The sequence below is a fragment of the Manis pentadactyla genome, chromosome 14 (genome assembly GCF_030020395.1).
Source record: "Manis pentadactyla isolate mManPen7 chromosome 14, mManPen7.hap1, whole genome shotgun sequence".
Lineage (NCBI taxonomy): Eukaryota > Metazoa > Chordata > Mammalia > Pholidota > Manidae > Manis > Manis pentadactyla.
Window position 1 is genome coordinate 55,652,859 of NC_080032.1, and position 68,645 is coordinate 55,721,503.

Here is a 68,645-nt window from a genome sequence, read left to right on the forward strand (position 1 = left end):
GGGCCTTGTTTCCTGAGGGCGACGGAAGGGGACGCAAAGAGCCACCTCATCCCTTCTTTTCGGCAATGCCCCGCCGACGCCTTTGTAGTAAAGTGTCAGAAACTGCTGCAGGAGAGCCTTATGCCAGGCTTTGCCGGGGAAACGACCCACCGTGCCCTGAGGAGACCCTCCCTGCGAGAATACTAGGCTGCTTTCGCCTTGCATGCAATTTGCTCCTATGTGATACGGAAAACGGTAAGCGTCGCAGTAGAAGGCGGTCTTCTCTGTACGCCCTCTGTCTCAGAGGCCACCTGTGGGTGGGCTTCGAATAGGCCTTAGCACTAGCCACACGGGAAGTTGCAGAACCAGACGCTTTGAACTAGCCGCAGTGGAGGCAAGTCAGCTTTGGATTCAGCTTATGTGCGTGAAAGAATCCAGTGCAGGATTTCCCATTCAAGGAGACACCGAAGTCGTTGCAGTGGATGCTGAAACCGAGCTTGCAATGTGCTCTCCGTGTCTGCCCTGTGTGCCTGCTCTCTAAAGCGCCTGAGTGAAGTCTGCTGGGTAGAGCTCTCTTCTGCTGAGTGGCGGACGCTCGCTTGTGTGGCCACTAACGTGAGGCCTTGCTGAGGAAGCCTGGCTGTTCAGGAAAACTAGTCTAAGGGAAGATGCTGTGGGGACTCCTTCAGCTGATCATCCTTTCATCAGAACAGAGCTCTTCTCTGGGCCAGAAATCTTATCAGCCTGAACGAACCATGTGCAGCCCGGCTCTCTCTTTGTGATCTGCAGGGAGAAACCATCCTTTGCCATGGTCCTAAAGCTAAATGCTCAAGGGCAGTCCTGAGGCTTCCGCATTCAAGCACGCCGAAGAAAGCCTTTCGTGCTTGGCTCTTTTCTCCGCAGGCTTGGAATCATCCGGGAGGTCCTTGTTTCCTGGGGCTGCTGGAAGAGGACGCACAGAACCGGAGTGTCCTGGTGAGTAAACGCAATGCCCTGAAGATGCCTCTGCAGTGACGTGTCAGAAACTGCTGCAGAAGAGCCTTACGCCAAACTCTGCTGGGGAGACCATCCACCGTGCGCCGAGGAGACCCTCCCTGAGAGAATACTACGCTGATTTCCCCTGGCATGCAACTTGCTCCTGTGTGACACAGAAAACTTAGTAAACATTGCAGTAGAAGGCTACACACACCCGACCGATCTCTTTTGTGTCTTTTGGGTTGGTTGTGTGTGTAGTGTGCTGTATGTGTTGTTGGTATGTGGCAGTGAGCGATTTGTGGTGTTTTTCTGTGATTCGGTGTGTATTCTCTGTTGTGGTACGCTGTGTGTGCTGTGTCCCTGTGTGCTTTGCGTTGTGTTGTCATGTCTATGATCTGTGGGTCTCGCTTGTTTTCTGTGGGTTGTGTTGTTGTCCGTGTTGTGTGTATTTTGTGTGTAACATGTGTGGTGTATGATCCTTACGGCTCGCTGAGCACACTGCTCTGCGTATTTTTCACTGTGTGGTGTGTTACGTGTGATGTCGGCACTTGTGAGTTGTGCTGTGTGTGTTGTGTGGTTCTTTGCGCAGTGTGTATTCTGCCTTTTTTTGGCGAGTTATCTGTTGGCGGTTGTGTATGTTGTGTGTTTGGTGTGTTGCCTCCGGTCGAAATGTGTCTGGCCTTCCTGTTGTCTGTTGTGTTGTTGTGTACTGTGTTCTGGGTTGTGTGCGTGCTGTCCATCTGCTTTCTGTGCGTTACGTACTGGGTAGATGTTGGGTGGGCTGTGTGATTTGAGCGTTGGGTTGTGCTGTGGATTTGGCCTGGGTCGGACGTGCCGTGTGCATGTGTTTGTTGTGTGTGTGTTTGTGGGTTGCGGTTCGTGCTGTCTGCGTGTGGGTCTGTGTGCGCGCTGTATTGTATGCTTGCGCTTGTGTGTGCTGTGTGTGGTGCGTTATATGTGTGTTGCATGTGTTTTCGTCAGTGGGGTGTGGACTTGTATGTGCTGTGTCAGTTTTGTGAGTGTGATTGTGATCGGTGTGTTGTTGTGTTAGAGAGGCTGTGTGTGTGTTTGGCTGTTCGAGTTGTGCACATGGTGTGAGACGTGTTGACTGTGTGTGGTTGTGCTTGTTTAGTACGTCTCCTGGTGTGCGCAGTGCGTGGTCTGTGCAATGTTTTCCGTGTGCATTGTGAGCAGTTATGTGCCCTCAAGGGTGTGGTGTGTATATAGTGACTGTTGTGTGGCGCGTTTCTGTGTTGTGTGTGTGTTCTGCGTTGTGCTCCTGTGTGAGGACGTATGTGCGGTGTGCCTGTGCGTGGTTGTGTGTGTAGCGTGCAGTGTGTGAAATGTGCGCTATTTGTCTTCTTTGTTGGTTATGTGTGTTTTGCCTATGGGTTTGTGAGTGCTGTGTGTGTGTTCTGCGTGTGTGATGGTGATTTGTGTGTGCGGTCGTGTTTGAGTGGTTGAGGTTATGTTTGGCTGCCTGTGTTATGCGCATGATGTGAGATGTGTTGACTGTGTGGGGTTGTGCTTGTTTAGTATGTCTCATGGTGGGAGCAGTATGTCGTCTGGGCAATGAATTCCATGCGTATCGTGAGCAGTTGTGTGCCTTGATGGGTTTGGTGCGTGTCTTGTGACTGTTGCGTCGCATGTTTCTGTGTTGTGTGTGTGTGTTCCGTTTGGCGCTCTTGGGTGAGGATATCTGGGTGGTGTGTCTCTCTATGTGGTTGTGTGTGTAGGATTCAGTGTGTGACATGTGCGCTGTCTCCTTTGCTGGTTATGTGTTTGGCCTTTGCATGTGTGAGGGCTGTGTGTGTTTTGTGTTTGTGATTGTGGTTTAGGTGTGGTTGTGTTTGAGTGGTTGTGTGTGTGTGTTACGTGTGTGACGTGAGATTGGTTGTCTGTGTGGCTGTGCTTGTTTTGTGTGCCTCATTGTGTGTGCTCTGTGAGATGTGGTTCAACGTGTGTTGTGAGCAATTACGTGCTTTGATGTGTCCGGTGTGTGTCTTGTGACTTGCGTTGATACATTCTGGGTTCTGTGTGTGTGCGCTGTGCGTAGTGCAGCCCGTGCATGGATATGAGTTTGGGGTGTCTGTGTGTGGTAGCGTGTGTGGTGTGTAGCATGTGACATGTGCGCTATGGGGGTTTCTGTTGGTGGTGTGTTTTGCGTGTGGTTTTGTGTGTGGTGTGCCTGTTTTGCATGTGTGATTGGGTTTTGTGTTTGGCCGTGTTTGAGAGGTTGTGTGTGGGTTTGGTTGAGACGTGCTGTCCGTGCGTGCTTGTGCTTGTTAGTGTGCCTCATTGTGTGTGTGGTGTGTACTCACTGACCTGTGATTTGTGTGAATTGTGTGCTTTTTATGTCCTGTGACGCTTGTGGTGTATGTTGTTTCCTATGTTGTGCTGTGTGCGTGTGGAGAGGTTCCGTGTGTTCTCTATGTATGTTGTTTGTGGGCGTTTTCTTGTGTGTGTTGTGGTTGTTCCTTGAGTGCGTGCTGTGTGCGGCTTCGTGTGCGGCGTGCGGTGGTTGCGTTGCTCTGTGTGTGTCGCATTGTTAATGCAGGGGTGTTGCGTGTGTTATGAGTTGTGATATTAATTTCTGTGTGTGTTGTGTGATGTGTTGTTCTGTGATTTGCGTTTGTGTCGTGTGGTCTGTGTGTTTTGCAAGTTGAGTGAGATAGCGTGTGTTATGACTGATCCCTCTGTGCACAAGTTGTGTGTTTGGCATTGTGCATCCTGCGAGGCTCTGTGTGCTGTATGTTTTATGTGTGTTTGGGGCGATGTGTGTAGCGTGTGAAATGTGTGTTGCATGAGCTCGGTGTTCTTTTTGTCGTGGTTTGTGGGTGTTTTGCATGTGGGTTTGTATGTGTTGTGTGTGTGGTGTGTGTTACATGTGTGACGGTGATTTGTGTGTGGTCGTGTTTGACAGGTTGTGTGTGTGGTTGGCTCTTTGAGTAATGAGTGTATTTTTGCGATGTGCGTACCGCGTGCGGTCAAGCTGGGTCAGGTGTGCCTCGCTTGGTGTGTTGTGTTCCCTCTGAGAACTGTGGTTCATGTGTATTGTGTGCAGTTATGTTCTCGGTGTGTGTGTGGGGGGGGGGTGTTGATGTTTTGTGTGATGGGCTGTTTCGTGTGTGGAGAGACTTCTGCATGCAAGTGCACAGAAGACAGCCTCTCGTGCCTGTCCGTTTTCTCCACAGGTTTGTAACCCTCCAGGAGGGCCTTGTTTCCTGAGGGCGACGGAAGGGGACGCAAAGAGCCACCTCATCCCTTCTTTTCGGCAATGCCCCGCCGACGCCTTTGTAGTAAAGTGTCAGAAACTGCTGCAGGAGAGCCTTATGCCAGGCTTTGCCGGGGAAACGACCCACCGTGCCCTGAGGAGACCCTCCCTGCGAGAATACTAGGCTGCTTTCGCCTTGCATGCAATTTGCTCCTATGTGATACGGAAAACGGTAAGCGTCGCAGTAGAAGGCGGTCTTCTCTGTACGCCCTCTGTCTCAGAGGCCACCTGTGGGTGGGCTTCGAATAGGCCTTAGCACTAGCCACACGGGAAGTTGCAGAACCAGACGCTTTGAACTAGCCGCAGTGGAGGCAAGTCAGCTTTGGATTCAGCTTATGTGCGTGAAAGAATCCAGTGCAGGATTTCCCATTCAAGGAGTCACCGAAGTCGTTGCAGTGGATGCTGAAACCGAGCTTGCAATGTGCTCTCCGTGTCTGCCCTGTGTGCCTGCTCTCTAAAGCGCCTGAGTGAAGTCTGCTGGGTAGAGCTCTCTTCTGCTGAGTGGCGGACGCTCGCTTGTGTGGCCACTAACGTGAGGCCTTGCTGAGGAAGCCTGGCTGTTCAGGAAAACTAGTCTAAGGGAAGATGCTGTGGGGACTCCTTCAGCTGATCATCCTTTCATCAGAACAGAGCTCTTCTCTGGGCCAGAAATCTTATCAGCCTGAACGAACCATGTGAAGCCCGGCTCTCTCTTTGTGATCTGCAGGGAGAAACCATCCTTTGCCATGGTCCTAAAGCTAAATGCTCAAGGGCAGTCCTGAGGCTTCCGCATTCAAGCACGCCGAAGAAAGCCTTTCGTGCTTGGCTCTTTTCTCCGCAGGCTTGGAATCATCCGGGAGGTCCTTGTTTCCTGGGGCTGCTGGAAGAGGACGCACAGAACCGGAGTGTCCTGGTGAGTAAACGCAATGCCCTGAAGATGCCTCTGCAGTGACGTGTCAGAAACTGCTGCAGAAGAGCCTTACGCCAAACTCTGCTGGGGAGACCATCCACCGTGCGCCGAGGAGACCCTCCCTGAGAGAATACTACGCTGATTTCCCCTGGCATGCAACTTGCTCCTGTGTGACACAGAAAACTTAGTAAACATTGCAGTAGAAGGCTACACACACCCGACCGATCTCTTTTGTGTCTTTTGGGTTGGTTGTGTGTGTAGTGTGCTGTATGTGTTGTTGGTATGTGGCAGTGAGCGATTTGTGGTGTTTTTCTGTGATTCGGTGTGTATTCTCTGTTGTGGTACGCTGTGTGTGCTGTGTCCCTGTGTGCTTTGCGTTGTGTTGTCATGTCTATGATCTGTGGGTCTCGCTTGTTTTCTGTGGGTTGTGTTGTTGTCCGTGTTGTGTGTATTTTGTGTGTAACATGTGTGGTGTATGATCCTTACGGCTCGCTGAGCACACTGCTCTGCGTATTTTTCACTGTGTGGTGTGTTACGTGTGATGTCGGCACTTGTGAGTTGTGCTGTGTGTGTTGTGTGGTTCTTTGCGCAGTGTGTATTCTGCCTTTTTTTGGCGAGTTATCTGTTGGCGGTTGTGTATGTTGTGTGTTTGGTGTGTTGCCTCCGGTCGACATGTGTCTGGCCTTCCTGTTGTCTGTTGTGTTGTTGTGTACTGTGTTCTGGGTTGTGTGCGTGCTGTCCATCTGCTTTCTGTGCGTTACGTACTGGGTAGATGTTGGGTGGGCTGTGTGATTTGAGCGTTGGGTTGTGCTGTGGATTTGGCCTGGGTCGGACGTGCCGTGTGCATGTGTTTGTTGTGTGTGTGTTTGTGGGTTGCGGTTCGTGCTGTCTGCGTGTGGGTCTGTGTGCGCGCTGTATTGTATGCTTGCGCTTGTGTGTGCTGTGTGTGGTGCGTTATATGTGTGTTGCATGTGTTTTCGTCAGTGGGGTGTGGACTTGTATGTGCTGTGTCAGTTTTGTGAGTGTGATTGTGATCGGTGTGTTGTTGTGTTAGAGAGGCTGTGTGTGTGTTTGGCTGTTCGAGTTGTGCACATGGTGTGAGACGTGTTGACTGTGTGTGGTTGTGCTTGTTTAGTACGTCTCCTGGTGTGCGCAGTGCGTGGTCTGTGCAATGTTTTCCGTGTGCATTGTGAGCAGTTATGTGCCCTCAAGGGTGTGGTGTGTATATAGTGACTGTTGTGTGGCGCGTTTCTGTGTTGTGTGTGTGTTCTGCGTTGTGCTCCTGTGTGAGGACGTATGTGCGGTGTGCCTGTGCGTGGTTGTGTGTGTAGCGTGCAGTGTGTGAAATGTGCGCTATTTGTCTTCTTTGTTGGTTATGTGTGTTTTGCCTATGGGTTTGTGAGTGCTGTGTGTGTGTTCTGCGTGTGTGATGGTGATTTGTGTGTGCGGTCGTGTTTGAGTGGTTGAGGTTATGTTTGGCTGCCTGTGTTATGCGCATGATGTGAGATGTGTTGACTGTGTGGGGTTGTGCTTGTTTAGTATGTCTCATGGTGGGTGCAGTATGTCGTCTGGGCAATGAATTCCATGCGTATCGTGAGCAGTTGTGTGCCTTGATGGGTTTGGTGCGTGTCTTGTGACTGTTGCGTCGCATGTTTCTGTGTTGTGTGTGTGTTCCGTTTGGCGCTCTTGGGTGAGGATATCTGGGTGGTGTGTCTCTATGTGGTTGTGTGTGTAGGGTGCAGTGTGTGACATGTGCGCTGTCTCCTTTGCTGGTTATGTGTTTGGCCTTTGCATGTGTGAGGGCTGTGTGTGTTTTGTGTTTGTGATTGTGGTTTAGGTGTGGTTGTGTTTGAGTGGTTGTGTGTGTGTGTTACGTGTGTGACGTGAGATTGGTTGTCTGTGTGGCTGTGCTTGTTTTGTGTGCCTCATTGTGTGTGCTCTGCGAGATGTGGTTCAACGTGTGTTGTGAGCAATTACGTGCTTTGATGTGTCCGGTGTGTGTCTTGTGACTTGCGTTGATACATTCTGGGTTCTGTGTGTGTGCGCTGTGCGTAGTGCAGCCCGTGCATGGATATGAGTGTGGGGTGTCTGTGTGTGGTTGCGTGTGTGGTGTGTAGCGTGTGACATGTGCGCTATGGGGGTTTCTGTTGGTGGTGTGTTTTGCGTGTGGTTTTGTGTGTGGTGTGCCTGTTTTGCATGTGTGATTGGGTTTTGTGTTTGGCCGTGTTTGAGAGGTTGTGTGCGGGTTTGGTTGAGACGTGCTGTCCGTGCGTGCTTGTGCTTGTTAGTGTGCCTCATTGTGTGTGTGGTGTGTACTCACTGACCTGTGATTTGTGTGAATTGTGTGCTTTTTATGTCCTGTGATGCTTGTGGTGTATGTTGTTTCCTATGTTGTGCTGTGTGCGTGTGGAGAGGTTCCGTGTGTTCTCTATGTATGTTGTTTGTGGGCGTTTTCTTGTGTGTGTTGTGGTTGTTCCTTGAGTGCGTGCTGTGTGCGGCTTCGTGTGCGGCGTGCGGTGGTTGCGTTGCTCTGTGTGTGTCGCATTGTTAATGCAGGGGTGTTGCGTGTGTTATGAGTTGTGATATTAATTTCTGTGTGTGTTGTGTGATGTGTTGTTCTGTGATTTGCGTTTGTGTCGTGTGGTCTGTGTGTTTTGCAAGTTGAGTGAGATAGCGTGTGTTATGACTGATCCCTCTGTGCACAAGTTGTGTGTTTGGCATTGTGCATCCTGCGAGGCTCTGTGTGCTGTATGTTTTATGTGTGTTTGGGGCGATGTGTGTAGCGTGTGAAATGTGTGTTGCATGAGCTCGGTGTTCTTTTTGTCGTGGTTTGTGGGTGTTTTGCATGTGGGTTTGTATGTGTTGTGTGTGTGGTGTGTGTTACATGTGTGACGGTGATTTGTGTGTGGTCGTGTTTGACAGGTTGTGTGTGTGGTTGGCTCTTTGAGTAATGAGTGTATTTTTGCGATGTGCGTACCGCATGCGGTCAAGCTGGGTCAGGTGTGCCTCGCTTGGTGTGTTGTGTTCCCTCTGAGAACTGTGGTTCATGTGTATTGTGTGCAGTTATGTTCTCGGTGTGTGTGTGTGGGGGGGTGTTGATGTTTTGTGTGATGGGCTGTTTCGTGTGTGGAGAGACTTCTGCATGCAAGTGCACAGAAGACAGCCTCTCGTGCCTGTCCGTTTTCTCCACAGGTTTGTAACCCTCCAGGAGGGCCTTGTTTCCTGAGGGCGACGGAAGGGGACGCAAAGAGCCACCTCATCCCTTCTTTTCGGCAATGCCCCGCCGACGCCTTTGTAGTAAAGTGTCAGAAACTGCTGCAGGAGAGCCTTATGCCAGGCTTTGCCGGGGAAACGACCCACCGTGCCCTGAGGAGACCCTCCCTGCAAGAATACTAGGCTGCTTTCGCCTTGCATGCAATTTGCTCCTATGTGATACGGAAAACGGTAAGCGTCGCAGTAGAAGGCGGTCTTCTCTGTACGCCCTCTGTCTCAGAGGCCACCTGTGGGTGGGCTTCGAATAGGCCTTAGCACTAGCCACACGGGAAGTTGCAGAACCAGACGCTTTGAACTAGCCGCAGTGGAGGCAAGTCAGCTTTGGATTCAGCTTATGTGCGTGAAAGAATCCAGTGCAGGATTTCCCATTCAAGGAGTCACCGAAGTCGTTGCAGTGGATGCTGAAACCGAGCTTGCAATGTGCTCTCCGTGTCTGCCCTGTGTGCCTGCTCTCTAAAGCGCCTGAGTGAAGTCTGCTGGGTAGAGCTCTCTTCTGCTGAGTGGCGGACGCTCGCTTGTGTGGCCACTAACGTGAGGCCTTGCTGAGGAAGCCTGGCTGTTCAGGAAAACTAGTCTAAGGGAAGATGCTGTGGGGACTCCTTCAGCTGATCATCCTTTCATCAGAACAGAGCTCTTCTCTGGGCCAGAAATCTTATCAGCCTGAACGAACCATGTGCAGCCCGGCTCTCTCTTTGTGATCTGCAGGGAGAAACCATCCTTTGCCATGGTCCTAAAGCTAAATGCTCAAGGGCAGTCCTGAGGCTTCCGCATTCAAGCACGCCGAAGAAAGCCTTTCGTGCTTGGCTCTTTTCTCCGCAGGCTTGGAATCATCCGGGAGGTCCTTGTTTCCTGGGGCTGCTGGAAGAGGACGCACAGAACCGGAGTGTCCTGGTGAGTAAACGCAATGCCCTGAAGATGCCTCTGCAGTGACGTGTCAGAAACTGCTGCAGAAGAGCCTTACGCCAAACTCTGCTGGGGAGACCATCCACCGTGCGCCAAGGAGACCCTCCCTGAGAGAATACTACGCTGATTTCCCCTGGCATGCAACTTGCTCCTGTGTGACACAGAAAACTTAGTAAACATTGCAGTAGAAGGCTACACACACCCGACCGATCTCTTTTGTGTCTTTTGGGTTGGTTGTGTGTGTAGTGTGCTGTATGTGTTGTTGGTATGTGGCAGTGAGCGATTTGTGGTGTTTTTCTGTGATTCGGTGTGTATTCTCTGTTGTGGTACGCTGTGTGTGCTGTGTCCCTGTGTGCTTTGCATTGTGTTGTCATGTCTATGATCTGTGGGTCTCGCTTGTTTTCTGTGGGTTGTGTTGTTGTCCGTGTTGTGTGTATTTTGTGTGTAACATGTGTGGTGTATGATCCTTACGGCTCGCTGAGCACACTGCTCTGCGTATTTTTCACTGTGTGGTGTGTTACGTGTGATGTCGGCACTTGTGAGTTGTGCTGTGTGTGTTGTGTGGTTCTTTGCGCAGTGTGTATTCTGCCTTTTTTTGGCGAGTTATCTGTTGGCGGTTGTGTATGTTGTGTGTTTGGTGTGTTGCCTCCGGTCGAAATGTGTCTGGCCTTCCTGTTGTCTGTTGTGTTGTTGTGTACTGTGTTCTGGGTTGTGTGCGTGCTGTCCATCTGCTTTCTGTGCGTTACGTACTGGGTAGATGTTGGGTGGGCTGTGTGATTTGAGCGTTGGGTTGTGCTGTGGATTTGGCCTGGGTCGGACGTGCCGTGTGCATGTGTTTGTTGTGTGTGTGTTTGTGGGTTGCGGTTCGTGCTGTCTGCGTGTGGGTCTGTGTGCGCGCTGTATTGTATGCTTGCGCTTGTGTGTGCTGTGTGTGGTGCGTTATATGTGTGTTGCATGTGTTTTCGTCAGTGGGGTGTGGACTTGTATGTGCTGTGTCAGTTTTGTGAGTGTGATTGTGATCGGTGTGTTGTTGTGTTAGAGAGGCTGTGTGTGTGTTTGGCTGTTCGAGTTGTGCACATGGTGTGAGACGTGTTGACTGTGTGTGGTTGTGCTTGTTTAGTACGTCTCCTGGTGTGCGCAGTGCGTGGTCTGTGCAATGTTTTCCGTGTGCATTGTGAGCAGTTATGTGCCCTCAAGGGTGTGGTGTGTATATAGTGACTGTTGTGTGGCGCGTTTCTGTGTTGTGTGTGTGTTCTGCGTTGTGCTCCTGTGTGAGGACGTATGTGCGGTGTGCCTGTGCGTGGTTGTGTGTGTAGCGTGCAGTGTGTGAAATGTGCGCTATTTGTCTTCTTTGTTGGTTATGTGTGTTTTGCCTATGGGTTTGTGAGTGCTGTGTGTGTGTTCTGCGTGTGTGATGGTGATTTGTGTGTGCGGTCGTGTTTGAGTGGTTGAGGGGGTTGTGCTTGTTTAGTATGTCTCATGGTGGGTGCAGTATGTCGTCTGGGCAATGAATTCCATGCGTATCGTGAGCAGTTGTGTGCCTTGATGGGTTTGGTGCGTGTCTTGTGACTGTTGCGTCGCATGTTTCTGTGTTGTGTGTGTGTTCCGTTTGGCGCTCTTGGGTGAGGATATCTGGGTGGTGTGTCTCTATGTGGTTGTGTGTGTAGGGTGCAGTGTGTGACATGTGCGCTGTCTCCTTTGCTGGTTATGTGTTTGGCCTTTGCATGTGTGAGGGCTGTGTGTGTTTTGTGTTTGTGATTGTGGTTTAGGTGTGGTTGTGTTTGAGTGGTTGTGTGTGTGTGTTACGTGTGTGACGTGAGATTGGTTGTCTGTGTGGCTGTGCTTGTTTTGTGTGCCTCATTGTGTGTGCTCTGTGAGATGTGGTTCAATGTGTGTTGTGAGCAATTACGTGCTTTGATGTGTCCGGTGTGTGTCTTGTGACTTGCGTTGATACATTCTGGGTTCTGTGTGTGTGCGCTGTGCGTAGTGCAGCCCGTGCATGGATATGAGTGTGGGGTGTCTGTGTGTGGTTGCGTGTGTGGTGTGTAGCGTGTGACATGTGCGCTATGGGGGTTTCTGTTGGTGGTGTGTTTTGCGTGTGGTTTTGTGTGTGGTGTGCCTGTTTTGCATGTGTGATTGGGTTTTGTGTTTGGCCGTGTTTGAGAGGTTGTGTGCGGGTTTGGTTGAGACGTGCTGTCCGTGCGTGCTTGTGCTTGTTAGTGTGCCTCATTGTGTGTGTGGTGTGTACTCACTGACCTGTGATTTGTGTGAATTGTGTGCTTTTTATGTCCTGTGACGCTTGTGGTGTATGTTGTTTCCTATGTTGTGCTGTGTGCGTGTGGAGAGGTTCCGTGTGTTCTCTATGTATGTTGTTTGTGGGCGTTTTCTTGTGTGTGTTGTGGTTGTTCCTTGAGTGCGTGCTGTGTGCGGCTTCGTGTGCGGCGTGCGGTGGTTGCGTTGCTCTGTGTGTGTCGCATTGTTAATGCAGGGGTGTTGCGTGTGTTATGAGTTGTGATATTAATTTCTGTGTGTGTTGTGTGATGTGTTGTTCTGTGATTTGCGTTTGTGTCGTGTGGTCTGTGTGTTTTGCAAGTTGAGTGAGATAGCGTGTGTTATGACTGATCCCTCTGTGCACAAGTTGTGTGTTTGGCATTGTGCATCCTGCGAGGCTCTGTGTGCTGTATGTTTTATGTGTGTTTGGGGCGATGTGTGTAGCGTGTGAAATGTGTGTTGCATGAGCTCGGTGTTCTTTTTGTCGTGGTTTGTGGGTGTTTTGCATATGGGTTTGTATGTGTTGTGTGTGTGGTGTGTGTTACATGTGTGACGGTGATTTGTGTGTGGTCGTGTTTGACAGGTTGTGTGTGTGGTTGGCTCTTTGAGTAATGAGTGTATTTTTGCGATGTGCGTACCGCGTGCGGTCAAGCTGGGTCAGGTGTGCCTCGCTTGGTGTGTTGTGTTCCCTCTGAGAACTGTGGTTCATGTGTATTGTGTGCAGTTATGTTCTCGGTGTGTGTGTGTGTGGGGGGGTGTTGATGTTTTGTGTGATGGGCTGTTTCGTGTGTGGAGAGACTTCTGCATGCAAGTGCACAGAAGACAGCCTCTCATGCCTGTCCGTTTTCTCCACAGGTTTGTAACCCTCCAGGAGGGCCTTGTTTCCTGAGGGCGACGGAAGGGGACGCAAAGAGCCACCTCATCCCTTCTTTTCGGCAATGCCCCGCCGACGCCTTTGTAGTAAAGTGTCAGAAACTGCTGCAGGAGAGCCTTATGCCAGGCTTTGCCGGGGAAACGACCCACCGTGCCCTGAGGAGACCCTCCCTGCGAGAATACTAGGCTGCTTTCGCCTTGCATGCAATTTGCTCCTATGTGATACGGAAAACGGTAAGCGTCGCAGTAGAAGGCGGTCTTCTCTGTACGCCCTCTGTCTCAGAGGCCACCTGTGGGTGGGCTTCGAATAGGCCTTAGCACTAGCCACACGGGAAGTTGCAGAACCAGACGCTTTGAACTAGCCGCAGTGGAGGCAAGTCAGCTTTGGATTCAGCTTATGTGCGTGAAAGAATCCAGTGCAGGATTTCCCATTCAAGGAGTCACCGAAGTCGTTGCAGTGGATGCTGAAACCGAGCTTGCAATGTGCTCTCCGTGTCTGCCCTGTGTGCCTGCTCTCTAAAGCGCCTGAGTGAAGTCTGCTGGGTAGAGCTCTCTTCTGCTGAGTGGCGGACGCTCGCTTGTGTGGCCACTAACGTGAGGCCTTGCTGAGGAAGCCTGGCTGTTCAGGAAAACTAGTCTAAGGGAAGATGCTGTGGGGACTCCTTCAGCTGATCATCCTTTCATCAGAACAGAGCTCTTCTCTGGGCCAGAAATCTTATCAGCCTGAACGAACCATGTGCAGCCCGGCTCTCTCTTTGTGATCTGCAGGGAGAAACCATCCTTTGCCATGGTCCTAAAGCTAAATGCTCAAGGGCAGTCCTGAGGCTTCGGCATTCAAGCACGCCGAAGAAAGCCTTTCGTGCTTGGCTCTTTTCTCCGCAGGCTTGGAATCATCCGGGAGGTCCTTGTTTCCTGGGGCTGCTGGAAGAGGACGCACAGAACCGGAGTGTCCTGGTGAGTAAACGCAATGCCCTGAAGATGCCTCTGCAGTGACGTGTCAGAAACTGCTGCAGAAGAGCCTTACGCCAAACTCTGCTGGGGAGACCATCCACCGTGCGCCGAGGAGACCCTCCCTGAGAGAATACTACGCTGATTTCCCCTGGCATGCAACTTGCTCCTGTGTGACACAGAAAACTTAGTAAACATTGCAGTAGAAGGCTACACACACCCGACCGATCTCTTTTGTGTCTTTTGGGTTGGTTGTGTGTGTAGTGTGCTGTATGTGTTGTTGGTATGTGGCAGTGAGCGATTTGTGGTGTTTTTCTGTGATTCGGTGTGTATTCTCTGTTGTGGTACGCTGTGTGTGCTGTGTCCCTGTGTGCTTTGCGTTGTGTTGTCATGTCTATGATCTGTGGGTCTCGCTTGTTTTCTGTGGGTTGTGTTGTTGTCCGTGTTGTGTGTATTTTGTGTGTAACATGTGTGGTGTATGATCCTTACGGCTCGCTGAGCACACTGCTCTGCGTATTTTTCACTGTGTGGTGTGTTACGTGTGATGTCGGCACTTGTGAGTTGTGCTGTGTGTGTTGTGTGGTTCTTTGCGCAGTGTGTATTCTGCCTTTTTTTGGCGAGTTATCTGTTGGCGGTTGTGTATGTTGTGTGTTTGGTGTGTTGCCTCCGGTCGAAATGTGTCTGGCCTTCCTGTTGTCTGTTGTGTTGTTGTGTACTGTGTTCTGGGTTGTGTGCGTGCTGTCCATCTGCTTTCTGTGCGTTACGTACTGGGTAGATGTTGGGTGGGCTGTGTGATTTGAGCGTTGGGTTGTGCTGTGGATTTGGCCTGGGTCGGACGTGCCGTGTGCATGTGTTTGTTGTGTGTGTGTTTGTGGGTTGCGGTTCGTGCTGTCTGCGTGTGGGTCTGTGTGCGCGCTGTATTGTATGCTTGCGCTTGTGTGTGCTGTGTGTGGTGCGTTATATGTGTGTTGCATGTGTTTTCGTCAGTGGGGTGTGGACTTGTATGTGCTGTGTCAGTTTTGTGAGTGTGATTGTGATCGGTGTGTTGTTGTGTTAGAGAGGCTGTGTGTGTGTTTGGCTGTTCGAGTTGTGCACATGGTGTGAGACGTGTTGACTGTGTGTGGTTGTGCTTGTTTAGTACGTCTCCTGGTGTGCGCAGTGCGTGGTCTGTGCAATGTTTTCCGTGTGCATTGTGAGCAGTTATGTGCCCTCAAGGGTGTGGTGTGTATATAGTGACTGTTGTGTGGCGCGTTTCTGTGTTGTGTGTGTGTTCTGCGTTGTGCTCCTGTGTGAGGACGTATGTGCGGTGTGCCTGTGCGTGGTTGTGTGTGTAGCGTGCAGTGTGTGAAATGTGCGCTATTTGTCTTCTTTGTTGGTTATGTGTGTTTTGCCTATGGGTTTGTGAGTGCTGTGTGTGTGTTCTGCGTGTGTGATGGTGATTTGTGTGTGCGGTCGTGTTTGAGTGGTTGAGGGGGTTGTGCTTGTTTAGTATGTCTCATGGTGGGTGCAGTATGTCGTCTGGGCAATGAATTCCATGCGTATCGTGAGCAGTTGTGTGCCTTGATGGGTTTGGTGCGTGTCTTGTGACTGTTGCGTCGCATGTTTCTGTGTTGTGTGTGTGTTCCGTTTGGCGCTCTTGGGTGAGGATATCTGGGTGGTGTGTCTCTATGTGGTTGTGTGTGTAGGGTGCAGTGTGTGACATGTGCGCTGTCTCCTTTGCTGGTTATGTGTTTGGCCTTTGCATGTGTGAGGGCTGTGTGTGTTTTGTGTTTGTGATTGTGGTTTAGGTGTGGTTGTGTTTGAGTGGTTGTGTGTGTGTGTTACGTGTGTGACGTGAGATTGGTTGTCTGTGTGGCTGTGCTTGTTTTGTGTGCCTCATTGTGTGTGCTCTGTGAGATGTGGTTCAATGTGTGTTGTGAGCAATTACGTGCTTTGATGTGTCCGGTGTGTGTCTTGTGACTTGCGTTGATACATTCTGGGTTCTGTGTGTGTGCGCTGTGCGTAGTGCAGCCCGTGCATGGATATGAGTGTGGGGTGTCTGTGTGTGGTTGCGTGTGTGGTGTGTAGCGTGTGACATGTGCGCTATGGGGGTTTCTGTTGGTGGTGTGTTTTGCGTGTGGTTTTGTGTGTGGTGTGCCTGTTTTGCATGTGTGATTGGGTTTTGTGTTTGGCCGTGTTTGAGAGGTTGTGTGCGGGTTTGGTTGAGACGTGCTGTCCGTGCGTGCTTGTGCTTGTTAGTGTGCCTCATTGTGTGTGTGGTGTGTACTCACTGACCTGTGATTTGTGTGAATTGTGTGCTTTTTATGTCCTGTGACGCTTGTGGTGTATGTTGTTTCCTATGTTGTGCTGTGTGCGTGTGGAGAGGTTCCGTGTGTTCTCTATGTATGTTGTTTGTGGGCGTTTTCTTGTGTGTGTTGTGGTTGTTCCTTGAGTGCGTGCTGTGTGCGGCTTCGTGTGCGGCGTGCGGTGGTTGCGTTGCTCTGTGTGTGTCGCATTGTTAATGCAGGGGTGTTGCGTGTGTTATGAGTTGTGATATTAATTTCTGTGTGTGTTGTGTGATGTGTTGTTCTGTGATTTGCGTTTGTGTCGTGTGGTCTGTGTGTTTTGCAAGTTGAGTGAGATAGCGTGTGTTATGACTGATCCCTCTGTGCACAAGTTGTGTGTTTGGCATTGTGCATCCTGCGAGGCTCTGTGTGCTGTATGTTTTATGTGTGTTTGGGGCGATGTGTGTAGCGTGTGAAATGTGTGTTGCATGAGCTCGGTGTTCTTTTTGTCGTGGTTTGTGGGTGTTTTGCATATGGGTTTGTATGTGTTGTGTGTGTGGTGTGTGTTACATGTGTGACGGTGATTTGTGTGTGGTCGTGTTTGACAGGTTGTGTGTGTGGTTGGCTCTTTGAGTAATGAGTGTATTTTTGCGATGTGCGTACCGCGTGCGGTCAAGCTGGGTCAGGTGTGCCTCGCTTGGTGTGTTGTGTTCCCTCTGAGAACTGTGGTTCATGTGTATTGTGTGCAGTTATGTTCTCGGTGTGTGTGTGTGGGGGGGGGTGTTGATGTTTTGTGTGATGGGCTGTTTCGTGTGTGGAGAGACTTCTGCATGCAAGTGCACAGAAGACAGCCTCTCGTGCCTGTCCGTTTTCTCCACAGGTTTGTAACCCTCCAGGAGGGCCTTGTTTCCTGAGGGCGACGGAAGGGGACGCAAAGAGCCACCTCATCCCTTCTTTTCGGCAATGCCCCGCCGACGCCTTTGTAGTAAAGTGTCAGAAACTGCTGCAGGAGAGCCTTATGCCAGGCTTTGCCGGGGAAACGACCCACCGTGCCCTGAGGAGACCCTCCCTGCGAGAATACTAGGCTGCTTTCGCCTTGCATGCAATTTGCTCCTATGTGATACGGAAAACGGTAAGCGTCGCAGTAGAAGGCGGTCTTCTCTGTACGCCCTCTGTCTCAGAGGCCACCTGTGGGTGGGCTTCGAATAGGCCTTAGCACTAGCCACACGGGAAGTTGCAGAACCAGACGCTTTGAACTAGCCGCAGTGGAGGCAAGTCAGCTTTGGATTCAGCTTATGTGCGTGAAAGAATCCAGTGCAGGATTTCCCATTCAAGGAGTCACCGAAGTCGTTGCAGTGGATGCTGAAACCGAGCTTGCAATGTGCTCTCCGTGTCTGCCCTGTGTGCCTGCTCTCTAAAGCGCCTGAGTGAAGTCTGCTGGGTAGAGCTCTCTTCTGCTGAGTGGCGGACGCTCGCTTGTGTGGCCACTAACGTGAGGCCTTGCTGAGGAAGCCTGGCTGTTCAGGAAAACTAGTCTAAGGGAAGATGCTGTGGGGACTCCTTCAGCTGATCATCCTTTCATCAGAACAGAGCTCTTCTCTGGGCCAGAAATCTTATCAGCCTGAACGAACCATGTGCAGCCCGGCTCTCTCTTTGTGATCTGCAGGGAGAAACCATCCTTTGCCATGGTCCTAAAGCTAAATGCTCAAGGGCAGTCCTGAGGCTTCGGCATTCAAGCACGCCGAAGAAAGCCTTTCGTGCTTGGCTCTTTTCTCCGCAGGCTTGGAATCATCCGGGAGGTCCTTGTTTCCTGGGGCTGCTGGAAGAGGACGCACAGAACCGGAGTGTCCTGGTGAGTAAACGCAATGCCCTGAAGATGCCTCTGCAGTGACGTGTCAGAAACTGCTGCAGAAGAGCCTTACGCCAAACTCTGCTGGGGAGACCATCCACCGTGCGCCGAGGAGACCCTCCCTGAGAGAATACTACGCTGATTTCCCCTGGCATGCAACTTGCTCCTGTGTGACACAGAAAACTTAGTAAACATTGCAGTAGAAGGCTACACACACCCGACCGATCTCTTTTGTGTCTTTTGGGTTGGTTGTGTGTGTAGTGTGCTGTATGTGTTGTTGGTATGTGGCAGTGAGCGATTTGTGGTGTTTTTCTGTGATTCGGTGTGTATTCTCTGTTGTGGTACGCTGTGTGTGCTGTGTCCCTGTGTGCTTTGCGTTGTGTTGTCATGTCTATGATCTGTGGGTCTCGCTTGTTTTCTGTGGGTTGTGTTGTTGTCCGTGTTGTGTGTATTTTGTGTGTAACATGTGTGGTGTATGATCCTTACGGCTCGCTGAGCACACTGCTCTGCGTATTTTTCACTGTGTGGTGTGTTACGTGTGATGTCGGCACTTGTGAGTTGTGCTGTGTGTGTTGTGTGGTTCTTTGCGCAGTGTGTATTCTGCCTTTTTTTGGCGAGTTATCTGTTGGCGGTTGTGTATGTTGTGTGTTTGGTGTGTTGCCTCCGGTCGAAATGTGTCTGGCCTTCCTGTTGTCTGTTGTGTTGTTGTGTACTGTGTTCTGGGTTGTGTGCGTGCTGTCCATCTGCTTTCTGTGCGTTACGTACTGGGTAGATGTTGGGTGGGCTGTGTGATTTGAGCGTTGGGTTGTGCTGTGGATTTGGCCTGGGTCGGACGTGCCGTGTGCATGTGTTTGTTGTGTGTGTGTTTGTGGGTTGCGGTTCGTGCTGTCTGCGTGTGGGTCTGTGTGCGCGCTGTATTGTATGCTTGCGCTTGTGTGTGCTGTGTGTGGTGCGTTATATGTGTGTTGCATGTGTTTTCGTCAGTGGGGTGTGGACTTGTATGTGCTGTGTCAGTTTTGTGAGTGTGATTGTGATCGGTGTGTTGTTGTGTTAGAGAGGCTGTGTGTGTGTTTGGCTGTTCGAGTTGTGCACATGGTGTGAGACGTGTTGACTGTGTGTGGTTGTGCTTGTTTAGTACGTCTCCTGGTGTGCGCAGTGCGTGGTCTGTGCAATGTTTTCCGTGTGCATTGTGAGCAGTTATGTGCCCTCAAGGGTGTGGTGTGTATATAGTGACTGTTGTGTGGCGCGTTTCTGTGTTGTGTGTGTGTTCTGCGTTGTGCTCCTGTGTGAGGACGTATGTGCGGTGTGCCTGTGCGTGGTTGTGTGTGTAGCGTGCAGTGTGTGAAATGTGCGCTATTTGTCTTCTTTGTTGGTTATGTGTGTTTTGCCTATGGGTTTGTGAGTGCTGTGTGTGTGTTCTGCGTGTGTGATGGTGATTTGTGTGTGCGGTCGTGTTTGAGTGGTTGAGGGGGTTGTGCTTGTTTAGTATGTCTCATGGTGGGTGCAGTATGTCGTCTGGGCAATGAATTCCATGCGTATCGTGAGCAGTTGTGTGCCTTGATGGGTTTGGTGCGTGTCTTGTGACTGTTGCGTCGCATGTTTCTGTGTTGTGTGTGTGTTCCGTTTGGCGCTCTTGGGTGAGGATATCTGGGTGGTGTGTCTCTATGTGGTTGTGTGTGTAGGGTGCAGTGTGTGACATGTGCGCTGTCTCCTTTGCTGGTTATGTGTTTGGCCTTTGCATGTGTGAGGGCTGTGTGTGTTTTGTGTTTGTGATTGTGGTTTAGGTGTGGTTGTGTTTGAGTGGTTGTGTGTGTGTGTTACGTGTGTGACGTGAGATTGGTTGTCTGTGTGGCTGTGCTTGTTTTGTGTGCCTCATTGTGTGTGCTCTGTGAGATGTGGTTCAATGTGTGTTGTGAGCAATTACGTGCTTTGATGTGTCCGGTGTGTGTCTTGTGACTTGCGTTGATACATTCTGGGTTCTGTGTGTGTGCGCTGTGCGTAGTGCAGCCCGTGCATGGATATGAGTGTGGGGTGTCTGTGTGTGGTTGCGTGTGTGGTGTGTAGCGTGTGACATGTGCGCTATGGGGGTTTCTGTTGGTGGTGTGTTTTGCGTGTGGTTTTGTGTGTGGTGTGCCTGTTTTGCATGTGTGATTGGGTTTTGTGTTTGGCCGTGTTTGAGAGGTTGTGTGCGGGTTTGGTTGAGACGTGCTGTCCGTGCGTGCTTGTGCTTGTTAGTGTGCCTCATTGTGTGTGTGGTGTGTACTCACTGACCTGTGATTTGTGTGAATTGTGTGCTTTTTATGTCCTGTGACGCTTGTGGTGTATGTTGTTTCCTATGTTGTGCTGTGTGCGTGTGGAGAGGTTCCGTGTGTTCTCTATGTATGTTGTTTGTGGGCATTTTCTTGTGTGTGTTGTGGTTGTTCCTTGAGTGCGTGCTGTGTGCGGCTTCGTGTGCGGCGTGCGGTGGTTGCGTTGCTCTGTGTGTGTCGCATTGTTAATGCAGGGGTGTTGCGTGTGTTATGAGTTGTGATATTAATTTCTGTGTGTGTTGTGTGATGTGTTGTTCTGTGATTTGCGTTTGTGTCGTGTGGTCTGTGTGTTTTGCAAGTTGAGTGAGATAGCGTGTGTTATGACTGATCCCTCTGTGCACAAGTTGTGTGTTTGGCATTGTGCATCCTGCGAGGCTCTGTGTGCTGTATGTTTTATGTGTGTTTGGGGCGATGTGTGTAGCGTGTGAAATGTGTGTTGCATGAGCTCGGTGTTCTTTTTGTCGTGGTTTGTGGGTGTTTTGCATATGGGTTTGTATGTGTGGTGTGTGTGGTGTGTGTTACATGTGTGACGGTGATTTGTGTGTGGTCGTGTTTGACAGGTTGTGTGTGTGGTTGGCTCTTTGAGTAATGAGTGTATTTTTGCGATGTGCGTACCGCGTGCGGTCAAGCTGGGTCAGGTGTGCCTCGCTTGGTGTGTTGTGTTCCCTCTGAGAACTGTGGTTCATGTGTATTGTGTGCATTTATGTTCTCGGTGTGTGTGTGGGGGGGGGGGTGTTGATGTTTTGTGTGATGGGCTGTTTCGTGTGTGGAGAGACTTCTGCATGCAAGTGCACAGAAGACAGCCTCTCGTGCCTGTCCGTTTTCTCCACAGGTTTGTAACCCTCCAGGAGGGCCTTGTTTCCTGAGGGCGACGGAAGGGGACGCAAAGAGCCACCTCATCCCTTCTTTTTGGCAATGCCCCGCCGACGCCTTTGTAGTAAAGTGTCAGAAACTGCTGCAGGAGAGCCTTATGCCAGGCTTTGCCGGGGAAACGACCCACCGTGCCCTGAGGAGACCCTCCCTGCGAGAATACTAGGCTGCTTTCGCCTTGCATGCAATTTGCTCCTATGTGATACGGAAAACGGTAAGCGTCGCAGTAGAAGGCGGTCTTCTCTGTACGCCCTCTGTCTCAGAGGCCACCTGTGGGTGGGCTTCGAATAGGCCTTAGCACTAGCCACACGGGAAGTTGCAGAACCAGACGCTTTGAACTAGCCGCAGTGGAGGCAAGTCAGCTTTGGATTCAGCTTATGTGCGTGAAAGAATCCAGTGCAGGATTTCCCATTCAAGGAGTCACCGAAGTCGTTGCAGTGGATGCTGAAACCGAGCTTGCAATGTGCTCTCCGTGTCTGCCCTGTGTGCCTGCTCTCTAAAGCGCCTGAGTGAAGTCTGCTGGGTAGAGCTCTCTTCTGCTGAGTGGCGGACGCTCGCTTGTGTGGCCACTAACGTGAGGCCTTGCTGAGGAAGCCTGGCTGTTCAGGAAAACTAGTCTAAGGGAAGATGCTGTGGGGACTCCTTCAGCTGATCATCCTTTCATCAGAACAGAGCTCTTCTCTGGGCCAGAAATCTTATCAGCCTGAACGAACCATGTGCAGCCCGGCTCTCTCTTTGTGATCTGCAGGGAGAAACCATCCTTTGCCATGGTCCTAAAGCTAAATGCTCAAGGGCAGTCCTGAGGCTTCCGCATTCAAGCACGCCGAAGAAAGCCTTTCGTGCTTGGCTCTTTTCTCCGCAGGCTTGGAATCATCCGGGAGGTCCTTGTTTCCTGGGGCTGCTGGAAGAGGACGCACAGAACCGGAGTGTCCTGGTGAGTAAACGCAATGCCCTGAAGATGCCTCTGCAGTGACGTGTCAGAAACTGCTGCAGAAGAGCCTTACGCCAAACTCTGCTGGGGAGACCATCCACCGTGCGCCGAGGAGACCCTCCCTGAGAGAATACTGCGCTGATTTCCCCTGGCATGCAACTTGCTCCTGTGTGACACAGAAAACTTAGTAAACATTGCAGTAGAAGGCTACACACACCCGACCGATCTCTTTTGTGTCTTTTGGGTTGGTTGTGTGTGTAGTGTGCTGTATGTGTTGTTGGTATGTGGCAGTGAGCGATTTGTGGTGTTTTTCTGTGATTCGGTGTGTATTCTCTGTTGTGGTACGCTGTGTGTGCTGTGTCCCTGTGTGCTTTGCGTTGTGTTGTCATGTCTATGATCTGTGGGTCTCGCTTGTTTTCTGTGGGTTGTGTTGTTGTCCGTGTTGTGTGTATTTTGTGTGTAACATGTGTGGTGTATGATCCTTACGGCTCGCTGAGCACACTGCTCTGCGTATTTTTCACTGTGTGGTGTGTTACGTGTGATGTCGGCACTTGTGAGTTGTGCTGTGTGTGTTGTGTGGTTCTTTGCGCAGTGTGTATTCTGCCTTTTTTTGGCGAGTTATCTGTTGGCGGTTGTGTATGTTGTGTGTTTGGTGTGTTGCCTCCGGTCGAAATGTGTCTGGCCTTCCTGTTGTCTGTTGTGTTGTTGTGTACTGTGTTCTGGGTTGTGTGCGTGCTGTCCATCTGCTTTCTGTGCGTTACGTACTGGGTAGATGTTGGGTGGGCTGTGTAATTTGAGCGTTGGGTTGTGCTGTGGATTTGGCCTGGGTCGGACGTGCCGTGTGCATGTGTTTGTTGTGTGTGTGTTTGTGGGTTGCGGTTCGTGCTGTCTGCGTGTGGGTCTGTGTGCGCGCTGTATTGTATGCTTGCGCTTGTGTGTGCTGTGTGTGGTGCGTTATATGTGTGTTGCATGTGTTTTCGTCAGTGGGGTGTGGACTTGTATGTGCCGTGTCAGTTTTGTGAGTGTGATTGTGATCGGTGTGTTGTTGTGTTAGAGAGGCTGTGTGTGTGTTTGGCTGTTCGAGTTGTGCACATGGTGTGAGACGTGTTGACTGTGTGTGGTTGTGCTTGTTTAGTACGTCTCCTGGTGTGCGCAGTGCGTGGTCTGTGCAATGTTTTCCGTGTGCATTGTGAGCAGTTATGTGCCCTCAAGGGTGTGGTGTGTATATAGTGACTGTTGTGTGGCGCGTTTCTGTGTTGTGTGTGTGTTCTGCGTTGTGCTCCTGTGTGAGGACGTATGTGCGGTGTGCCTGTGCGTGGTTGTGTGTGTAGCGTGCAGTGTGTGAAATGTGCGCTATTTGTCTTCTTTGTTGGTTATGTGTGTTTTGCCTATGGGTTTGTGAGTGCTGTGTGTGTGTTCTGCGTGTGTGATGGTGATTTGTGTGTGCGGTCGTGTTTGAGTGGTTGAGGTTATGTTTGGCTGCCTGTGTTATGCGCATGATGTGAGATGTGTTGACTGTGTGGGGTTGTGCTTGTTTAGTATGTCTCATGGTGGGTGCAGTATGTCGTCTGGGCAATGAATTCCATGCGTATCGTGAGCAGTTGTGTGCCTTGATGGGTTTGGTGCGTGTCTTGTGACTGTTGCGTCGCATGTTTCTGTGTTGTGTGTGTGTTCCGTTTGGCGCTCTTGGGTGAGGATATCTGGGTGGTGTGTCTCTCTATGTGGTTGTGTGTGTAGGGTGCAGTGTGTGACATGTGCGCTGTCTCCTTTGCTGGTTATGTGTTTGGCCTTTGCATGTGTGAGGGCTGTGTGTGTTTTGTGTTTGTGATTGTGGTTTAGGTGTGGTTGTGTTTGAGTGGTTGTGTGTGTGTGTTACGTGTGTGACGTGAGATTGGTTGTCTGTGTGGCTGTGCTTGTTTTGTGTGCCTCATTGTGTGTGCTCTGTGAGATGTGGTTCAACGTGTGTTGTGAGCAATTACGTGCTTTGATGTGTCCGGTGTGTGTCTTGTGACTTGCGTTGATACATTCTGGGTTCTGTGTGTGTGCGCTGTGCGTAGTGCAGCCCGTGCATGGATATGAGTGTGGGGTGTCTGTGTGTGGTTGCGTGTGTGGTGTGTAGCGTGTGACATGTGCGCTATGGGGGTTTCTGTTGGTGGTGTGTTTTGCGTGTGGTTTTGTGTGTGGTGTGCCTGTTTTGCATGTGTGATTGGGTTTTGTGTTTGGCCGTGTTTGAGGGGTTGTGTGCGGGTTTGGTTGAGACGTGCTGTCCGTGCGTGCTTGTGCTTGTTAGTGTGCCTCATTGTGTGTGTGGTGTGTACTCACTGACCTGTGATTTGTGTGAATTGTGTGCTTTTTATGTCCTGTGACGCTTGTGGTGTATGTTGTTTCCTATGTTGTGCTGTGTGCGTGTGGAGAGGTTCCGTGTGTTCTCTATGTATGTTGTTTGTGGGCGTTTTCTTGTGTGTGTTGTGGTTGTTCCTTGAGTGCGTGCTGTGTGCGGCTTCGTGTGCGGCGTGCGGTGGTTGCGTTGCTCTGTGTGTGTCGCATTGTTAATGCAGGGGTGTTGCGTGTGTTATGAGTTGTGATATTAATTTCTGTGTGTGTTGTGTGATGTGTTGTTCTGTGATTTGCGTTTGTGTCGTGTGGTCTGTGTGTTTTGCAAGTTGAGTGAGATAGCGTGTGTTATGACTGATCCCTCTGTGCACAAGTTGTGTGTTTGGCATTGTGCATCCTGCGAGGCTCTGTGTGCTGTATGTTTTATGTGTGTTTGGGGCGATGTGTGTAGCGTGTGAAATGTGTGTTGCATGAGCTCGGTGTTCTTTTTGTCGTGGTTTGTGGGTGTTTTGCATGTGGGTTTGTATGTGTGGTGTGTGTGGTGTGTGTTACATGTGTGACGGTGATTTGTGTGTGGTCGTGTTTGACAGGTTGTGTGTGTGGTTGGCTCTTTGAGTAATGAGTGTATTTTTGCGATGTGCGTACCGCGTGCGGTCAAGCTGGGTCAGGTGTGCCTCGCTTGGTGTGTTGTGTTCCCTCTGAGAACTGTGGTTCATGTGTATTGTGTGCAGTTATGTTCTCGGTGTGTGTGTGTGGGGGGGGGTGTTGATGTTTTGTGTGATGGGCTGTTTCGTGTGTGGAGAGACTTCTGCATGCAAGTGCACAGAAGACAGCCTCTCGTGCCTGTCCGTTTTCTCCGCAGGTTTGTAACCCTCCAGGAGGGCCTTGTTTCCTGAGGGCGACGGAAGGGGACGCAAAGAGCCACCTCATCCCTTCTTTTCGGCAATGCCCCGCCGACGCCTTTGTAGTAAAGTGTCAGAAACTGCTGCAGGAGAGCCTTATGCCAGGCTTTGCCGGGGAAACGACCCACCGTGCCCTGAGGAGACCCTCCCTGCGAGAATACTAGGCTGCTTTCGCCTTGCATGCAATTTGCTCCTATGTGATACGGAAAACGGTAAGCGTCGCAGTAGAAGGCGGTCTTCTCTGTACGCCCTCTGTCTCAGAGGCCACCTGTGGGTGGGCTTCGAATAGGCCTTAGCACTAGCCACACGGGAAGTTGCAGAACCAGACGCTTTGAACTAGCCGCAGTGGAGGCAAGTCAGCTTTGGATTCAGCTTATGTGCGTGAAAGAATCCAGTGCAGGATTTCCCATTCAAGGAGTCACCGAAGTCGTTGCAGTGGATGCTGAAACCGAGCTTGCAATGTGCTCTCCGTGTCTGCCCTGTGTGCCTGCTCTCTAAAGCGCCTGAGTGAAGTCTGCTGGGTAGAGCTCTCTTCTGCTGAGTGGCGGACGCTCGCTTGTGTGGCCACTAACGTGAGGCCTTGCTGAGGAAGCCTGGCTGTTCAGGAAAACTAGTCTAAGGGAAGATGCTGTGGGGACTCCTTCAGCTGATCATCCTTTCATCAGAACAGAGCTCTTCTCTGGGCCAGAAATCTTATCAGCCTGAACGAACCATGTGCAGCCCGGCTCTCTCTTTGTGATCTGCAGGGAGAAACCATCCTTTGCCATGGTCCTAAAGCTAAATGCTCAAGGGCAGTCCTGAGGCTTCGGCATTCAAGCACGCCGAAGAAAGCCTTTCGTGCTTGGCTCTTTTCTCCGCAGGCTTGGAATCATCCGGGAGGTCCTTGTTTCCTGGGGCTGCTGGAAGAGGACGCACAGAACCGGAGTGTCCTGGTGAGTAAACGCAATGCCCTGAAGATGCCTCTGCAGTGACGTGTCAGAAACTGCTGCAGAAGAGCCTTACGCCAAACTCTGCTGGGGAGACCATCCACCGTGCGCCGAGGAGACCCTCCCTGAGAGAATACTGCGCTGATTTCCCCTGGCATGCAACTTGCTCCTGTGTGACACAGAAAACTTAGTAAACATTGCAGTAGAAGGCTACACACACCCGACCGATCTCTTTTGTGTCTTTTGGGTTGGTTGTGTGTGTAGTGTGCTGTATGTGTTGTTGGTATGTGGCAGTGAGCGATTTGTGGTGTTTTTCTGTGATTCGGTGTGTATTCTCTGTTGTGGTACGCTGTGTGTGCTGTGTCCCTGTGTGCTTTGCGTTGTGTTGTCATGTCTATGATCTGTGGGTCTCGCTTGTTTTCTGTGGGTTGTGTTGTTGTCCGTGTTGTGTGTATTTTGTGTGTAACATGTGTGGTGTATGATCCTTACGGCTCGCTGAGCACACTGCTCTGCGTATTTTTCACTGTGTGGTGTGTTACGTGTGATGTCGGCACTTGTGAGTTGTGCTGTGTGTGTTGTGTGGTTCTTTGCGCAGTGTGTATTCTGCCTTTTTTTGGCGAGTTATCTGTTGGCGGTTGTGTATGTTGTGTGTTTGGTGTGTTGCCTCCGGTCGAAATGTGTCTGGCCTTCCTGTTGTCTGTTGTGTTGTTGTGTACTGTGTTCTGGGTTGTGTGCGTGCTGTCCATCTGCTTTCTGTGCGTTACGTACTGGGTAGATGTTGGGTGGGCTGTGTGATTTGAGCGTTGGGTTGTGCTGTGGATTTGGCCTGGGTCGGACGTGCCGTGTGCATGTGTTTGTTGTGTGTGTGTTTGTGGGTTGCGGTTCGTGCTGTCTGCGTGTGGGTCTGTGTGCGCGCTGTATTGTATGCTTGCGCTTGTGTGTGCTGTGTGTGGTGCGTTATATGTGTGTTGCATGTGTTTTCGTCAGTGGGGTGTGGACTTGTATGTGCTGTGTCAGTTTTGTGAGTGTGATTGTGATCGGTGTGTTGTTGTGTTAGAGAGGCTGTGTGTGTGTTTGGCTGTTCGAGTTGTGCACATGGTGTGAGACGTGTTGACTGTGTGTGGTTGTGCTTGTTTAGTACGTCTCCTGGTGTGCGCAGTGCGTGGTCTGTGCAATGTTTTCCGTGTGCATTGTGAGCAGTTATGTGCCCTCAAGGGTGTGGTGTGTATATAGTGACTGTTGTGTGGCGCGTTTCTGTGTTGTGTGTGTGTTCTGCGTTGTGCTCCTGTGTGAGGACGTATGTGCGGTGTGCCTGTGCGTGGTTGTGTGTGTAGCGTGCAGTGTGTGAAATGTGCGCTATTTGTCTTCTTTGTTGGTTATGTGTGTTTTGCCTATGGGTTTGTGAGTGCTGTGTGTGTGTTCTGCGTGTGTGATGGTGATTTGTGTGTGCGGTCGTGTTTGAGTGGTTGAGGGGGTTGTGCTTGTTTAGTATGTCTCATGGTGGGTGCAGTATGTCGTCTGGGCAATGAATTCCATGCGTATCGTGAGCAGTTGTGTGCCTTGATGGGTTTGGTGCGTGTCTTGTGACTGTTGCGTCGCATGTTTCTGTGTTGTGTGTGTGTTCCGTTTGGCGCTCTTGGGTGAGGATATCTGGGTGGTGTGTCTCTATGTGGTTGTGTGTGTAGGGTGCAGTGTGTGACATGTGCGCTGTCTCCTTTGCTGGTTATGTGTTTGGCCTTTGCATGTGTGAGGGCTGTGTGTGTTTTGTGTTTGTGATTGTGGTTTAGGTGTGGTTGTGTTTGAGTGGTTGTGTGTGTGTGTTACGTGTGTGACGTGAGATTGGTTGTCTGTGTGGCTGTGCTTGTTTTGTGTGCCTCATTGTGTGTGCTCTGTGAGATGTGGTTCAATGTGTGTTGTGAGCAATTACGTGCTTTGATGTGTCCGGTGTGTGTCTTGTGACTTGCGTTGATACATTCTGGGTTCTGTGTGTGTGCGCTGTGCGTAGTGCAGCCCGTGCATGGATATGAGTGTGGGGTGTCTGTGTGTGGTTGCGTGTGTGGTGTGTAGCGTGTGACATGTGCGCTATGGGGGTTTCTGTTGGTGGTGTGTTTTGCGTGTGGTTTTGTGTGTGGTGTGCCTGTTTTGCATGTGTGATTGGGTTTTGTGTTTGGCCGTGTTTGAGAGGTTGTGTGCGGGTTTGGTTGAGACGTGCTGTCCGTGCGTGCTTGTGCTTGTTAGTGTGCCTCATTGTGTGTGTGGTGTGTACTCACTGACCTGTGATTTGTGTGAATTGTGTGCTTTTTATGTCCTGTGACGCTTGTGGTGTATGTTGTTTCCTATGTTGTGCTGTGTGCGTGTGGAGAGGTTCCGTGTGTTCTCTATGTATGTTGTTTGTGGGCGTTTTCTTGTGTGTGTTGTGGTTGTTCCTTGAGTGCGTGCTGTGTGCGGCTTCGTGTGCGGCGTGCGGTGGTTGCGTTGCTCTGTGTGTGTCGCATTGTTAATGCAGGGGTGTTGCGTGTGTTATGAGTTGTGATATTAATTTCTGTGTGTGTTGTGTGATGTGTTGTTCTGTGATTTGCGTTTGTGTCGTGTGGTCTGTGTGTTTTGCAAGTTGAGTGAGATAGCGTGTGTTATGACTGATCCCTCTGTGCACAAGTTGTGTGTTTGGCATTGTGCATCCTGCGAGGCTCTGTGTGCTGTATGTTTTATGTGTGTTTGGGGCGATGTGTGTAGCGTGTGAAGTGTGTGTTGCATGAGCTCGGTGTTCTTTTTGTCGTGGTTTGTGGGTGTTTTGCATATGGGTTTGTATGTGTTGTGTGTGTGGTGTGTGTTACATGTGTGACGGTGATTTGTGTGTGGTCGTGTTTGACAGGTTGTGTGTGTGGTTGGCTCTTTGAGTAATGAGTGTATTTTTGCGATGTGCGTACCGCGTGCGGTCAAGCTGGGTCAGGTGTGCCTCGCTTGGTGTGTTGTGTTCCCTCTGAGAACTGTGGTTCATGTGTATTGTGTGCAGTTATGTTCTCGGTGTGTGTGTGTGTGGGGGGGTGTTGATGTTTTGTGTGATGGGCTGTTTCGTGTGTGGAGAGACTTCTGCATGCAAGTGCACAGAAGACAGCCTCTCGTGCCTGTCCGTTTTCTCCACAGGTTTGTAACCCTCCAGGAGGGCCTTGTTTCCTGAGGGCGACGGAAGGGGACGCAAAGAGCCACCTCATCCCTTCTTTTCGGCAATGCCCCGCCGACGCCTTTGTAGTAAAGTGTCAGAAACTGCTGCAGGAGAGCCTTATGCCAGGCTTTGCCGGGGAAACGACCCACCGTGCCCTGAGGAGACCCTCCCTGCGAGAATACTAGGCTGCTTTCGCCTTGCATGCAATTTGCTCCTATGTGATACGGAAAACGGTAAGCGTCGCAGTAGAAGGCGGTCTTCTCTGTACGCCCTCTGTCTCAGAGGCCACCTGTGGGTGGGCTTCGAATAGGCCTTAGCACTAGCCACACGGGAAGTTGCAGAACCAGACGCTTTGAACTAGCCGCAGTGGAGGCAAGTCAGCTTTGGATTCAGCTTATGTGCGTGAAAGAATCCAGTGCAGGATTTCCCATTCAAGGAGTCACCGAAGTCGTTGCAGTGGATGCTGAAACCGAGCTTGCAATGTGCTCTCCGTGTCTGCCCTGTGTGCCTGCTCTCTAAAGCGCCTGAGTGAAGTCTGCTGGGTAGAGCTCTCTTCTGCTGAGTGGCGGACGCTCGCTTGTGTGGCCACTAACGTGAGGCCTTGCTGAGGAAGCCTGGCTGTTCAGGAAAACTAGTCTAAGGGAAGATGCTGTGGGGACTCCTTCAGCTGATCATCCTTTCATCAGAACAGAGCTCTTCTCTGGGCCAGAAATCTTATCAGCCTGAACGAACCATGTGCAGCCCGGCTCTCTCTTTGTGATCTGCAGGGAGAAACCATCCTTTGCCATGGTCCTAAAGCTAAATGCTCAAGGGCAGTCCTGAGGCTTCGGCATTCAAGCACGCCGAAGAAAGCCTTTCGTGCTTGGCTCTTTTCTCCGCAGGCTTGGAATCATCCGGGAGGTCCTTGTTTCCTGGGGCTGCTGGAAGAGGACGCACAGAACCGGAGTGTCCTGGTGAGTAAACGCAATGCCCTGAAGATGCCTCTGCAGTGACGTGTCAGAAACTGCTGCAGAAGAGCCTTACGCCAAACTCTGCTGGGGAGACCATCCACCGTGCGCCGAGGAGACCCTCCCTGAGAGAATACTACGCTGATTTCCCCTGGCATGCAACTTGCTCCTGTGTGACACAGAAAACTTAGTAAACATTGCAGTAGAAGGCTACACACACCCGACCGATCTCTTTTGTGTCTTTTGGGTTGGTTGTGTGTGTAGTGTGCTGTATGTGTTGTTGGTATGTGGCAGTGAGCGATTTGTGGTGTTTTTCTGTGATTCGGTGTGTATTCTCTGTTGTGGTACGCTGTGTGTGCTGTGTCCCTGTGTGCTTTGCGTTGTGTTGTCATGTCTATGATCTGTGGGTCTCGCTTGTTTTCTGTGGGTTGTGTTGTTGTCCGTGTTGTGTGTATTTTGTGTGTAACATGTGTGGTGTATGATCCTTACGGCTCGCTGAGCACACTGCTCTGCGTATTTTTCACTGTGTGGTGTGTTACGTGTGATGTCGGCACTTGTGAGTTGTGCTGTGTGTGTTGTGTGGTTCTTTGCGCAGTGTGTATTCTGCCTTTTTTTGGCGAGTTATCTGTTGGCGGTTGTGTATGTTGTGTGTTTGGTGTGTTGCCTCCGGTCGAAATGTGTCTGGCCTTCCTGTTGTCTGTTGTGTTGTTGTGTACTGTGTTCTGGGTTGTGTGCGTGCTGTCCATCTGCTTTCTGTGCGTTACGTACTGGGTAGATGTTGGGTGGGCTGTGTGATTTGAGCGTTGGGTTGTGCTGTGGATTTGGCCTGGGTCGGACGTGCCGTGTGCATGTGTTTGTTGTGTGTGTGTTTGTGGGTTGCGGTTCGTGCTGTCTGCGTGTGGGTCTGTGTGCGCGCTGTATTGTATGCTTGCGCTTGTGTGTGCTGTGTGTGGTGCGTTATATGTGTGTTGCATGTGTTTTCGTCAGTGGGGTGTGGACTTGTATGTGCTGTGTCAGTTTTGTGAGTGTGATTGTGATCGGTGTGTTGTTGTGTTAGAGAGGCTGTGTGTGTGTTTGGCTGTTCGAGTTGTGCACATGGTGTGAGACGTGTTGACTGTGTGTGGTTGTGCTTGTTTAGTACGTCTCCTGGTGTGCGCAGTGCGTGGTCTGTGCAATGTTTTCCGTGTGCATTGTGAGCAGTTATGTGCCCTCAAGGGTGTGGTGTGTATATAGTGACTGTTGTGTGGCGCGTTTCTGTGTTGTGTGTGTGTTCTGCGTTGTGCTCCTGTGTGAGGACGTATGTGCGGTGTGCCTGTGCGTGGTTGTGTGTGTAGCGTGCAGTGTGTGAAATGTGCGCTATTTGTCTTCTTTGTTGGTTATGTGTGTTTTGCCTATGGGTTTGTGAGTGCTGTGTGTGTGTTCTGCGTGTGTGATGGTGATTTGTGTGTGCGGTCGTGTTTGAGTGGTTGAGGTTATGTTTGGCTGCCTGTGTTATGCGCATGATGTGAGATGTGTTGACTGTGTGGGGTTGTGCTTGTTTAGTATGTCTCATGGTGGGTGCAGTATGTCGTCTGGGCAATGAATTCCATGCGTATCGTGAGCAGTTGTGTGCCTTGATGGGTTTGGTGCGTGTCTTGTGACTGTTGCGTCGCATGTTTCTGTGTTGTGTGTGTGTTCCGTTTGGCGCTCTTGGGTGAGGATATCTGGGTGGTGTGTCTCTATGTGGTTGTGTGTGTAGGGTGCAGTGTGTGACATGTGCGCTGTCTCCTTTGCTGGTTATGTGTTTGGCCTTTGCATGTGTGAGGGCTGTGTGTGTTTTGTGTTTGTGATTGTGGTTTAGGTGTGGTTGTGTTTGAGTGGTTGTGTGTGTGTGTTACGTGTGTGACGTGAGATTGGTTGTCTGTGTGGCTGTGCTTGTTTTGTGTGCCTCATTGTGTGTGCTCTGTGAGATGTGGTTCAACGTGTGTTGTGAGCAATTACGTGCTTTGATGTGTCCGGTGTGTGTCTTGTGACTTGCGTTGATACATTCTGGGTTCTGTGTGTGTGCGCTGTGCGTAGTGCAGCCCGTGCATGGATATGAGTGTGGGGTGTCTGTGTGTGGTTGCGTGTGTGGTGTGTAGCGTGTGACATGTGCGCTATGGGGGTTTCTGTTGGTGGTGTGTTTTGCGTGTGGTTTTGTGTGTGGTGTGCCTGTTTTGCATGTGTGATTGGGTTTTGTGTTTGGCCGTGTTTGAGAGGTTGTGTGCGGGTTTGGTTGAGACGTGCTGTCCGTGCGTGCTTGTGCTTGTTAGTGTGCCTCATTGTGTGTGTGGTGTGTACTCACTGACCTGTGATTTGTGTGAATTGTGTGCTTTTTATGTCCTGTGATGCTTGTGGTGTATGTTGTTTCCTATGTTGTGCTGTGTGCGTGTGGAGAGGTTCCGTGTGTTCTCTATGTATGTTGTTTGTGGGCGTTTTCTTGTGTGTGTTGTGGTTGTTCCTTGAGTGCGTGCTGTGTGCGGCTTCGTGTGCGGCGTGCGGTGGTTGCGTTGCTCTGTGTGTGTCGCATTGTTAATGCAGGGGTGTTGCGTGTGTTATGAGTTGTGATATTAATTTCTGTGTGTGTTGTGTGATGTGTTGTTCTGTGATTTGCGTTTGTGTCGTGTGGTCTGTGTGTTTTGCAAGTTGAGTGAGATAGCGTGTGTTATGACTGATCCCTCTGTGCACAAGTTGTGTGTTTGGCATTGTGCATCCTGCGAGGCTCTGTGTGCTGTATGTTTTATGTGTGTTTGGGGCGATGTGTGTAGCGTGTGAAATGTGTGTTGCATGAGCTCGGTGTTCTTTTTGTCGTGGTTTGTGGGTGTTTTGCATGTGGGTTTGTATGTGTTGTGTGTGTGGTGTGTGTTACATGTGTGACGGTGATTTGTGTGTGGTCGTGTTTGACAGGTTGTGTGTGTGGTTGGCTCTTTGAGTAATGAGTGTATTTTTGCGATGTGCGTACCGCATGCGGTCAAGCTGGGTCAGGTGTGCCTCGCTTGGTGTGTTGTGTTCCCTCTGAGAACTGTGGTTCATGTGTATTGTGTGCAGTTATGTTCTCGGTGTGTGTGTGTGGGGGGGTGTTGATGTTTTGTGTGATGGGCTGTTTCGTGTGTGGAGAGACTTCTGCATGCAAGTGCACAGAAGACAGCCTCTCGTGCCTGTCCGTTTTCTCCACAGGTTTGTAACCCTCCAGGAGGGCCTTGTTTCCTGAGGGCGACGGAAGGGGACGCAAAGAGCCACCTCATCCCTTCTTTTCGGCAATGCCCCGCCGACGCCTTTGTAGTAAAGTGTCAGAAACTGCTGCAGGAGAGCCTTATGCCAGGCTTTGCCGGGGAAACGACCCACCGTGCCCTGAGGAGACCCTCCCTGCAAGAATACTAGGCTGCTTTCGCCTTGCATGCAATTTGCTCCTATGTGATACGGAAAACGGTAAGCGTCGCAGTAGAAGGCGGTCTTCTCTGTACGCCCTCTGTCTCAGAGGCCACCTGTGGGTGGGCTTCGAATAGGCCTTAGCACTAGCCACACGGGAAGTTGCAGAACCAGACGCTTTGAACTAGCCGCAGTGGAGGCAAGTCAGCTTTGGATTCAGCTTATGTGCGTGAAAGAATCCAGTGCAGGATTTCCCATTCAAGGAGTCACCGAAGTCGTTGCAGTGGATGCTGAAACCGAGCTTGCAATGTGCTCTCCGTGTCTGCCCTGTGTGCCTGCTCTCTAAAGCGCCTGAGTGAAGTCTGCTGGGTAGAGCTCTCTTCTGCTGAGTGGCGGACGCTCGCTTGTGTGGCCACTAACGTGAGGCCTTGCTGAGGAAGCCTGGCTGTTCAGGAAAACTAGTCTAAGGGAAGATGCTGTGGGGACTCCTTCAGCTGATCATCCTTTCATCAGAACAGAGCTCTTCTCTGGGCCAGAAATCTTATCAGCCTGAACGAACCATGTGCAGCCCGGCTCTCTCTTTGTGATCTGCAGGGAGAAACCATCCTTTGCCATGGTCCTAAAGCTAAATGCTCAAGGGCAGTCCTGAGGCTTCCGCATTCAAGCACGCCGAAGAAAGCCTTTCGTGCTTGGCTCTTTTCTCCGCAGGCTTGGAATCATCCGGGAGGTCCTTGTTTCCTGGGGCTGCTGGAAGAGGACGCACAGAACCGGAGTGTCCTGGTGAGTAAACGCAATGCCCTGAAGATGCCTCTGCAGTGACGTGTCAGAAACTGCTGCAGAAGAGCCTTACGCCAAACTCTGCTGGGGAGACCATCCACCGTGCGCCAAGGAGACCCTCCCTGAGAGAATACTACGCTGATTTCCCCTGGCATGCAACTTGCTCCTGTGTGACACAGAAAACTTAGTAAACATTGCAGTAGAAGGCTACACACACCCGACCGATCTCTTTTGTGTCTTTTGGGTTGGTTGTGTGTGTAGTGTGCTGTATGTGTTGTTGGTATGTGGCAGTGAGCGATTTGTGGTGTTTTTCTGTGATTCGGTGTGTATTCTCTGTTGTGGTACGCTGTGTGTGCTGTGTCCCTGTGTGCTTTGCATTGTGTTGTCATGTCTATGATCTGTGGGTCTCGCTTGTTTTCTGTGGGTTGTGTTGTTGTCCGTGTTGTGTGTATTTTGTGTGTAACATGTGTGGTGTATGATCCTTACGGCTCGCTGAGCACACTGCTCTGCGTATTTTTCACTGTGTGGTGTGTTACGTGTGATGTCGGCACTTGTGAGTTGTGCTGTGTGTGTTGTGTGGTTCTTTGCGCAGTGTGTATTCTGCCTTTTTTTGGCGAGTTATCTGTTGGCGGTTGTGTATGTTGTGTGTTTGGTGTGTTGCCTCCGGTCGAAATGTGTCTGGCCTTCCTGTTGTCTGTTGTGTTGTTGTGTACTGTGTTCTGGGTTGTGTGCGTGCTGTCCATCTGCTTTCTGTGCGTTACGTACTGGGTAGATGTTGGGTGGGCTGTGTGATTTGAGCGTTGGGTTGTGCTGTGGATTTGGCCTGGGTCGGACGTGCCGTGTGCATGTGTTTGTTGTGTGTGTGTTTGTGGGTTGCGGTTCGTGCTGTCTGCGTGTGGGTCTGTGTGCGCGCTGTATTGTATGCTTGCGCTTGTGTGTGCTGTGTGTGGTGCGTTATATGTGTGTTGCATGTGTTTTCGTCAGTGGGGTGTGGACTTGTATGTGCTGTGTCAGTTTTGTGAGTGTGATTGTGATCGGTGTGTTGTTGTGTTAGAGAGGCTGTGTGTGTGTTTGGCTGTTCGAGTTGTGCACATGGTGTGAGACGTGTTGACTGTGTGTGGTTGTGCTTGTTTAGTACGTCTCCTGGTGTGCGCAGTGCGTGGTCTGTGCAATGTTTTCCGTGTGCATTGTGAGCAGTTATGTGCCCTCAAGGGTGTGGTGTGTATATAGTGACTGTTGTGTGGCGCGTTTCTGTGTTGTGTGTGTGTTCTGCGTTGTGCTCCTGTGTGAGGACGTATGTGCGGTGTGCCTGTGCGTGGTTGTGTGTGTAGCGTGCAGTGTGTGAAATGTGCGCTATTTGTCTTCTTTGTTGGTTATGTGTGTTTTGCCTATGGGTTTGTGAGTGCTGTGTGTGTGTTCTGCGTGTGTGATGGTGATTTGTGTGTGCGGTCGTGTTTGAGTGGTTGAGGGGGTTGTGCTTGTTTAGTATGTCTCATGGTGGGTGCAGTATGTCGTCTGGGCAATGAATTCCATGCGTATCGTGAGCAGTTGTGTGCCTTGATGGGTTTGGTGCGTGTCTTGTGACTGTTGCGTCGCATGTTTCTGTGTTGTGTGTGTGTTCCGTTTGGCGCTCTTGGGTGAGGATATCTGGGTGGTGTGTCTCTATGTGGTTGTGTGTGTAGGGTGCAGTGTGTGACATGTGCGCTGTCTCCTTTGCTGGTTATGTGTTTGGCCTTTGCATGTGTGAGGGCTGTGTGTGTTTTGTGTTTGTGATTGTGGTTTAGGTGTGGTTGTGTTTGAGTGGTTGTGTGTGTGTGTTACGTGTGTGACGTGAGATTGGTTGTCTGTGTGGCTGTGCTTGTTTTGTGTGCCTCATTGTGTGTGCTCTGTGAGATGTGGTTCAATGTGTGTTGTGAGCAATTACGTGCTTTGATGTGTCCGGTGTGTGTCTTGTGACTTGCGTTGATACATTCTGGGTTCTGTGTGTGTGCGCTGTGCGTAGTGCAGCCCGTGCATGGATATGAGTGTGGGGTGTCTGTGTGTGGTTGCGTGTGTGGTGTGTAGCGTGTGACATGTGCGCTATGGGGGTTTCTGTTGGTGGTGTGTTTTGCGTGTGGTTTTGTGTGTGGTGTGCCTGTTTTGCATGTGTGATTGGGTTTTGTGTTTGGCCGTGTTTGAGAGGTTGTGTGCGGGTTTGGTTGAGACGTGCTGTCCGTGCGTGCTTGTGCTTGTTAGTGTGCCTCATTGTGTGTGTGGTGTGTACTCACTGACCTGTGATTTGTGTGAATTGTGTGCTTTTTATGTCCTGTGACGCTTGTGGTGTATGTTGTTTCCTATGTTGTGCTGTGTGCGTGTGGAGAGGTTCCGTGTGTTCTCTATGTATGTTGTTTGTGGGCGTTTTCTTGTGTGTGTTGTGGTTGTTCCTTGAGTGCGTGCTGTGTGCGGCTTCGTGTGCGGCGTGCGGTGGTTGCGTTGCTCTGTGTGTGTCGCATTGTTAATGCAGGGGTGTTGCGTGTGTTATGAGTTGTGATATTAATTTCTGTGTGTGTTGTGTGATGTGTTGTTCTGTGATTTGCGTTTGTGTCGTGTGGTCTGTGTGTTTTGCAAGTTGAGTGAGATAGCGTGTGTTATGACTGATCCCTCTGTGCACAAGTTGTGTGTTTGGCATTGTGCATCCTGCGAGGCTCTGTGTGCTGTATGTTTTATGTGTGTTTGGGGCGATGTGTGTAGCGTGTGAAGTGTGTGTTGCATGAGCTCGGTGTTCTTTTTGTCGTGGTTTGTGGGTGTTTTGCATATGGGTTTGTATGTGTTGTGTGTGTGGTGTGTGTTACATGTGTGACGGTGATTTGTGTGTGGTCGTGTTTGACAGGTTGTGTGTGTGGTTGGCTCTTTGAGTAATGAGTGTATTTTTGCGATGTGCGTACCGCGTGCGGTCAAGCTGGGTCAGGTGTGCCTCGCTTGGTGTGTTGTGTTCCCTCTGAGAACTGTGGTTCATGTGTATTGTGTGCAGTTATGTTCTCGGTGTGTGTGTGTGTGGGGGGGTGTTGATGTTTTGTGTGATGGGCTGTTTCGTGTGTGGAGAGACTTCTGCATGCAAGTGCACAGAAGACAGCCTCTCGTGCCTGTCCGTTTTCTCCACAGGTTTGTAACCCTCCAGGAGGGCCTTGTTTCCTGAGGGCGACGGAAGGGGACGCAAAGAGCCACCTCATCCCTTCTTTTCGGCAATGCCCCGCCGACGCCTTTGTAGTAAAGTGTCAGAAACTGCTGCAGGAGAGCCTTATGCCAGGCTTTGCCGGGGAAACGACCCACCGTGCCCTGAGGAGACCCTCCCTGCGAGAATACTAGGCTGCTTTCGCCTTGCATGCAATTTGCTCCTATGTGATACGGAAAACGGTAAGCGTCGCAGTAGAAGGCGGTCTTCTCTGTACGCCCTCTGTCTCAGAGGCCACCTGTGGGTGGGCTTCGAATAGGCCTTAGCACTAGCCACACGGGAAGTTGCAGAACCAGACGCTTTGAACTAGCCGCAGTGGAGGCAAGTCAGCTTTGGATTCAGCTTATGTGCGTGAAAGAATCCAGTGCAGGATTTCCCATTCAAGGAGTCACCGAAGTCGTTGCAGTGGATGCTGAAACCGAGCTTGCAATGTGCTCTCCGTGTCTGCCCTGTGTGCCTGCTCTCTAAAGCGCCTGAGTGAAGTCTGCTGGGTAGAGCTCTCTTCTGCTGAGTGGCGGACGCTCGCTTGTGTGGCCACTAACGTGAGGCCTTGCTGAGGAAGCCTGGCTGTTCAGGAAAACTAGTCTAAGGGAAGATGCTGTGGGGACTCCTTCAGCTGATCATCCTTTCATCAGAACAGAGCTCTTCTCTGGGCCAGAAATCTTATCAGCCTGAACGAACCATGTGCAGCCCGGCTCTCTCTTTGTGATCTGCAGGGAGAAACCATCCTTTGCCATGGTCCTAAAGCTAAATGCTCAAGGGCAGTCCTGAGGCTTCGGCATTCAAGCACGCCGAAGAAAGCCTTTCGTGCTTGGCTCTTTTCTCCGCAGGCTTGGAATCATCCGGGAGGTCCTTGTTTCCTGGGGCTGCTGGAAGAGGACGCACAGAACCGGAGTGTCCTGGTGAGTAAACGCAATGCCCTGAAGATGCCTCTGCAGTGACGTGTCAGAAACTGCTGCAGAAGAGCCTTACGCCAAACTCTGCTGGGGAGACCATCCACCGTGCGCCGAGGAGACCCTCCCTGAGAGAATACTACGCTGATTTCCCCTGGCATGCAACTTGCTCCTGTGTGACACAGAAAACTTAGTAAACATTGCAGTAGAAGGCTACACACACCCGACCGATCTCTTTTGTGTCTTTTGGGTTGGTTGTGTGTGTAGTGTGCTGTATGTGTTGTTGGTATGTGGCAGTGAGCGATTTGTGGTGTTTTTCTGTGATTCGGTGTGTATTCTCTGTTGTGGTACGCTGTGTGTGCTGTGTCCCTGTGTGCTTTGCGTTGTGTTGTCATGTCTATGATCTGTGGGTCTCGCTTGTTTTCTGTGGGTTGTGTTGTTGTCCGTGTTGTGTGTATTTTGTGTGTAACATGTGTGGTGTATGATCCTTACGGCTCGCTGAGCACACTGCTCTGCGTATTTTTCACTGTGTGGTGTGTTACGTGTGATGTCGGCACTTGTGAGTTGTGCTGTGTGTGTTGTGTGGTTCTTTGCGCAGTGTGTATTCTGCCTTTTTTTGGCGAGTTATCTGTTGGCGGTTGTGTATGTTGTGTGTTTGGTGTGTTGCCTCCGGTCGAAATGTGTCTGGCCTTCCTGTTGTCTGTTGTGTTGTTGTGTACTGTGTTCTGGGTTGTGTGCGTGCTGTCCATCTGCTTTCTGTGCGTTACGTACTGGGTAGATGTTGGGTGGGCTGTGTGATTTGAGCGTTGGGTTGTGCTGTGGATTTGGCCTGGGTCGGACGTGCCGTGTGCATGTGTTTGTTGTGTGTGTGTTTGTGGGTTGCGGTTCGTGCTGTCTGCGTGTGGGTCTGTGTGCGCGCTGTATTGTATGCTTGCGCTTGTGTGTGCTGTGTGTGGTGCGTTATATGTGTGTTGCATGTGTTTTCGTCAGTGGGGTGTGGACTTGTATGTGCTGTGTCAGTTTTGTGAGTGTGATTGTGATCGGTGTGTTGTTGTGTTAGAGAGGCTGTGTGTGTGTTTGGCTGTTCGAGTTGTGCACATGGTGTGAGACGTGTTGACTGTGTGTGGTTGTGCTTGTTTAGTACGTCTCCTGGTGTGCGCAGTGCGTGGTCTGTGCAATGTTTTCCGTGTGCATTGTGAGCAGTTATGTGCCCTCAAGGGTGTGGTGTGTATATAGTGACTGTTGTGTGGCGCGTTTCTGTGTTGTGTGTGTGTTCTGCGTTGTGCTCCTGTGTGAGGACGTATGTGCGGTGTGCCTGTGCGTGGTTGTGTGTGTAGCGTGCAGTGTGTGAAATGTGCGCTATTTGTCTTCTTTGTTGGTTATGTGTGTTTTGCCTATGGGTTTGTGAGTGCTGTGTGTGTGTTCTGCGTGTGTGATGGTGATTTGTGTGTGCGGTCGTGTTTGAGTGGTTGAGGTTATGTTTGGCTGCCTGTGTTATGCGCATGATGTGAGATGTGTTGACTGTGTGGGGTTGTGCTTGTTTAGTATGTCTCATGGTGGGTGCAGTATGTCGTCTGGGCAATGAATTCCATGCGTATCGTGAGCAGTTGTGTGCCTTGATGGGTTTGGTGCGTGTCTTGTGACTGTTGCGTCGCATGTTTCTGTGTTGTGTGTGTGTTCCGTTTGGCGCTCTTGGGTGAGGATATCTGGGTGGTGTGTCTCTATGTGGTTGTGTGTGTAGGGTGCAGTGTGTGACATGTGCGCTGTCTCCTTTGCTGGTTATGTGTTTGGCCTTTGCATGTGTGAGGGCTGTGTGTGTTTTGTGTTTGTGATTGTGGTTTAGGTGTGGTTGTGTTTGAGTGGTTGTGTGTGTGTGTTACGTGTGTGACGTGAGATTGGTTGTCTGTGTGGCTGTGCTTGTTTTGTGTGCCTCATTGTGTGTGCTCTGTGAGATGTGGTTCAACGTGTGTTGTGAGCAATTACGTGCTTTGATGTGTCCGGTGTGTGTCTTGTGACTTGCGTTGATACATTCTGGGTTCTGTGTGTGTGCGCTGTGCGTAGTGCAGCCCGTGCATGGATATGAGTGTGGGGTGTCTGTGTGTGGTTGCGTGTGTGGTGTGTAGCGTGTGACATGTGCGCTATGGGGGTTTCTGTTGGTGGTGTGTTTTGCGTGTGGTTTTGTGTGTGGTGTGCCTGTTTTGCATGTGTGATTGGGTTTTGTGTTTGGCCGTGTTTGAGAGGTTGTGTGCGGGTTTGGTTGAGACGTGCTGTCCGTGCGTGCTTGTGCTTGTTAGTGTGCCTCATTGTGTGTGTGGTGTGTACTCACTGACCTGTGATTTGTGTGAATTGTGTGCTTTTTATGTCCTGTGATGCTTGTGGTGTATGTTGTTTCCTATGTTGTGCTGTGTGCGTGTGGAGAGGTTCCGTGTGTTCTCTATGTATGTTGTTTGTGGGCGTTTTCTTGTGTGTGTTGTGGTTGTTCCTTGAGTGCGTGCTGTGTGCGGCTTCGTGTGCGGCGTGCGGTGGTTGCGTTGCTCTGTGTGTGTCGCATTGTTAATGCAGGGGTGTTGCGTGTGTTATGAGTTGTGATATTAATTTCTGTGTGTGTTGTGTGATGTGTTGTTCTGTGATTTGCGTTTGTGTCGTGTGGTCTGTGTGTTTTGCAAGTTGAGTGAGATAGCGTGTGTTATGACTGATCCCTCTGTGCACAAGTTGTGTGTTTGGCATTGTGCATCCTGCGAGGCTCTGTGTGCTGTATGTTTTATGTGTGTTTGGGGCGATGTGTGTAGCGTGTGAAATGTGTGTTGCATGAGCTCGGTGTTCTTTTTGTCGTGGTTTGTGGGTGTTTTGCATGTGGGTTTGTATGTGTTGTGTGTGTGGTGTGTGTTACATGTGTGACGGTGATTTGTGTGTGGTCGTGTTTGACAGGTTGTGTGTGTGGTTGGCTCTTTGAGTAATGAGTGTATTTTTGCGATGTGCGTACCGCATGCGGTCAAGCTGGGTCAGGTGTGCCTCGCTTGGTGTGTTGTGTTCCCTCTGAGAACTGTGGTTCATGTGTATTGTGTGCAGTTATGTTCTCGGTGTGTGTGTGTGGGGGGGTGTTGATGTTTTGTGTGATGGGCTGTTTCGTGTGTGGAGAGACTTCTGCATGCAAGTGCACAGAAGACAGCCTCTCGTGCCTGTCCGTTTTCTCCACAGGTTTGTAACCCTCCAGGAGGGCCTTGTTTCCTGAGGGCGACGGAAGGGGACGCAAAGAGCCACCTCATCCCTTCTTTTCGGCAATGCCCCGCCGACGCCTTTGTAGTAAAGTGTCAGAAACTGCTGCAGGAGAGCCTTATGCCAGGCTTTGCCGGGGAAACGACCCACCGTGCCCTGAGGAGACCCTCCCTGCAAGAATACTAGGCTGCTTTCGCCTTGCATGCAATTTGCTCCTATGTGATACGGAAAACGGTAAGCGTCGCAGTAGAAGGCGGTCTTCTCTGTACGCCCTCTGTCTCAGAGGCCACCTGTGGGTGGGCTTCGAATAGGCCTTAGCACTAGCCACACGGGAAGTTGCAGAACCAGACGCTTTGAACTAGCCGCAGTGGAGGCAAGTCAGCTTTGGATTCAGCTTATGTGCGTGAAAGAATCCAGTGCAGGATTTCCCATTCAAGGAGTCACCGAAGTCGTTGCAGTGGATGCTGAAACCGAGCTTGCAATGTGCTCTCCGTGTCTGCCCTGTGTGCCTGCTCTCTAAAGCGCCTGAGTGAAGTCTGCTGGGTAGAGCTCTCTTCTGCTGAGTGGCGGACGCTCGCTTGTGTGGCCACTAACGTGAGGCCTTGCTGAGGAAGCCTGGCTGTTCAGGAAAACTAGTCTAAGGGAAGATGCTGTGGGGACTCCTTCAGCTGATCATCCTTTCATCAGAACAGAGCTCTTCTCTGGGCCAGAAATCTTATCAGCCTGAACGAACCATGTGCAGCCCGGCTCTCTCTTTGTGATCTGCAGGGAGAAACCATCCTTTGCCATGGTCCTAAAGCTAAATGCTCAAGGGCAGTCCTGAGGCTTCCGCATTCAAGCACGCCGAAGAAAGCCTTTCGTGCTTGGCTCTTTTCTCCGCAGGCTTGGAATCATCCGGGAGGTCCTTGTTTCCTGGGGCTGCTGGAAGAGGACGCACAGAACCGGAGTGTCCTGGTGAGTAAACGCAATGCCCTGAAGATGCCTCTGCAGTGACGTGTCAGAAACTGCTGCAGAAGAGCCTTACGCCAAACTCTGCTGGGGAGACCATCCACCGTGCGCCAAGGAGACCCTCCCTGAGAGAATACTACGCTGATTTCCCCTGGCATGCAACTTGCTCCTGTGTGACACAGAAAACTTAGTAAACATTGCAGTAGAAGGCTACACACACCCGACCGATCTCTTTTGTGTCTTTTGGGTTGGTTGTGTGTGTAGTGTGCTGTATGTGTTGTTGGTATGTGGCAGTGAGCGATTTGTGGTGTTTTTCTGTGATTCGGTGTGTATTCTCTGTTGTGGTACGCTGTGTGTGCTGTGTCCCTGTGTGCTTTGCATTGTGTTGTCATGTCTATGATCTGTGGGTCTCGCTTGTTTTCTGTGGGTTGTGTTGTTGTCCGTGTTGTGTGTATTTTGTGTGTAACATGTGTGGTGTATGATCCTTACGGCTCGCTGAGCACACTGCTCTGCGTATTTTTCACTGTGTGGTGTGTTACGTGTGATGTCGGCACTTGTGAGTTGTGCTGTGTGTGTTGTGTGGTTCTTTGCGCAGTGTGTATTCTGCCTTTTTTTGGCGAGTTATCTGTTGGCGGTTGTGTATGTTGTGTGTTTGGTGTGTTGCCTCCGGTCGAAATGTGTCTGGCCTTCCTGTTGTCTGTTGTGTTGTTGTGTACTGTGTTCTGGGTTGTGTGCGTGCTGTCCATCTGCTTTCTGTGCGTTACGTACTGGGTAGATGTTGGGTGGGCTGTGTGATTTGAGCGTTGGGTTGTGCTGTGGATTTGGCCTGGGTCGGACGTGCCGTGTGCATGTGTTTGTTGTGTGTGTGTTTGTGGGTTGCGGTTCGTGCTGTCTGCGTGTGGGTCTGTGTGCGCGCTGTATTGTATGCTTGCGCTTGTGTGTGCTGTGTGTGGTGCGTTATATGTGTGTTGCATGTGTTTTCGTCAGTGGGGTGTGGACTTGTATGTGCTGTGTCAGTTTTGTGAGTGTGATTGTGATCGGTGTGTTGTTGTGTTAGAGAGGCTGTGTGTGTGTTTGGCTGTTCGAGTTGTGCACATGGTGTGAGACGTGTTGACTGTGTGTGGTTGTGCTTGTTTAGTACGTCTCCTGGTGTGCGCAGTGCGTGGTCTGTGCAATGTTTTCCGTGTGCATTGTGAGCAGTTATGTGCCCTCAAGGGTGTGGTGTGTATATAGTGACTGTTGTGTGGCGCGTTTCTGTGTTGTGTGTGTGTTCTGCGTTGTGCTCCTGTGTGAGGACGTATGTGCGGTGTGCCTGTGCGTGGTTGTGTGTGTAGCGTGCAGTGTGTGAAATGTGCGCTATTTGTCTTCTTTGTTGGTTATGTGTGTTTTGCCTATGGGTTTGTGAGTGCTGTGTGTGTGTTCTGCGTGTGTGATGGTGATTTGTGTGTGCGGTCGTGTTTGAGTGGTTGAGGGGGTTGTGCTTGTTTAGTATGTCTCATGGTGGGTGCAGTATGTCGTCTGGGCAATGAATTCCATGCGTATCGTGAGCAGTTGTGTGCCTTGATGGGTTTGGTGCGTGTCTTGTGACTGTTGCGTCGCATGTTTCTGTGTTGTGTGTGTGTTCCGTTTGGCGCTCTTGGGTGAGGATATCTGGGTGGTGTGTCTCTATGTGGTTGTGTGTGTAGGGTGCAGTGTGTGACATGTGCGCTGTCTCCTTTGCTGGTTATGTGTTTGGCCTTTGCATGTGTGAGGGCTGTGTGTGTTTTGTGTTTGTGATTGTGGTTTAGGTGTGGTTGTGTTTGAGTGGTTGTGTGTGTGTGTTACGTGTGTGACGTGAGATTGGTTGTCTGTGTGGCTGTGCTTGTTTTGTGTGCCTCATTGTGTGTGCTCTGTGAGATGTGGTTCAATGTGTGTTGTGAGCAATTACGTGCTTTGATGTGTCCGGTGTGTGTCTTGTGACTTGCGTTGATACATTCTGGGTTCTGTGTGTGTGCGCTGTGCGTAGTGCAGCCCGTGCATGGATATGAGTGTGGGGTGTCTGTGTGTGGTTGCGTGTGTGGTGTGTAGCGTGTGACATGTGCGCTATGGGGGTTTCTGTTGGTGGTGTGTTTTGCGTGTGGTTTTGTGTGTGGTGTGCCTGTTTTGCATGTGTGATTGGGTTTTGTGTTTGGCCGTGTTTGAGAGGTTGTGTGCGGGTTTGGTTGAGACGTGCTGTCCGTGCGTGCTTGTGCTTGTTAGTGTGCCTCATTGTGTGTGTGGTGTGTACTCACTGACCTGTGATTTGTGTGAATTGTGTGCTTTTTATGTCCTGTGACGCTTGTGGTGTATGTTGTTTCCTATGTTGTGCTGTGTGCGTGTGGAGAGGTTCCGTGTGTTCTCTATGTATGTTGTTTGTGGGCGTTTTCTTGTGTGTGTTGTGGTTGTTCCTTGAGTGCGTGCTGTGTGCGGCTTCGTGTGCGGCGTGCGGTGGTTGCGTTGCTCTGTGTGTGTCGCATTGTTAATGCAGGGGTGTTGCGTGTGTTATGAGTTGTGATATTAATTTCTGTGTGTGTTGTGTGATGTGTTGTTCTGTGATTTGCGTTTGTGTCGTGTGGTCTGTGTGTTTTGCAAGTTGAGTGAGATAGCGTGTGTTATGACTGATCCCTCTGTGCACAAGTTGTGTGTTTGGCATTGTGCATCCTGCGAGGCTCTGTGTGCTGTATGTTTTATGTGTGTTTGGGGCGATGTGTGTAGCGTGTGAAATGTGTGTTGCATGAGCTCGGTGTTCTTTTTGTCGTGGTTTGTGGGTGTTTTGCATATGGGTTTGTATGTGTTGTGTGTGTGGTGTGTGTTACATGTGTGACGGTGATTTGTGTGTGGTCGTGTTTGACAGGTTGTGTGTGTGGTTGGCTCTTTGAGTAATGAGTGTATTTTTGCGATGTGCGTACCGCGTGCGGTCAAGCTGGGTCAGGTGTGCCTCGCTTGGTGTGTTGTGTTCCCTCTGAGAACTGTGGTTCATGTGTATTGTGTGCAGTTATGTTCTCGGTGTGTGTGTGTGTGGGGGGGTGTTGATGTTTTGTGTGATGGGCTGTTTCGTGTGTGGAGAGACTTCTGCATGCAAGTGCACAGAAGACAGCCTCTCATGCCTGTCCGTTTTCTCCACAGGTTTGTAACCCTCCAGGAGGGCCTTGTTTCCTGAGGGCGACGGAAGGGGACGCAAAGAGCCACCTCATCCCTTCTTTTCGGCAATGCCCCGCCGACGCCTTTGTAGTAAAGTGTCAGAAACTGCTGCAGGAGAGCCTTATGCCAGGCTTTGCCAGGGAAACGACCCACCGTGCCCTGAGGAGACCCTCCCTGCGAGAATACTAGGCTGCTTTCGCCTTGCATGCAATTTGCTCCTATGTGATACGGAAAACGGTAAGCGTCGCAGTAGAAGGCGGTCTTCTCTGTACGCCCTCTGTCTCAGAGGCCACCTGTGGGTGGGCTTCGAATAGGCCTTAGCACTAGCCACACGGGAAGTTGCAGAACCAGACGCTTTGAACTAGCCGCAGTGGAGGCAAGTCAGCTTTGGATTCAGCTTATGTGCGTGAAAGAATCCAGTGCAGGATTTCCCATTCAAGGAGTCACCGAAGTCGTTGCAGTGGATGCTGAAACCGAGCTTGCAATGTGCTCTCCGTGTCTGCCCTGTGTGCCTGCTCTCTAAAGCGCCTGAGTGAAGTCTGCTGGGTAGAGCTCTCTTCTGCTGAGTGGCGGACGCTCGCTTGTGTGGCCACTAACGTGAGGCCTTGCTGAGGAAGCCTGGCTGTTCAGGAAAACTAGTCTAAGGGAAGATGCTGTGGGGACTCCTTCAGCTGATCATCCTTTCATCAGAACAGAGCTCTTCTCTGGGCCAGAAATCTTATCAGCCTGAACGAACCATGTGCAGCCCGGCTCTCTCTTTGTGATCTGCAGGGAGAAACCATCCTTTGCCATGGTCCTAAAGCTAAATGCTCAAGGGCAGTCCTGAGGCTTCGGCATTCAAGCACGCCGAAGAAAGCCTTTCGTGCTTGGCTCTTTTCTCCGCAGGCTTGGAATCATCCGGGAGGTCCTTGTTTCCTGGGGCTGCTGGAAGAGGACGCACAGAACCGGAGTGTCCTGGTGAGTAAACGCAATGCCCTGAAGATGCCTCTGCAGTGACGTGTCAGAAACTGCTGCAGAAGAGCCTTACGCCAAACTCTGCTGGGGAGACCATCCACCGTGCGCCGAGGAGACCCTCCCTGAGAGAATACTACGCTGATTTCCCCTGGCATGCAACTTGCTCCTGTGTGACACAGAAAACTTAGTAAACATTGCAGTAGAAGGCTACACACACCCGACCGATCTCTTTTGTGTCTTTTGGGTTGGTTGTGTGTGTAGTGTGCTGTATGTGTTGTTGGTATGTGGCAGTGAGCGATTTGTGGTGTTTTTCTGTGATTCGGTGTGTATTCTCTGTTGTGGTACGCTGTGTGTGCTGTGTCCCTGTGTGCTTTGCGTTGTGTTGTCATGTCTATGATCTGTGGGTCTCGCTTGTTTTCTGTGGGTTGTGTTGTTGTCCGTGTTGTGTGTATTTTGTGTGTAACATGTGTGGTGTATGATCCTTACGGCTCGCTGAGCACACTGCTCTGCGTATTTTTCACTGTGTGGTGTGTTACGTGTGATGTCGGCACTTGTGAGTTGTGCTGTGTGTGTTGTGTGGTTCTTTGCGCAGTGTGTATTCTGCCTTTTTTTGGCGAGTTATCTGTTGGCGGTTGTGTATGTTGTGTGTTTGGTGTGTTGCCTCCGGTCGAAATGTGTCTGGCCTTCCTGTTGTCTGTTGTGTTGTTGTGTACTGTGTTCTGGGTTGTGTGCGTGCTGTCCATCTGCTTTCTGTGCGTTACGTACTGGGTAGATGTTGGGTGGGCTGTGTGATTTGAGCGTTGGGTTGTGCTGTGGATTTGGCCTGGGTCGGACGTGCCGTGTGCATGTGTTTGTTGTGTGTGTGTTTGTGGGTTGCGGTTCGTGCTGTCTGCGTGTGGGTCTGTGTGCGCGCTGTATTGTATGCTTGCGCTTGTGTGTGCTGTGTGTGGTGCGTTATATGTGTGTTGCATGTGTTTTCGTCAGTGGGGTGTGGACTTGTATGTGCTGTGTCAGTTTTGTGAGTGTGATTGTGATCGGTGTGTTGTTGTGTTAGAGAGGCTGTGTGTGTGTTTGGCTGTTCGAGTTGTGCACATGGTGTGAGACGTGTTGACTGTGTGTGGTTGTGCTTGTTTAGTACGTCTCCTGGTGTGCGCAGTGCGTGGTCTGTGCAATGTTTTCCGTGTGCATTGTGAGCAGTTATGTGCCCTCAAGGGTGTGGTGTGTATATAGTGACTGTTGTGTGGCGCGTTTCTGTGTTGTGTGTGTGTTCTGCGTTGTGCTCCTGTGTGAGGACGTATGTGCGGTGTGCCTGTGCGTGGTTGTGTGTGTAGCGTGCAGTGTGTGAAATGTGCGCTATTTGTCTTCTTTGTTGGTTATGTGTGTTTTGCCTATGGGTTTGTGAGTGCTGTGTGTGTGTTCTGCGTGTGTGATGGTGATTTGTGTGTGCGGTCGTGTTTGAGTGGTTGAGGGGGTTGTGCTTGTTTAGTATGTCTCATGGTGGGTGCAGTATGTCGTCTGGGCAATGAATTCCATGCGTATCGTGAGCAGTTGTGTGCCTTGATGGGTTTGGTGCGTGTCTTGTGACTGTTGCGTCGCATGTTTCTGTGTTGTGTGTGTGTTCCGTTTGGCGCTCTTGGGTGAGGATATCTGGGTGGTGTGTCTCTATGTGGTTGTGTGTGTAGGGTGCAGTGTGTGACATGTGCGCTGTCTCCTTTGCTGGTTATGTGTTTGGCCTTTGCATGTGTGAGGGCTGTGTGTGTTTTGTGTTTGTGATTGTGGTTTAGGTGTGGTTGTGTTTGAGTGGTTGTGTGTGTGTGTTACGTGTGTGACGTGAGATTGGTTGTCTGTGTGGCTGTGCTTGTTTTGTGTGCCTCATTGTGTGTGCTCTGTGAGATGTGGTTCAATGTGTGTTGTGAGCAATTACGTGCTTTGATGTGTCCGGTGTGTGTCTTGTGACTTGCGTTGATACATTCTGGGTTCTGTGTGTGTGCGCTGTGCGTAGTGCAGCCCGTGCATGGATATGAGTGTGGGGTGTCTGTGTGTGGTTGCGTGTGTGGTGTGTAGCGTGTGACATGTGCGCTATGGGGGTTTCTGTTGGTGGTGTGTTTTGCGTGTGGTTTTGTGTGTGGTGTGCCTGTTTTGCATGTGTGATTGGGTTTTGTGTTTGGCCGTGTTTGAGAGGTTGTGTGCGGGTTTGGTTGAGACGTGCTGTCCGTGCGTGCTTGTGCTTGTTAGTGTGCCTCATTGTGTGTGTGGTGTGTACTCACTGACCTGTGATTTGTGTGAATTGTGTGCTTTTTATGTCCTGTGACGCTTGTGGTGTATGTTGTTTCCTATGTTGTGCTGTGTGCGTGTGGAGAGGTTCCGTGTGTTCTCTATGTATGTTGTTTGTGGGCGTTTTCTTGTGTGTGTTGTGGTTGTTCCTTGAGTGCGTGCTGTGTGCGGCTTCGTGTGCGGCGTGCGGTGGTTGCGTTGCTCTGTGTGTGTCGCATTGTTAATGCAGGGGTGTTGCGTGTGTTATGAGTTGTGATATTAATTTCTGTGTGTGTTGTGTGATGTGTTGTTCTGTGATTTGCGTTTGTGTCGTGTGGTCTGTGTGTTTTGCAAGTTGAGTGAGATAGCGTGTGTTATGACTGATCCCTCTGTGCACAAGTTGTGTGTTTGGCATTGTGCATCCTGCGAGGCTCTGTGTGCTGTATGTTTTATGTGTGTTTGGGGCGATGTGTGTAGCGTGTGAAATGTGTGTTGCATGAGCTCGGTGTTCTTTTTGTCGTGGTTTGTGGGTGTTTTGCATATGGGTTTGTATGTGTTGTGTGTGTGGTGTGTGTTACATGTGTGACGGTGATTTGTGTGTGGTCGTGTTTGACAGGTTGTGTGTGTGGTTGGCTCTTTGAGTAATGAGTGTATTTTTGCGATGTGCGTACCGCGTGCGGTCAAGCTGGGTCAGGTGTGCCTCGCTTGGTGTGTTGTGTTCCCTCTGAGAACTGTGGTTCATGTGTATTGTGTGCAGTTATGTTCTCGGTGTGTGTGTGTGTGGGGGGGTGTTGATGTTTTGTGTGATGGGCTGTTTCGTGTGTGGAGAGACTTCTGCATGCAAGTGCACAGAAGACAGCCTCTCGTGCCTGTCCGTTTTCTCCACAGGTTTGTAACCCTCCAGGAGGGCCTTGTTTCCTGAGGGCGACGGAAGGGGACGCAAAGAGCCACCTCATCCCTTCTTTTCGGCAATGCCCCGCCGACGCCTTTGTAGTAAAGTGTCAGAAACTGCTGCAGGAGAGCCTTATGCCAGGCTTTGCCGGGGAAACGACCCACCGTGCCCTGAGGAGACCCTCCCTGCGAGAATACTAGGCTGCTTTCGCCTTGCATGCAATTTGCTCCTATGTGATACGGAAAACGGTAAGCGTCGCAGTAGAAGGCGGTCTTCTCTGTACGCCCTCTGTCTCAGAGGCCACCTGTGGGTGGGCTTCGAATAGGCCTTAGCACTAGCCACACGGGAAGTTGCAGAACCAGACGCTTTGAACTAGCCGCAGTGGAGGCAAGTCAGCTTTGGATTCAGCTTATGTGCGTGAAAGAATCCAGTGCAGGATTTCCCATTCAAGGAGTCACCGAAGTCGTTGCAGTGGATGCTGAAACCGAGCTTGCAATGTGCTCTCCGTGTCTGCCCTGTGTGCCTGCTCTCTAAAGCGCCTGAGTGAAGTCTGCTGGGTAGAGCTCTCTTCTGCTGAGTGGCGGACGCTCGCTTGTGTGGCCACTAACGTGAGGCCTTGCTGAGGAAGCCTGGCTGTTCAGGAAAACTAGTCTAAGGGAAGATGCTGTGGGGACTCCTTCAGCTGATCATCCTTTCATCAGAACAGAGCTCTTCTCTGGGCCAGAAATCTTATCAGCCTGAACGAACCATGTGCAGCCCGGCTCTCTCTTTGTGATCTGCAGGGAGAAACCATCCTTTGCCATGGTCCTAAAGCTAAATGCTCAAGGGCAGTCCTGAGGCTTCGGCATTCAAGCACGCCGAAGAAAGCCTTTCGTGCTTGGCTCTTTTCTCCGCAGGCTTGGAATCATCCGGGAGGTCCTTGTTTCCTGGGGCTGCTGGAAGAGGACGCACAGAACCGGAGTGTCCTGGTGAGTAAACGCAATGCCCTGAAGATGCCTCTGCAGTGACGTGTCAGAAACTGCTGCAGAAGAGCCTTACGCCAAACTCTGCTGGGGAGACCATCCACCGTGCGCCGAGGAGACCCTCCCTGAGAGAATACTACGCTGATTTCCCCTGGCATGCAACTTGCTCCTGTGTGACACAGAAAACTTAGTAAACATTGCAGTAGAAGGCTACACACACCCGACCGATCTCTTTTGTGTCTTTTGGGTTGGTTGTGTGTGTAGTGTGCTGTATGTGTTGTTGGTATGTGGCAGTGAGCGATTTGTGGTGTTTTTCTGTGATTCGGTGTGTATTCTCTGTTGTGGTACGCTGTGTGTGCTGTGTCCCTGTGTGCTTTGCGTTGTGTTGTCATGTCTATGATCTGTGGGTCTCGCTTGTTTTCTGTGGGTTGTGTTGTTGTCCGTGTTGTGTGTATTTTGTGTGTAACATGTGTGGTGTATGATCCTTACGGCTCGCTGAGCACACTGCTCTGCGTATTTTTCACTGTGTGGTGTGTTACGTGTGATGTCGGCACTTGTGAGTTGTGCTGTGTGTGTTGTGTGGTTCTTTGCGCAGTGTGTATTCTGCCTTTTTTTGGCGAGTTATCTGTTGGCGGTTGTGTATGTTGTGTGTTTGGTGTGTTGCCTCCGGTCGAAATGTGTCTGGCCTTCCTGTTGTCTGTTGTGTTGTTGTGTACTGTGTTCTGGGTTGTGTGCGTGCTGTCCATCTGCTTTCTGTGCGTTACGTACTGGGTAGATGTTGGGTGGGCTGTGTGATTTGAGCGTTGGGTTGTGCTGTGGATTTGGCCTGGGTCGGACGTGCCGTGTGCATGTGTTTGTTGTGTGTGTGTTTGTGGGTTGCGGTTCGTGCTGTCTGCGTGTGGGTCTGTGTGCGCGCTGTATTGTATGCTTGCGCTTGTGTGTGCTGTGTGTGGTGCGTTATATGTGTGTTGCATGTGTTTTCGTCAGTGGGGTGTGGACTTGTATGTGCTGTGTCAGTTTTGTGAGTGTGATTGTGATCGGTGTGTTGTTGTGTTAGAGAGGCTGTGTGTGTGTTTGGCTGTTCGAGTTGTGCACATGGTGTGAGACGTGTTGACTGTGTGTGGTTGTGCTTGTTTAGTACGTCTCCTGGTGTGCGCAGTGCGTGGTCTGTGCAATGTTTTCCGTGTGCATTGTGAGCAGTTATGTGCCCTCAAGGGTGTGGTGTGTATATAGTGACTGTTGTGTGGCGCGTTTCTGTGTTGTGTGTGTGTTCTGCGTTGTGCTCCTGTGTGAGGACGTATGTGCGGTGTGCCTGTGCGTGGTTGTGTGTGTAGCGTGCAGTGTGTGAAATGTGCGCTATTTGTCTTCTTTGTTGGTTATGTGTGTTTTGCCTATGGGTTTGTGAGTGCTGTGTGTGTGTTCTGCGTGTGTGATGGTGATTTGTGTGTGCGGTCGTGTTTGAGTGGTTGAGGGGGTTGTGCTTGTTTAGTATGTCTCATGGTGGGTGCAGTATGTCGTCTGGGCAATGAATTCCATGCGTATCGTGAGCAGTTGTGTGCCTTGATGGGTTTGGTGCGTGTCTTGTGACTGTTGCGTCGCATGTTTCTGTGTTGTGTGTGTGTTCCGTTTGGCGCTCTTGGGTGAGGATATCTGGGTGGTGTGTCTCTATGTGGTTGTGTGTGTAGGGTGCAGTGTGTGACATGTGCGCTGTCTCCTTTGCTGGTTATGTGTTTGGCCTTTGCATGTGTGAGGGCTGTGTGTGTTTTGTGTTTGTGATTGTGGTTTAGGTGTGGTTGTGTTTGAGTGGTTGTGTGTGTGTGTTACGTGTGTGACGTGAGATTGGTTGTCTGTGTGGCTGTGCTTGTTTTGTGTGCCTCATTGTGTGTGCTCTGTGAGATGTGGTTCAATGTGTGTTGTGAGCAATTACGTGCTTTGATGTGTCCGGTGTGTGTCTTGTGACTTGCGTTGATACATTCTGGGTTCTGTGTGTGTGCGCTGTGCGTAGTGCAGCCCGTGCATGGATATGAGTGTGGGGTGTCTGTGTGTGGTTGCGTGTGTGGTGTGTAGCGTGTGACATGTGCGCTATGGGGGTTTCTGTTGGTGGTGTGTTTTGCGTGTGGTTTTGTGTGTGGTGTGCCTGTTTTGCATGTGTGATTGGGTTTTGTGTTTGGCCGTGTTTGAGAGGTTGTGTGCGGGTTTGGTTGAGACGTGCTGTCCGTGCGTGCTTGTGCTTGTTAGTGTGCCTCATTGTGTGTGTGGTGTGTACTCACTGACCTGTGATTTGTGTGAATTGTGTGCTTTTTATGTCCTGTGACGCTTGTGGTGTATGTTGTTTCCTATGTTGTGCTGTGTGCGTGTGGAGAGGTTCCGTGTGTTCTCTATGTATGTTGTTTGTGGGCGTTTTCTTGTGTGTGTTGTGGTTGTTCCTTGAGTGCGTGCTGTGTGCGGCTTCGTGTGCGGCGTGCGGTGGTTGCGTTGCTCTGTGTGTGTCGCATTGTTAATGCAGGGGTGTTGCGTGTGTTATGAGTTGTGATATTAATTTCTGTGTGTGTTGTGTGATGTGTTGTTCTGTGATTTGCGTTTGTGTCGTGTGGTCTGTGTGTTTTGCAAGTTGAGTGAGATAGCGTGTGTTATGACTGATCCCTCTGTGCACAAGTTGTGTGTTTGGCATTGTGCATCCTGCGAGGCTCTGTGTGCTGTATGTTTTATGTGTGTTTGGGGCGATGTGTGTAGCGTGTGAAATGTGTGTTGCATGAGCTCGGTGTTCTTTTTGTCGTGGTTTGTGGGTGTTTTGCATATGGGTTTGTATGTGTGGTGTGTGTGGTGTGTGTTACATGTGTGACGGTGATTTGTGTGTGGTCGTGTTTGACAGGTTGTGTGTGTGGTTGGCTCTTTGAGTAATGAGTGTATTTTTGCGATGTGCGTACCGCGTGCGGTCAAGCTGGGTCAGGTGTGCCTCGCTTGGTGTGTTGTGTTCCCTCTGAGAACTGTGGTTCATGTGTATTGTGTGCATTTATGTTCTCGGTGTGTGTGTGGGGGGGGGGGTGTTGATGTTTTGTGTGATGGGCTGTTTCGTGTGTGGAGAGACTTCTGCATGCAAGTGCACAGAAGACAGCCTCTCGTGCCTGTCCGTTTTCTCCACAGGTTTGTAACCCTCCAGGAGGGCCTTGTTTCCTGAGGGCGACGGAAGGGGACGCAAAGAGCCACCTCATCCCTTCTTTTTGGCAATGCCCCGCCGACGCCTTTGTAGTAAAGTGTCAGAAACTGCTGCAGGAGAGCCTTATGCCAGGCTTTGCCGGGGAAACGACCCACCGTGCCCTGAGGAGACCCTCCCTGCGAGAATACTAGGCTGCTTTCGCCTTGCATGCAATTTGCTCCTATGTGATACGGAAAACGGTAAGCGTCGCAGTAGAAGGCGGTCTTCTCTGTACGCCCTCTGTCTCAGAGGCCACCTGTGGGTGGGCTTCGAATAGGCCTTAGCACTAGCCACACGGGAAGTTGCAGAACCAGACGCTTTGAACTAGCCGCAGTGGAGGCAAGTCAGCTTTGGATTCAGCTTATGTGCGTGAAAGAATCCAGTGCAGGATTTCCCATTCAAGGAGTCACCGAAGTCGTTGCAGTGGATGCTGAAACCGAGCTTGCAATGTGCTCTCCGTGTCTGCCCTGTGTGCCTGCTCTCTAAAGCGCCTGAGTGAAGTCTGCTGGGTAGAGCTCTCTTCTGCTGAGTGGCGGACGCTCGCTTGTGTGGCCACTAACGTGAGGCCTTGCTGAGGAAGCCTGGCTGTTCAGGAAAACTAGTCTAAGGGAAGATGCTGTGGGGACTCCTTCAGCTGATCATCCTTTCATCAGAACAGAGCTCTTCTCTGGGCCAGAAATCTTATCAGCCTGAACGAACCATGTGCAGCCCGGCTCTCTCTTTGTGATCTGCAGGGAGAAACCATCCTTTGCCATGGTCCTAAAGCTAAATGCTCAAGGGCAGTCCTGAGGCTTCCGCATTCAAGCACGCCGAAGAAAGCCTTTCGTGCTTGGCTCTTTTCTCCGCAGGCTTGGAATCATCCGGGAGGTCCTTGTTTCCTGGGGCTGCTGGAAGAGGACGCACAGAACCGGAGTGTCCTGGTGAGTAAACGCAATGCCCTGAAGATGCCTCTGCAGTGACGTGTCAGAAACTGCTGCAGAAGAGCCTTACGCCAAACTCTGCTGGGGAGACCATCCACCGTGCGCCGAGGAGACCCTCCCTGAGAGAATACTGCGCTGATTTCCCCTGGCATGCAACTTGCTCCTGTGTGACACAGAAAACTTAGTAAACATTGCAGTAGAAGGCTACACACACCCGACCGATCTCTTTTGTGTCTTTTGGGTTGGTTGTGTGTGTAGTGTGCTGTATGTGTTGTTGGTATGTGGCAGTGAGCGATTTGTGGTGTTTTTCTGTGATTCGGTGTGTATTCTCTGTTGTGGTACGCTGTGTGTGCTGTGTCCCTGTGTGCTTTGCGTTGTGTTGTCATGTCTATGATCTGTGGGTCTCGCTTGTTTTCTGTGGGTTGTGTTGTTGTCCGTGTTGTGTGTATTTTGTGTGTAACATGTGTGGTGTATGATCCTTACGGCTCGCTGAGCACACTGCTCTGCGTATTTTTCACTGTGTGGTGTGTTACGTGTGATGTCGGCACTTGTGAGTTGTGCTGTGTGTGTTGTGTGGTTCTTTGCGCAGTGTGTATTCTGCCTTTTTTTGGCGAGTTATCTGTTGGCGGTTGTGTATGTTGTGTGTTTGGTGTGTTGCCTCCGGTCGAAATGTGTCTGGCCTTCCTGTTGTCTGTTGTGTTGTTGTGTACTGTGTTCTGGGTTGTGTGCGTGCTGTCCATCTGCTTTCTGTGCGTTACGTACTGGGTAGATGTTGGGTGGGCTGTGTAATTTGAGCGTTGGGTTGTGCTGTGGATTTGGCCTGGGTCGGACGTGCCGTGTGCATGTGTTTGTTGTGTGTGTGTTTGTGGGTTGCGGTTCGTGCTGTCTGCGTGTGGGTCTGTGTGCGCGCTGTATTGTATGCTTGCGCTTGTGTGTGCTGTGTGTGGTGCGTTATATGTGTGTTGCATGTGTTTTCGTCAGTGGGGTGTGGACTTGTATGTGCCGTGTCAGTTTTGTGAGTGTGATTGTGATCGGTGTGTTGTTGTGTTAGAGAGGCTGTGTGTGTGTTTGGCTGTTCGAGTTGTGCACATGGTGTGAGACGTGTTGACTGTGTGTGGTTGTGCTTGTTTAGTACGTCTCCTGGTGTGCGCAGTGCGTGGTCTGTGCAATGTTTTCCGTGTGCATTGTGAGCAGTTATGTGCCCTCAAGGGTGTGGTGTGTATATAGTGACTGTTGTGTGGCGCGTTTCTGTGTTGTGTGTGTGTTCTGCGTTGTGCTCCTGTGTGAGGACGTATGTGCGGTGTGCCTGTGCGTGGTTGTGTGTGTAGCGTGCAGTGTGTGAAATGTGCGCTATTTGTCTTCTTTGTTGGTTATGTGTGTTTTGCCTATGGGTTTGTGAGTGCTGTGTGTGTGTTCTGCGTGTGTGATGGTGATTTGTGTGTGCGGTCGTGTTTGAGTGGTTGAGGTTATGTTTGGCTGCCTGTGTTATGCGCATGATGTGAGATGTGTTGACTGTGTGGGGTTGTGCTTGTTTAGTATGTCTCATGGTGGGTGCAGTATGTCGTCTGGGCAATGAATTCCATGCGTATCGTGAGCAGTTGTGTGCCTTGATGGGTTTGGTGCGTGTCTTGTGACTGTTGCGTCGCATGTTTCTGTGTTGTGTGTGTGTTCCGTTTGGCGCTCTTGGGTGAGGATATCTGGGTGGTGTGTCTCTCTATGTGGTTGTGTGTGTAGGGTGCAGTGTGTGACATGTGCGCTGTCTCCTTTGCTGGTTATGTGTTTGGCCTTTGCATGTGTGAGGGCTGTGTGTGTTTTGTGTTTGTGATTGTGGTTTAGGTGTGGTTGTGTTTGAGTGGTTGTGTGTGTGTGTTACGTGTGTGACGTGAGATTGGTTGTCTGTGTGGCTGTGCTTGTTTTGTGTGCCTCATTGTGTGTGCTCTGTGAGATGTGGTTCAACGTGTGTTGTGAGCAATTACGTGCTTTGATGTGTCCGGTGTGTGTCTTGTGACTTGCGTTGATACATTCTGGGTTCTGTGTGTGTGCGCTGTGCGTAGTGCAGCCCGTGCATGGATATGAGTGTGGGGTGTCTGTGTGTGGTTGCGTGTGTGGTGTGTAGCGTGTGACATGTGCGCTATGGGGGTTTCTGTTGGTGGTGTGTTTTGCGTGTGGTTTTGTGTGTGGTGTGCCTGTTTTGCATGTGTGATTGGGTTTTGTGTTTGGCCGTGTTTGAGGGGTTGTGTGCGGGTTTGGTTGAGACGTGCTGTCCGTGCGTGCTTGTGCTTGTTAGTGTGCCTCATTGTGTGTGTGGTGTGTACTCACTGACCTGTGATTTGTGTGAATTGTGTGCTTTTTATGTCCTGTGACGCTTGTGGTGTATGTTGTTTCCTATGTTGTGCTGTGTGCGTGTGGAGAGGTTCCGTGTGTTCTCTATGTATGTTGTTTGTGGGCGTTTTCTTGTGTGTGTTGTGGTTGTTCCTTGAGTGCGTGCTGTGTGCGGCTTCGTGTGCGGCGTGCGGTGGTTGCGTTGCTCTGTGTGTGTCGCATTGTTAATGCAGGGGTGTTGCGTGTGTTATGAGTTGTGATATTAATTTCTGTGTGTGTTGTGTGATGTGTTGTTCTGTGATTTGCGTTTGTGTCGTGTGGTCTGTGTGTTTTGCAAGTTGAGTGAGATAGCGTGTGTTATGACTGATCCCTCTGTGCACAAGTTGTGTGTTTGGCATTGTGCATCCTGCGAGGCTCTGTGTGCTGTATGTTTTATGTGTGTTTGGGGCGATGTGTGTAGCGTGTGAAATGTGTGTTGCATGAGCTCGGTGTTCTTTTTGTCGTGGTTTGTGGGTGTTTTGCATGTGGGTTTGTATGTGTGGTGTGTGTGGTGTGTGTTACATGTGTGACGGTGATTTGTGTGTGGTCGTGTTTGACAGGTTGTGTGTGTGGTTGGCTCTTTGAGTAATGAGTGTATTTTTGCGATGTGCGTACCGCGTGCGGTCAAGCTGGGTCAGGTGTGCCTCGCTTGGTGTGTTGTGTTCCCTCTGAGAACTGTGGTTCATGTGTATTGTGTGCAGTTATGTTCTCGGTGTGTGTGTGTGGGGGGGGGTGTTGATGTTTTGTGTGATGGGCTGTTTCGTGTGTGGAGAGACTTCTGCATGCAAGTGCACAGAAGACAGCCTCTCGTGCCTGTCCGTTTTCTCCGCAGGTTTGTAACCCTCCAGGAGGGCCTTGTTTCCTGAGGGCGACGGAAGGGGACGCAAAGAGCCACCTCATCCCTTCTTTTCGGCAATGCCCCGCCGACGCCTTTGTAGTAAAGTGTCAGAAACTGCTGCAGGAGAGCCTTATGCCAGGCTTTGCCGGGGAAACGACCCACCGTGCCCTGAGGAGACCCTCCCTGCGAGAATACTAGGCTGCTTTCGCCTTGCATGCAATTTGCTCCTATGTGATACGGAAAACGGTAAGCGTCGCAGTAGAAGGCGGTCTTCTCTGTACGCCCTCTGTCTCAGAGGCCACCTGTGGGTGGGCTTCGAATAGGCCTTAGCACTAGCCACACGGGAAGTTGCAGAACCAGACGCTTTGAACTAGCCGCAGTGGAGGCAAGTCAGCTTTGGATTCAGCTTATGTGCGTGAAAGAATCCAGTGCAGGATTTCCCATTCAAGGAGTCACCGAAGTCGTTGCAGTGGATGCTGAAACCGAGCTTGCAATGTGCTCTCCGTGTCTGCCCTGTGTGCCTGCTCTCTAAAGCGCCTGAGTGAAGTCTGCTGGGTAGAGCTCTCTTCTGCTGAGTGGCGGACGCTCGCTTGTGTGGCCACTAACGTGAGGCCTTGCTGAGGAAGCCTGGCTGTTCAGGAAAACTAGTCTAAGGGAAGATGCTGTGGGGACTCCTTCAGCTGATCATCCTTTCATCAGAACAGAGCTCTTCTCTGGGCCAGAAATCTTATCAGCCTGAACGAACCATGTGCAGCCCGGCTCTCTCTTTGTGATCTGCAGGGAGAAACCATCCTTTGCCATGGTCCTAAAGCTAAATGCTCAAGGGCAGTCCTGAGGCTTCGGCATTCAAGCACGCCGAAGAAAGCCTTTCGTGCTTGGCTCTTTTCTCCGCAGGCTTGGAATCATCCGGGAGGTCCTTGTTTCCTGGGGCTGCTGGAAGAGGACGCACAGAACCGGAGTGTCCTGGTGAGTAAACGCAATGCCCTGAAGATGCCTCTGCAGTGACGTGTCAGAAACTGCTGCAGAAGAGCCTTACGCCAAACTCTGCTGGGGAGACCATCCACCGTGCGCCGAGGAGACCCTCCCTGAGAGAATACTGCGCTGATTTCCCCTGGCATGCAACTTGCTCCTGTGTGACACAGAAAACTTAGTAAACATTGCAGTAGAAGGCTACACACACCCGACCGATCTCTTTTGTGTCTTTTGGGTTGGTTGTGTGTGTAGTGTGCTGTATGTGTTGTTGGTATGTGGCAGTGAGCGATTTGTGGTGTTTTTCTGTGATTCGGTGTGTATTCTCTGTTGTGGTACGCTGTGTGTGCTGTGTCCCTGTGTGCTTTGCGTTGTGTTGTCATGTCTATGATCTGTGGGTCTCGCTTGTTTTCTGTGGGTTGTGTTGTTGTCCGTGTTGTGTGTATTTTGTGTGTAACATGTGTGGTGTATGATCCTTACGGCTCGCTGAGCACACTGCTCTGCGTATTTTTCACTGTGTGGTGTGTTACGTGTGATGTCGGCACTTGTGAGTTGTGCTGTGTGTGTTGTGTGGTTCTTTGCGCAGTGTGTATTCTGCCTTTTTTTGGCGAGTTATCTGTTGGCGGTTGTGTATGTTGTGTGTTTGGTGTGTTGCCTCCGGTCGAAATGTGTCTGGCCTTCCTGTTGTCTGTTGTGTTGTTGTGTACTGTGTTCTGGGTTGTGTGCGTGCTGTCCATCTGCTTTCTGTGCGTTACGTACTGGGTAGATGTTGGGTGGGCTGTGTGATTTGAGCGTTGGGTTGTGCTGTGGATTTGGCCTGGGTCGGACGTGCCGTGTGCATGTGTTTGTTGTGTGTGTGTTTGTGGGTTGCGGTTCGTGCTGTCTGCGTGTGGGTCTGTGTGCGCGCTGTATTGTATGCTTGCGCTTGTGTGTGCTGTGTGTGGTGCGTTATATGTGTGTTGCATGTGTTTTCGTCAGTGGGGTGTGGACTTGTATGTGCTGTGTCAGTTTTGTGAGTGTGATTGTGATCGGTGTGTTGTTGTGTTAGAGAGGCTGTGTGTGTGTTTGGCTGTTCGAGTTGTGCACATGGTGTGAGACGTGTTGACTGTGTGTGGTTGTGCTTGTTTAGTACGTCTCCTGGTGTGCGCAGTGCGTGGTCTGTGCAATGTTTTCCGTGTGCATTGTGAGCAGTTATGTGCCCTCAAGGGTGTGGTGTGTATATAGTGACTGTTGTGTGGCGCGTTTCTGTGTTGTGTGTGTGTTCTGCGTTGTGCTCCTGTGTGAGGACGTATGTGCGGTGTGCCTGTGCGTGGTTGTGTGTGTAGCGTGCAGTGTGTGAAATGTGCGCTATTTGTCTTCTTTGTTGGTTATGTGTGTTTTGCCTATGGGTTTGTGAGTGCTGTGTGTGTGTTCTGCGTGTGTGATGGTGATTTGTGTGTGCGGTCGTGTTTGAGTGGTTGAGGGGGTTGTGCTTGTTTAGTATGTCTCATGGTGGGTGCAGTATGTCGTCTGGGCAATGAATTCCATGCGTATCGTGAGCAGTTGTGTGCCTTGATGGGTTTGGTGCGTGTCTTGTGACTGTTGCGTCGCATGTTTCTGTGTTGTGTGTGTGTTCCGTTTGGCGCTCTTGGGTGAGGATATCTGGGTGGTGTGTCTCTATGTGGTTGTGTGTGTAGGGTGCAGTGTGTGACATGTGCGCTGTCTCCTTTGCTGGTTATGTGTTTGGCCTTTGCATGTGTGAGGGCTGTGTGTGTTTTGTGTTTGTGATTGTGGTTTAGGTGTGGTTGTGTTTGAGTGGTTGTGTGTGTGTGTTACGTGTGTGACGTGAGATTGGTTGTCTGTGTGGCTGTGCTTGTTTTGTGTGCCTCATTGTGTGTGCTCTGTGAGATGTGGTTCAATGTGTGTTGTGAGCAATTACGTGCTTTGATGTGTCCGGTGTGTGTCTTGTGACTTGCGTTGATACATTCTGGGTTCTGTGTGTGTGCGCTGTGCGTAGTGCAGCCCGTGCATGGATATGAGTGTGGGGTGTCTGTGTGTGGTTGCGTGTGTGGTGTGTAGCGTGTGACATGTGCGCTATGGGGGTTTCTGTTGGTGGTGTGTTTTGCGTGTGGTTTTGTGTGTGGTGTGCCTGTTTTGCATGTGTGATTGGGTTTTGTGTTTGGCCGTGTTTGAGAGGTTGTGTGCGGGTTTGGTTGAGACGTGCTGTCCGTGCGTGCTTGTGCTTGTTAGTGTGCCTCATTGTGTGTGTGGTGTGTACTCACTGACCTGTGATTTGTGTGAATTGTGTGCTTTTTATGTCCTGTGACGCTTGTGGTGTATGTTGTTTCCTATGTTGTGCTGTGTGCGTGTGGAGAGGTTCCGTGTGTTCTCTATGTATGTTGTTTGTGGGCGTTTTCTTGTGTGTGTTGTGGTTGTTCCTTGAGTGCGTGCTGTGTGCGGCTTCGTGTGCGGCGTGCGGTGGTTGCGTTGCTCTGTGTGTGTCGCATTGTTAATGCAGGGGTGTTGCGTGTGTTATGAGTTGTGATATTAATTTCTGTGTGTGTTGTGTGATGTGTTGTTCTGTGATTTGCGTTTGTGTCGTGTGGTCTGTGTGTTTTGCAAGTTGAGTGAGATAGCGTGTGTTATGACTGATCCCTCTGTGCACAAGTTGTGTGTTTGGCATTGTGCATCCTGCGAGGCTCTGTGTGCTGTATGTTTTATGTGTGTTTGGGGCGATGTGTGTAGCGTGTGAAATGTGTGTTGCATGAGCTCGGTGTTCTTTTTGTCGTGGTTTGTGGGTGTTTTGCATATGGGTTTGTATGTGTTGTGTGTGTGGTGTGTGTTACATGTGTGACGGTGATTTGTGTGTGGTCGTGTTTGACAGGTTGTGTGTGTGGTTGGCTCTTTGAGTAATGAGTGTATTTTTGCGATGTGCGTACCGCGTGCGGTCAAGCTGGGTCAGGTGTGCCTCGCTTGGTGTGTTGTGTTCCCTCTGAGAACTGTGGTTCATGTGTATTGTGTGCAGTTATGTTCTCGGTGTGTGTGTGGGGGGGGGGGTGTTGATGTTTTGTGTGATGGGCTGTTTCGTGTGTGGAGAGACTTCTGCATGCAAGTGCACAGAAGACAGCCTCTCGTGCCTGTCCGTTTTCTCCACAGGTTTGTAACCCTCCAGGAGGGCCTTGTTTCCTGAGGGCGACGGAAGGGGACGCAAAGAGCCACCTCATCCCTTCTTTTCGGCAATGCCCCGCCGACGCCTTTGTAGTAAAGTGTCAGAAACTGCTGCAGGAGAGCCTTATGCCAGGCTTTGCCGGGGAAACGACCCACCGTGCCCTGAGGAGACCCTCCCTGCGAGAATACTAGGCTGCTTTCGCCTTGCATGCAATTTGCTCCTATGTGATACGGAAAACGGTAAGCGTCGCAGTAGAAGGCGGTCTTCTCTGTACGCCCTCTGTCTCAGAGGCCACCTGTGGGTGGGCTTCGAATAGGCCTTAGCACTAGCCACACGGGAAGTTGCAGAACCAGACGCTTTGAACTAGCCGCAGTGGAGGCAAGTCAGCTTTGGATTCAGCTTATGTGCGTGAAAGAATCCAGTGCAGGATTTCCCATTCAAGGAGTCACCGAAGTCGTTGCAGTGGATGCTGAAACCGAGCTTGCAATGTGCTCTCCGTGTCTGCCCTGTGTGCCTGCTCTCTAAAGCGCCTGAGTGAAGTCTGCTGGGTAGAGCTCTCTTCTGCTGAGTGGCGGACGCTCGCTTGTGTGGCCACTAACGTGAGGCCTTGCTGAGGAAGCCTGGCTGTTCAGGAAAACTAGTCTAAGGGAAGATGCTGTGGGGACTCCTTCAGCTGATCATCCTTTCATCAGAACAGAGCTCTTCTCTGGGCCAGAAATCTTATCAGCCTGAACGAACCATGTGCAGCCCGGCTCTCTCTTTGTGATCTGCAGGGAGAAACCATCCTTTGCCATGGTCCTAAAGCTAAATGCTCAAGGGCAGTCCTGAGGCTTCGGCATTCAAGCACGCCGAAGAAAGCCTTTCGTGCTTGGCTCTTTTCTCCGCAGGCTTGGAATCATCCGGGAGGTCCTTGTTTCCTGGGGCTGCTGGAAGAGGACGCACAGAACCGGAGTGTCCTGGTGAGTAAACGCAATGCCCTGAAGATGCCTCTGCAGTGACGTGTCAGAAACTGCTGCAGAAGAGCCTTACGCCAAACTCTGCTGGGGAGACCATCCACCGTGCGCCGAGGAGACCCTCCCTGAGAGAATACTACGCTGATTTCCCCTGGCATGCAACTTGCTCCTGTGTGACACAGAAAACTTAGTAAACATTGCAGTAGAAGGCTACACACACCCGACCGATCTCTTTTGTGTCTTTTGGGTTGGTTGTGTGTGTAGTGTGCTGTATGTGTTGTTGGTATGTGGCAGTGAGCGATTTGTGGTGTTTTTCTGTGATTCGGTGTGTATTCTCTGTTGTGGTACGCTGTGTGTGCTGTGTCCCTGTGTGCTTTGCGTTGTGTTGTCATGTCTATGATCTGTGGGTCTCGCTTGTTTTCTGTGGGTTGTGTTGTTGTCCGTGTTGTGTGTATTTTGTGTGTAACATGTGTGGTGTATGATCCTTACGGCTCGCTGAGCACACTGCTCTGCGTATTTTTCACTGTGTGGTGTGTTACGTGTGATGTCGGCACTTGTGAGTTGTGCTGTGTGTGTTGTGTGGTTCTTTGCGCAGTGTGTATTCTGCCTTTTTTTGGCGAGTTATCTGTTGGCGGTTGTGTATGTTGTGTGTTTGGTGTGTTGCCTCCGGTCGAAATGTGTCTGGCCTTCCTGTTGTCTGTTGTGTTGTTGTGTACTGTGTTCTGGGTTGTGTGCGTGCTGTCCATCTGCTTTCTGTGCGTTACGTACTGGGTAGATGTTGGGTGGGCTGTGTGATTTGAGCGTTGGGTTGTGCTGTGGATTTGGCCTGGGTCGGACGTGCCGTGTGCATGTGTTTGTTGTGTGTGTGTTTGTGGGTTGCGGTTCGTGCTGTCTGCGTGTGGGTCTGTGTGCGCGCTGTATTGTATGCTTGCGCTTGTGTGTGCTGTGTGTGGTGCGTTATATGTGTGTTGCATGTGTTTTCGTCAGTGGGGTGTGGACTTGTATGTGCTGTGTCAGTTTTGTGAGTGTGATTGTGATCGGTGTGTTGTTGTGTTAGAGAGGCTGTGTGTGTGTTTGGCTGTTCGAGTTGTGCACATGGTGTGAGACGTGTTGACTGTGTGTGGTTGTGCTTGTTTAGTACGTCTCCTGGTGTGCGCAGTGCGTGGTCTGTGCAATGTTTTCCGTGTGCATTGTGAGCAGTTATGTGCCCTCAAGGGTGTGGTGTGTATATAGTGACTGTTGTGTGGCGCGTTTCTGTGTTGTGTGTGTGTTCTGCGTTGTGCTCCTGTGTGAGGACGTATGTGCGGTGTGCCTGTGCGTGGTTGTGTGTGTAGCGTGCAGTGTGTGAAATGTGCGCTATTTGTCTTCTTTGTTGGTTATGTGTGTTTTGCCTATGGGTTTGTGAGTGCTGTGTGTGTGTTCTGCGTGTGTGATGGTGATTTGTGTGTGCGGTCGTGTTTGAGTGGTTGAGGGGGTTGTGCTTGTTTAGTATGTCTCATGGTGGGTGCAGTATGTCGTCTGGGCAATGAATTCCATGCGTATCGTGAGCAGTTGTGTGCCTTGATGGGTTTGGTGCGTGTCTTGTGACTGTTGCGTCGCATGTTTCTGTGTTGTGTGTGTGTTCCGTTTGGCGCTCTTGGGTGAGGATATCTGGGTGGTGTGTCTCTATGTGGTTGTGTGTGTAGGGTGCAGTGTGTGACATGTGCGCTGTCTCCTTTGCTGGTTATGTGTTTGGCCTTTGCATGTGTGAGGGCTGTGTGTGTTTTGTGTTTGTGATTGTGGTTTAGGTGTGGTTGTGTTTGAGTGGTTGTGTGTGTGTGTTACGTGTGTGACGTGAGATTGGTTGTCTGTGTGGCTGTGCTTGTTTTGTGTGCCTCATTGTGTGTGCTCTGTGAGATGTGGTTCAATGTGTGTTGTGAGCAATTACGTGCTTTGATGTGTCCGGTGTGTGTCTTGTGACTTGCGTTGATACATTCTGGGTTCTGTGTGTGTGCGCTGTGCGTAGTGCAGCCCGTGCATGGATATGAGTGTGGGGTGTCTGTGTGTGGTTGCGTGTGTGGTGTGTAGCGTGTGACATGTGCGCTATGGGGGTTTCTGTTGGTGGTGTGTTTTGCGTGTGGTTTTGTGTGTGGTGTGCCTGTTTTGCATGTGTGATTGGGTTTTGTGTTTGGCCGTGTTTGAGAGGTTGTGTGCGGGTTTGGTTGAGACGTGCTGTCCGTGCGTGCTTGTGCTTGTTAGTGTGCCTCATTGTGTGTGTGGTGTGTACTCACTGACCTGTGATTTGTGTGAATTGTGTGCTTTTTATGTCCTGTGACGCTTGTGGTGTATGTTGTTTCCTATGTTGTGCTGTGTGCGTGTGGAGAGGTTCCGTGTGTTCTCTATGTATGTTGTTTGTGGGCGTTTTCTTGTGTGTGTTGTGGTTGTTCCTTGAGTGCGTGCTGTGTGCGGCTTCGTGTGCGGCGTGCGGTGGTTGCGTTGCTCTGTGTGTGTCGCATTGTTAATGCAGGGGTGTTGCGTGTGTTATGAGTTGTGATATTAATTTCTGTGTGTGTTGTGTGATGTGTTGTTCTGTGATTTGCGTTTGTGTCGTGTGGTCTGTGTGTTTTGCAAGTTGAGTGAGATAGCGTGTGTTATGACTGATCCCTCTGTGCACAAGTTGTGTGTTTGGCATTGTGCATCCTGCGAGGCTCTGTGTGCTGTATGTTTTATGTGTGTTTGGGGCGATGTGTGTAGCGTGTGAAATGTGTGTTGCATGAGCTCGGTGTTCTTTTTGTCGTGGTTTGTGGGTGTTTTGCATATGGGTTTGTATGTGTGGTGTGTGTGGTGTGTGTTACATGTGTGACGGTGATTTGTGTGTGGTCGTGTTTGACAGGTTGTGTGTGTGGTTGGCTCTTTGAGTAATGAGTGTATTTTTGCGATGTGCGTACCGCGTGCGGTCAAGCTGGGTCAGGTGTGCCTCGCTTGGTGTGTTGTGTTCCCTCTGAGAACTGTGGTTCATGTGTATTGTGTGCATTTATGTTCTCGGTGTGTGTGTGTGGGGGGGGGTGTTGATGTTTTGTGTGATGGGCTGTTTCGTGTGTGGAGAGACTTCTGCATGCAAGTGCACAGAAGACAGCCTCTCGTGCCTGTCCGTTTTCTCCACAGGTTTGTAACCCTCCAGGAGGGCCTTGTTTCCTGAGGGCGACGGAAGGGGACGCAAAGAGCCACCTCATCCCTTCTTTTTGGCAATGCCCCGCCGACGCCTTTGTAGTAAAGTGTCAGAAACTGCTGCAGGAGAGCCTTATGCCAGGCTTTGCCGGGGAAACGACCCACCGTGCCCTGAGGAGACCCTCCCTGCGAGAATACTAGGCTGCTTTCGCCTTGCATGCAATTTGCTCCTATGTGATACGGAAAACGGTAAGCGTCGCAGTAGAAGGCGGTCTTCTCTGTACGCCCTCTGTCTCAGAGGCCACCTGTGGGTGGGCTTCGAATAGGCCTTAGCACTAGCCACACGGGAAGTTGCAGAACCAGACGCTTTGAACTAGCCGCAGTGGAGGCAAGTCAGCTTTGGATTCAGCTTATGTGCGTGAAAGAATCCAGTGCAGGATTTCCCATTCAAGGAGTCACCGAAGTCGTTGCAGTGGATGCTGAAACCGAGCTTGCAATGTGCTCTCCGTGTCTGCCCTGTGTGCCTGCTCTCTAAAGCGCCTGAGTGAAGTCTGCTGGGTAGAGCTCTCTTCTGCTGAGTGGCGGACGCTCGCTTGTGTGGCCACTAACGTGAGGCCTTGCTGAGGAAGCCTGGCTGTTCAGGAAAACTAGTCTAAGGGAAGATGCTGTGGGGACTCCTTCAGCTGATCATCCTTTCATCAGAACAGAGCTCTTCTCTGGGCCAGAAATCTTATCAGCCTGAACGAACCATGTGCAGCCCGGCTCTCTCTTTGTGATCTGCAGGGAGAAACCATCCTTTGCCATGGTCCTAAAGCTAAATGCTCAAGGGCAGTCCTGAGGCTTCCGCATTCAAGCACGCCGAAGAAAGCCTTTCGTGCTTGGCTCTTTTCTCCGCAGGCTTGGAATCATCCGGGAGGTCCTTGTTTCCTGGGGCTGCTGGAAGAGGACGCACAGAACCGGAGTGTCCTGGTGAGTAAACGCAATGCCCTGAAGATGCCTCTGCAGTGACGTGTCAGAAACTGCTGCAGAAGAGCCTTACGCCAAACTCTGCTGGGGAGACCATCCACCGTGCGCCGAGGAGACCCTCCCTGAGAGAATACTGCGCTGATTTCCCCTGGCATGCAACTTGCTCCTGTGTGACACAGAAAACTTAGTAAACATTGCAGTAGAAGGCTACACACACCCGACCGATCTCTTTTGTGTCTTTTGGGTTGGTTGTGTGTGTAGTGTGCTGTATGTGTTGTTGGTATGTGGCAGTGAGCGATTTGTGGTGTTTTTCTGTGATTCGGTGTGTATTCTCTGTTGTGGTACGCTGTGTGTGCTGTGTCCCTGTGTGCTTTGCGTTGTGTTGTCATGTCTATGATCTGTGGGTCTCGCTTGTTTTCTGTGGGTTGTGTTGTTGTCCGTGTTGTGTGTATTTTGTGTGTAACATGTGTGGTGTATGATCCTTACGGCTCGCTGAGCACACTGCTCTGCGTATTTTTCACTGTGTGGTGTGTTACGTGTGATGTCGGCACTTGTGAGTTGTGCTGTGTGTGTTGTGTGGTTCTTTGCGCAGTGTGTATTCTGCCTTTTTTTGGCGAGTTATCTGTTGGCGGTTGTGTATGTTGTGTGTTTGGTGTGTTGCCTCCGGTCGAAATGTGTCTGGCCTTCCTGTTGTCTGTTGTGTTGTTGTGTACTGTGTTCTGGGTTGTGTGCGTGCTGTCCATCTGCTTTCTGTGCGTTACGTACTGGGTAGATGTTGGGTGGGCTGTGTAATTTGAGCGTTGGGTTGTGCTGTGGATTTGGCCTGGGTCGGACGTGCCGTGTGCATGTGTTTGTTGTGTGTGTGTTTGTGGGTTGCGGTTCGTGCTGTCTGCGTGTGGGTCTGTGTGCGCGCTGTATTGTATGCTTGCGCTTGTGTGTGCTGTGTGTGGTGCGTTATATGTGTGTTGCATGTGTTTTCGTCAGTGGGGTGTGGACTTGTATGTGCCGTGTCAGTTTTGTGAGTGTGATTGTGATCGGTGTGTTGTTGTGTTAGAGAGGCTGTGTGTGTGTTTGGCTGTTCGAGTTGTGCACATGGTGTGAGACGTGTTGACTGTGTGTGGTTGTGCTTGTTTAGTACGTCTCCTGGTGTGCGCAGTGCGTGGTCTGTGCAATGTTTTCCGTGTGCATTGTGAGCAGTTATGTGCCCTCAAGGGTGTGGTGTGTATATAGTGACTGTTGTGTGGCGCGTTTCTGTGTTGTGTGTGTGTTCTGCGTTGTGCTCCTGTGTGAGGACGTATGTGCGGTGTGCCTGTGCGTGGTTGTGTGTGTAGCGTGCAGTGTGTGAAATGTGCGCTATTTGTCTTCTTTGTTGGTTATGTGTGTTTTGCCTATGGGTTTGTGAGTGCTGTGTGTGTGTTCTGCGTGTGTGATGGTGATTTGTGTGTGCGGTCGTGTTTGAGTGGTTGAGGTTATGTTTGGCTGCCTGTGTTATGCGCATGATGTGAGATGTGTTGACTGTGTGGGGTTGTGCTTGTTTAGTATGTCTCATGGTGGGTGCAGTATGTCGTCTGGGCAATGAATTCCATGCGTATCGTGAGCAGTTGTGTGCCTTGAT